Source organism: Protopterus annectens, chromosome 3.part0 (genome assembly GCF_019279795.1).
Source record: "Protopterus annectens isolate FY-2018-M chromosome 3.part0, PAN1.0, whole genome shotgun sequence".
Taxonomy (NCBI): domain Eukaryota; kingdom Metazoa; phylum Chordata; order Ceratodontiformes; family Protopteridae; genus Protopterus; species Protopterus annectens.
The window spans coordinates 1,698,660,073-1,698,732,161 of NC_056731.1; positions in this window are offsets into that span (position 1 = coordinate 1,698,660,073).

Genomic DNA, 72,089 nt, shown 5'->3' on the forward strand with positions numbered 1-72,089 from the left:
ATGTTAGCATGACTGGTAATAGTAGAAGAAATGTGTCTTATACCGAAATTGTGTTTCAAGAAGACGAAGGGAATATTATAGACACTTTAACTGCAGGAAAAGAAAATATAATAGAATGTAACAATGAGAATAGACCTACATTGACAACTCCCCTTGATGTCAATAATATTAGTATTGCTGATGGTAAAGAGGAAGTAGTTGTGAGAAAGAAAACTACACAGATTAATATCCATCAGTCTAACTCTACACCTAGTACCAGTACTAATACCCCTTTCCCCATTGCACACAAACAATATACAGGGAGAACGAGGTCAATGAGCAGGGGCAGGCAAAAAAGAAAGGGCTCTGGGGGGGAGCAACAAGGACCCACACTGAAAAGAATGTGGGAGAAATCGATTCGCTAGTTGTGAATCTCTCGCACAGAGTACTTAGTGTATATGAAGAGGAGCTCTTGAATAAAGGCCTTAGTTTTATACCCACAAAAAGAGGAAATGTTGTTGATTACATAATTGATACTAAAATGTTTGTAAGAAACATCCAGTTAAAATTAGAATTTGGTAATACCACTGAAAGACAAACTACGGGTAATTTTAAACCCACTAGTGTGTATATACCCCAGTTACACCCTCTTCTTGATGTTTATTCGAGAATGATAGAGAATGACATATACACTTATTTTGAAAATACTCAAAATGTTAAATGTAAACATAATTTAACTTATAAGCAAAGACAAGCACTCAGGGAACTAAGCAATGATAAAAATCTGGTGATTAGACCTGCAGACAAAGGTGGACCCATAGTAGTCATGGATAAGATAGACTATGATAAAAGAATGTCTCTCCTCCTGGCAGATCACTCATCTTACCTGAAAATTAATATAGAAGATGTGAGGGAGAAAGTCACTCAGATATTCTACACACTTGATGAGCTATTAGCATCCAACAACATTACTAAGGAGGTATATAATTATTTTAAAATATGTAATCCACTCATTCCTGTAATACAAGGTCTACCCAAAATTCATAAATCACAGATAGAGCCACCCATGAGACCGATTGTATCGGGACAAGGGTGGGTAACAGAACCATTATCGATTTTTATTGAATATCACTTGAGACCAATAGTTAATAACAACTGTTTCATTCTTAGAGACAGTAAACAGTTTTTGTTGGATTTATATTCCTATACTAAATGTTTAGATGACAATGCGTCTTATTTACTAGTAACACTGGACGTAGTGAGCCTTTTTACTGTCATCCCCAATGATATAGGAATACAATTTGTCCAAGATTATCTGAGAAACCATTCTGACTTCACTATAGTGAAAATAGAATTGATTGCATTATTACTAGAAATAGTCCTCTCCAATAACATTTTTATGTTTGGAGAGGAATTTTTTCTGCAAAAGGATGGCGTAGCAATGGGCACATCGTGTGCCAACAGCTACGCAAACCTTGTTATGGCTCAATGGGAAGAGGATTTTCTTTTTAAGTCCCCCCTTTTTCAAGAGTATGTAGGAAATTATCGTAGGTTCGTGGATGACCTCTTTTTTATTTGGAGAGGTGATATCGATATGCTACTAGAATTTATAAACAACATGAATAATTCCACGAATTTTTTGAGGTTTACTACTACTTATTCACATAACCGAATTTCCTATTTAGATGTTAATATCGACAGGTTAGACAATGGATTATTAAACACATCCATACATAGGAAATTATGTCATAGAAACACAATTTTACATAAAAGTAGTATGCACCCACATTATGTCTTTAATAATGTAATGAAAAGCCAGGTAATGAGGGCCTCAAGATTGAATCCAACAGAGGAAGGTTATGTAAAAGAACTGGAGGGTCTGAGAAATACATTTGAGAGAAGAGGTTATGATATAACAACTTTTGAACGCACTACCTTAACTGTTAATGCCATTAGAGATAATAAGGCCAAACCCTATTTTTCTGAACCCATCCTAGAAATAGGGATGAGAGACATACCTTTAACTACTAATATAAGTAGAGTTTCTATGTTATACACAAAAGATTCAATGAATATAAAACAAATTATGGAAAAGTACTGGGATATCTTGTTATTGGATAAAGAGATTAAGGATATCGTAGGACCAAAGTTAAATGTAGTATACAAAAATCAACCAAATTTAAGAAGGTTGTTGTGTAAACCCAGGAACTGTTTGAGCACAGATAAGGAGATTACACAGCCTACCAACACGATACCTTGCGGTAAGTGTAATCAGTGTATATACGTCAGTGACACAAATATATTTATTCATCCCATCTCACAAAGGATATACAATTTTCACACTCATACTAATTGTAATAGCATAAATATAGTTTATATAGCAGTTTGTGATGTGTGCCCAGCGTTCTATGTTGGTAAAACCAACAGGTCTTTAAAAGAACGCATCAGGGAACACACATATCATATTAGGATAGGCTCCATGTTTAATGCCTTAGCTAAACATCATAAGGAACTAGGAATTAATCATACATTTAAGTTTTTTATTATACAGAAAATTATCTCTGATTTGAGAGGTGGAGACATTATTAATTACACTCTCGAGAATGAAATGAAGTGGATTATTAGACTAAGGGCAGACCAACATCCGGGTTTAAATGACAAGATCCAAATTAAACCTTTCCTCAGAAAAAGGAAATTGCGAGTACCCAAGCACTAAGGGTTTGTTAATATTAAAGGTTTGTCAACACTGATACATGTACTTCTGATATATAGACACTTATATTATACCCATGTCTTCATCATGGTGACTCTTGTGTCTCTTGTATAACCTTGCCTCATTGTTAGCAGTGATAGTTGTGTCTACGTTAGCTTAGGTTTCTTTTTGGGTACTAGTACAGTTTTTTACCCATCCCACCTTTATTACTATTTATTACCATTTATTAATGGATTATGTCCCTCCCTATGTTGTTACATGTTTTCATTCATGCACCATGCTCTTCTGCCATGTTTTATCGGTAACCAGTACTTCTGAATAAGTACTTTTTAATATGCACTCTGCAGCCTTGTTCAGTTATATATACCTTTATATATTTTAAACTAGCTTGTTTACACAATTTATAGTGAACTGATGTTCCTTGGAATATGTAACTCTGGATATGTGGCTAGTTTTAATGCAAAAAGAATGTCATATTTATGTATTCGCTTTTTTATGATTGATCGCACTGAGAACAGCGTGACGTTCCATGCACACGTTGTTTCCCAGTGCAGGATCTACAAGACATTACGATGGTATAGTGCCTATGTCTTAAACATAATTAGATGGAAGATTAAATGATTTATAACTAAGGTGATATGATACAGTAATGCTACTCGCTTTTTGTGTTGTTTTATTGATTGAGCGACACATTTGCATGCCATGAGGCATCGGTTACTGGATTTTGTCTAATATGGTGGTTATAGGCAATTATGTTTTTAGATGTCTGTAATCAGTCCATTTATAGGATTCAGGAGGCATTTTGCTTTAGCTTTGATCAAAGTACACCGTGATGTTTTTTGCACATGTTTTCTGCACACGTTGTTTTCAATTGTAGCACCTGCAATATATCGCTATGGTGTTGTGCTTACGTTTTAACCATAATCAGATGAAAGATTACATGATTTTAAATGAAGGTGATATGACACAACAATGCTGATCGCTTTTTTATTAATTCAGCGACATATTTGTATCGCTATGAGGTACCAGTCACTAGATTTTGTTTAATACTGTGGTCAAAGGCAACAATGCTTTTAGATGTCTGTAATCAGTTTATTTGTAGGATTCAGGAGACATTATGCCTTAGGTTAGATTCAAATGAGTTCCGGTTGTGATCGGAAATTTTACACTAATGTTTTAACCAATGAAACTGATCCATTTTAATTGTTTTAAGTATTTAAATAAGTGTTTGAAATTTATTCAATGTGTAACAGTCTGATGAAGCCGAATGGCGAAAGCGCTTACTGCTCAATAAAGAAGTTAACTCCACATTGCTGTTTCAGCGTGGTGACTACTAATACCAAGATCGTTCAGATATCGAAGTGACTTTTGTTTTATAGATTCGTGTTTGTGCCTGTGGACACCAGCAACTTTTGTTTATATTAGTTGATAAATTGCCAATAAATTCTTACTGGACTTGGTTACGTTACTGGTATGTTACTGGTAACCAATATTTTTGATTACTTGATTGTGTATTCTAAATGGCTACCCATCCTGAAGTCTGAGCTTCTATTTGTATCCAAATTTAAAAACACCAAGTGCAAGAGTACCATCTATGAGATAAATTCCAGTTCTCATTGTCTGACTTCTGACATCGAAAAATATCACGTGTGGAAATTGAAATAGCCAAGGAGTCTCAATTAAATTCATTGATACACTATAGGTTCAGATCTTTATTGGTAGTTATGAGGCTATTGATATATGGGGATCTTAAGAAGTCTAACTCAACATTTACATGGTAATTATTAGCCCTTATATTTTGCAATATGAATCTCCATAGATGGGTTACATTTCTATAAATCTCTAAAGATGGGCACACAAGTATATGTTTGCTACTTGCAGGTTTCCCCTACATGTGAGGGCTATTGATGCTAAACCAGGGGTGAATTTGTGGCTACCCATCCATTAATCCAAGTTACATTTGAAAAGAGTTAGAGAAGTACTCTGCTTCAAATGGAGAGAAGCCAGTTCCATAAATGTACTACACTAGCTTTTAACCATCAGGATTATATCTCCTTCAGCTGCCATCATGATGATATTATCCATCATTTTCTTATCCTTTTTTTTCTATGAAGAAAAAGTAAAAGTCTACATGTAATATTTTCTAGTTTGTAATATGCTCCACAGTTTTTTATAATTGTCTTTTCTAGTCCATAATCCTTTCAGTTCTGATTATTTTCAAGAAGACTGTGCCCCTGTTGGTGAATGCTTTTTAACTCGTTTTGGTATTTGCATACAAAGGGTTGTAGCTATACTATCTCACAGCAAACAGAATGGCTTTACATTGTGCTTCGAGCTTCTAATACAAAACGGACTGTTGTATATTGGACTTTTTCTAAAAATACTTTTCTGTTAGAGCTTTATATAAATTGGTACAAACTGGTGAAACCAAACTACAACACTGACACATAACAACTACAAAATCTAAGAAAACGAATAAAGTATATACACTGTTTACAAGAAGAAATTGAAGAAAGCTGATTGCAAGTAATGAAATCATTTTAGAATACAATCTGCATATATCCCTGAATTCTCCAAAATACTTTTAAATAAAAAAGATCATTTTTGATATAATTTCATGTCATGGTATTTAGAAAGATATACAAATCCAACCAGACAAAAAACGAAAAACAAACCAGTAAAACAAGCGTAAAGCGAGTAAAAACACAATGAGAGCAAATAAAATCCAAAGAACCGTTTAATGAGCGTTTTCGGTGTGGACTGTGCCTCACCTTCATCAGACAAAAAACATTCAATTAACAATCTATTTATATGAATTCCAATCAATTAAGTTAATTAATGTAACTTCATAAAAAGTTAAAAGTAAATCACGGACAACATCTAAAAAGCAAATAAATTAGAAATATGCTCTTAAAGCATATTAATAATGATAAAAAATAAGAAATTGAACCAGCAACCAGAGGGTATTTCTATATATACCCAATACATAGAGGCAGTCAATTAAAATACAAACTAAGTTAAAGTTAAATTGTAAAAATGTTTTGAACTAGAATAATTCAACAAAATTGTAATTCATAACAAGCCAAAGACCAAAAAAGGCACAAAAAGGCTGGACCCCAGATGTGGGTTACCCTAGCTCGACAGATAAACTGGAAACCTTTATTTGATGTTGAACAGCCACTTTAAGTCTTATTAATTAAACTACTTTATATAAAGAAGTCTTCCTAAAGCGTGTTGTTAAAGTTATGCTATATTTATAACTGTAAAGGTTTTCATGCATCTTGTCCTGGTAGACCTACAAGAAGAATTGTTACTGATAGGAAATGATAAAAAGGAAGGAGGTTCTTCAAAGGAAGGGCACAGTGGGTAATGCAAGTGGTATCACTGAGATACTGGTGTCAGCTTATAAACGGAGACAAGATCCTGACAGGGTAAAAGCTAAAGACAAATTCTGCTTATCAGATTTTTTATATTTCAACTATTTAAGAATAAATAGCAAAATAAAGACCATACATTTATGTAAAGTGGAGAGACTCAGATTTCTTACACTGAGAGATTAGATCGGAGAAGGGAAGAAAAATTTGAGCAAATTAGGATGTTGGTGGTATAAAGCTTTAATTACAGTTAAAATAACTACACTAGATACATGAAAAAGACTAGGAAGTAAGACTGACAATGAGTCTACGCAAGACAACATGGGTAAATGGGATGGCATTAGTGAATAAAGTCACATGAGTAAGGAAATACTAAATATTCTGGGAGAAATGTCTGCACAACTAACCTTATACTCCAGAACGGCTTAGGAATATATATCCTGGAGCTCGTCCGAGTAGCTGGAGTAGTAATTCCAGAGAACTGGGGGAGTTGGATACACATTTTCTAGACTTGCCTGAAGTTAGAAGAATATAAAAAATTCAACATAGTCGCAAGAAGAGTGATTAGGAAGGTGATTACTGACTCTCCACACCTGTTTTTATTAAGTTGGCAGGATGGTTTTGAGCTATCTAGGCATGAAAGAGTAATGCTGTCTCTGATGATGATATTAGGGGAAAAATATAGCATCTCTCAATGACAGAAACAACCATTAACATATTATAAGTAGAAGAATTAATGGATGAGTTGATGGCAAATGAAATAAGACAAGCAAGTGAGAGAAATAAAATGAAACATCTAAAGAAATGAGCAAAGTGTAGCATACAAAGCCTCACATCTGGAGAAAACATAGCCGTTTTCAGGCTAAGAGAACACATATAATTATTTCAGTCAAAATAAGAACTACAACTGAGTGAGTCTGACTTCTTGATGATATGTAAATATTCTAAATAGATTTGGGGATAATTACCAGTTTGGTTGATTAGCAATACTAACTGATCTGAGTGAAAAGACTTAGACATAATAATATTTAAGATTGCTATAATGGTATTAATATTGAATGTTAATTTTATCTTGTTGGGGATGTTATGATTAATATTTTCTCTAAAAAATAAATAAGTAAATATGCAGCCAAAGCGGTGCTATTAGGCAAGAGGACCTCAACTGCAAAAAGCTGGAGAAAAAAATGTTTATAAATTCCAGGAAATGTATATTACTTGAATATCTGTGCAGATGTACATAGTTCTTTATTGTTGACTGATGTTTTGAATTTATTTATGTTTGTTACTTTAATAAAATGCTATTTGAAAAAGAGAATGATAAACAATGATCTTGTCCAGGCTAGAAGCTTTACCTAATGGAGGTCATCTAAGGACATTGTTAACTTCTATATCTGAAATAGAGGCTGTCAGATTTTTCAAAGCTGTGGCTTCAAGCCAAGGAGGTGTATCAAGGAGGGTTACTAGTTAAGTCAGCCACAGTTCATGCTTATTATAAATAACAACTGCAATGTTTACTGCATATATATTGTTTTGCTGTGTACTGTTAGTTGTAAAGCCCTGGGAAGAGCCTGAAAATATTCCAGTAGGATCAGTGTTCTATTACTGTCAACAGATGCATAACAGTGCTTTAGTCTGTATGTTATGATATTCATTGGTTAATTTGTTTGTGCTGAGACCTATTCTAAATAAAGTTTAGAGATTTTTTTTAACCATAAGGCTTATTGCATTTTAAGGCATTGCTATTAATTGAGGGCACATTTGTTCTTAAATAAGGTCTGTGTGCAGCAATAGTTAAAGACATTTCACACTTTCTTTTTCAATTTTATGATCTAAATGTAATAGTTACTGTAAAGCAATGATTTAGTAGCTGTACAGCCTCACTGGAGTGCAATTTTGAAAATTTCCCACCTGGAAAGGCTGACACATAGGGAATTCTCTTCCCAACATATTTAAACTAATATATTTATTTTTAAAACTAATATATTTCTTGGATGTATTTTTAAGTGTTGTTTTGAATCTGGGTCTCCCAAGTCTTATGGATCTAATCACCAACACTTAGGGGAGCTTTTATTAACTGGTTTGGATATGGTCATTGGAATGGCATACTAGTTGGGGGAAAAGGCAGGGATAAAGGCAATTCTGTCACAAGGTTTAGTGAGACTAAAAGTAGTTTACCTTGTCATGCAATATAAGAGCTGGTCGTGGAAGCATGAATTCAGTAACAGTGATATTTCTTGCATTACTAAATATGCAACAGTCTAGTCTTTCATGCTTTGGACTACAACTTTTTGGATCTAAGATATCTCTTTGCAGAAAAAGTTGATATGTTCTAAACCAGAGACTGGAATCAAATTAATGTTGCTCCTTACAATTACTGCATTTTTCAGTATTTAGATTGTCATCATCTTCTTTCGGCTGTTCCCGTTAGGGGTCGCCACAGCGGATCATCTGTTTCCATTTCTTCCTGTCCTCTGCATCCTGCTCTGTCACACCAACCACCTGCATGTCCTCTCTCACCATATCCATAAACCTTATCTTAGGCCTTCCTCTTTTCCTCTTACCTGGCAGCTCCATCCTTAGCGTCTTTTTCCCAATATACTCAGCATCCCTCCTCAGCACATGTCCAAACCAATGTAATCTTGCCTCTCTGGCTTTGTCTCCAATCCTTCCAACCTGGGCTGACCCTCCAGTATACTTATTCCTAATCCTGTCCACCTTTGCCACACCCAGTGCAAATCTTAACATTTTTAACTCTCCCACAGCCAGCTCTAACTCCTGCCTTTTTGTCAATGCCACTGTCTCCAACCCATATAACATAGCTGGTCTTACTACCCTCTTGTAGACCTGCCCTTTCACTCTTCTGTCACAAATCACTCCTGACACTCTTCTTCACCAACTCCATCCTGCCTGTACTCTCTTCTTCACCTCTCTTCCACACTCACCATTACTCTGAATTATTGATCCCAAGTATTTAAACTCATCTACCTTTGCCACCTCTACTCCTTGCATCCTCACTATTCCTCTATCGTCCTTCTCATTCACACACATGTATTTTGTCTTAGTCCTGCTGACCTTCATTCCTCTTCTCTCTAGAACATATCTCCATCTCTCCAGGGCCTCGTCCACCTGTTCCCTACTTTCACTACAGATCACAATGTTATCTGCAAACATCATAATCATCAGGGACTCCTGTCTGATCTCATCTGTCAACCTGTCCATCATCATTGCAAATAAGAAAGGGCTCAGAGCTGATACTTGATGTAATCCCACCTCCACCTTAAACGTATCCGTCGCTCCCTCTACAGACCTCATCGCTGTCACACTACCCTTGTACATATCTTGTACCACTCTTACATACTTCTCTGACACTCCCGATTTCCTCATACAATACCACAACTCCTCTCTAGGCTCCCTGTCATGTGCTTTCTCTAAGTCTACAAAAACACAATGCAACTCCTTCTGACCTTCTCTATACTTCTCCATCAACACTCACAGAGCAAACATCACATCTGTAGTGCTCTTTTCCGGCATGAAACCATACTGCTGATCACTAATCATCACATCCCTTCTTAACCTAGCTTCCACTACTCCTTCCCATAACTTCATGCTGTGACTGATCAATTTAATCCCTCTGTAGTTACTACAGCTCTGCACATCACCCTTATTCTTAAAAATCTGTACCAAAACACTTTTTCTGTATTCCTCAGGCATCCTCTCACTTTCCAAAATTTCATTAAATAATCTGGTTAAAAACTCCACTGCCATTTCACCTAAACACCTCCATGCTTCCACAGGTATGTCATCTGGACCAACAGCCTTTCCATTCTTCATCCTCTTCATAGCTATCCTTACCTCCTCCTTGCTAATTCATTTCACTTCATGATTCACTATCCCCACATCATCCAACCTTCTCTCCCTCTCATTCTCTTCATTCATCAACCCCTCAAAGTACTCTTTCCATCTGCTCAACACACTCTCCTCGCTTGTAAGTATGTTTCCCTCATTATCCTTTATCACCTTTACCTGCTGCACATCTTTCCTAGCTTGGTCCCTCTGTCTAGCCAATTGGTACAGGTCCTTTTCTCCCTCCTTAGTGTCCAACCTTTCATACAACTCTTCATATGCCTTATCCTTACCCTTCGCCACCTCTCTCTTTGCCATGCACCTCATCTCCTTATACTCCTGTCTACTTTCTTCATCTCTCTGACAATCCCACTTCTTCTTTGCCAACCTCTTTCTCTGTATACTCTCCTGTACTTCCTCATTCTAGCATCATGTCTCCTTGTCATCCTTCCTCTGTCCCGATGTCATAGCAAGCACCTTTCTAGCCATCTCCCTTACTAGCTCTGCTGTAGTTACCCAGCTATTTGGTAACTTTTCACTGACACACAGTGCCTATCTTAACTCTTCCCTGGACTCCACCTCACAATTACCCTTTTTCAATTTCCACCATTTAATCCTTGGTGCTGCCCTCACACTCCTCCTCCTCTTCTTGATCACCAACGTCATCTTACAAACCACCATCCTATGCTGCCTAACTACACTTTCCCAGGTCACCACTTTACAGTCTTAGATTGTATTGGGTGTAAAATGTGACAAAACAGGTTGGAATATCGGTGTTCAAGTCATGTACAGTACAACACATGAGCCTGATCCAGTTGCAGATTTGGCTATCTGTACTATCCATTACTGTTTTAGTGATAACTTAGAAAAGACCATCTCAGTATGCTATTAGAAAGCATCATCTTCCCATGTTCAGAAGAGTTCACAGAACTGTGACAACTGAAATATCTGGAATGTTTCCTTACCAGTTTAGTTTCTTGGATAAATATAATGTTACCTTTATGTTGCAAAATGTATTTATATTCTATATGTTTCTTAGCTGTTTAGTTAATACCTCTGATATTTATGGATAAACAGTAACTATTTGGTTGCTACATTTCACAAATATTAATCTTATTTCAATATAGTTAGATGAAGTTAGCAGGGGTTAGATTTCCTCACATCTAAGAGTCAACATGAATTAGAATGGACTATAATCTTATTCTAATGGGTGTAAATGAGCTAATGCTGTCCATAACATCAATAGCACAGAACTATAGGTTACTGAGACACCAAGCTCATGCAGTAGTTTACTAGGAGATGAAGTACACCCACTATGAAATGACAAATCAAATTAAACTAGTTGTTGTGATGTGATCTGAAGGTGCAGCTATAGCTGCAAAAGACAGCAGAAACAGATAATGTCTTTTCAAGTGCCTATGAGAGTCTGTAGGCCTCCCATGCTATTGTTATAGCAAAATGCAGTTGCCATTCATGTTGAATTAAAAGCAAATTGAAGAGCTTTCTTACCAGAGCATGGCTTTCTAACACTGCTCTTCTCTTGCATTACAACTGAAGTAAAATGTTTGCATTGAAAGTCATGAGAAGGGATATTATGAGGTTTTTGGGTGCATGTTTGCAAATATCTTTGGTTGCCTATCATTTCTTATTCTGATACTTAGAGATATGAAGCTCCAGGGTGTGCATTTCCAAAGGGCATTATGTGTGCCTCTTTTTTTTTTCCTTCTGTGATACTTAAGGATTCAAACTTATTACTCATTGGTACTTGAAAAAAAATAGATGCCTGTAGACTTGCAAGGTAGGCTTCATACCTCTTAGCTATCCCTGATTTTGCTAAATGTTCCTGATTTTTGTGTAATATTTTGCTTTGTCCGTCATTAAATTTTTGATTTTTCTGGTAAATCATTGAGGCTTACAGTCAGTCAGTAATGAAAGACATTAGAATTTCATTCTTTGTATTGCTTAAAAATCCATGCTGACATACAACCTTTTGTTCTATTTAATATTTAAGAGAATTAGTGTAATCTTTAAATATTGTTCCTAATTTATGGTGTTTGTTTTGTTCCCCTGTTATTTATGAAATTATCCCTGATTCTTGAGCAAAGTAGTTGGGAGCTATGTGAACTGGAGCTTCTAAACTCCAGGGGAGTACTGTTGTTGTTGGTAGGACTAGATGCAGAAGGGTGTCTTTGCCAGGGCCTTTCTCTAATGTAGATAATTCTGCAGGTATTTCTAAAGTACTGAGGACTGGAGTTTGGTGATATGATAAATTTCTCTAATGTAGATAATTCTGCAGGTATTTCTGAAGTACTGAGGACTGGAGTTTGTTGATATGATAAATTGTCTGTGGATCAAATAACAAGAAAGCTACATATCAAACATAAGGCAGACTGTGTAATGTCAAACTGGTGTGCAGAGTTTTTATATTTTATGAACAGCATGGCAGGATACTTAAATATAGTGAAAAGGCTGTTTTTGTATCATAGATGTGTGTCACTGCTGAAAATTTGTTTTTTTCACTGTTGGCTTGGGGTGGATACTTGATAAATTATAAATCCAAAGGGCAAAAGCAAACCCAGCAAAACTTTCATGCAGATGCAGGAGAACAAACCACACCACAAACCACCACAATTCTGTGCAGAAAGTAATGATCTAAACAGATGATGCAGCAGTAAAGTAGGATAGCACAGCGATTTATTAACAGTTCAAATAAAAGGTACTAAGCTCTTTTGTTCCCTTAAATCACAGGACTTCATCAGAGTACCAAAGAGTTACAGTGTTCGCTATTTAAACTAAAACTCCCGGGAAAAAATACACTGTTGCCAATGGGCTGTTTTTCTTAAAGGTATACCACATAAAATATGGTACATAAGCTAGAAATATAATATAAAAATGTAATGTTAAACAGCCTTCCCTCATAAAATTATAGTGCACGGTTTACTAATTTCAGCAAACCACTTAAAAAATACCGATGTAGCACTAAGTGACAACAACAATAAAAATGCTGAATTATAGTGCAATAAAAAACATAAACCTAACCAGGATGCATGTTTGAACATTTTTAAGCATCTAAAGCTTTAAGCTTCAAAAAACATAAAAGGGAAACACCTTCATTTAAACCATAAATACCAGTGGCAGTTGTTCTGATCTGCCACTCAGATTCTCTGCACTCAGGTTTGATTTTCCATGACCCCCCTACAATCCATGTCAATCAGATCAATAACAAAAAAACTTAAACAAATGTCCCTAAGTACCACTAATTTGTTTGCATAAGCTCTTTCTTGAGTCTTGTTTTCTAATGTTCCTTTGATGTTCATAAATTCTGTCTTTAAGTGCCCTTTCTGTTTTACCTATATAGAAACTGAGAGCTTTGGACAATGTATACAACTTTCTCATTTGTACACTTGCACTTCCTAGGACAAAATATTCTCCCAAATGCTTTTACTAAGACATGGTCCACCTCGGTAATATATGAGCAGTAATTACAGCTCAAACATTTAGGCATCAAATGAACTCTCTGTCTCCCATTGCACAAGGGGTTTTCCCTTTCCAGATAGCTCTTTATATTGCTATCTTTCCTAAAGGTCACCAATGGATGGCCCCCCAGTTTTCCATGTCTAAACCTCCTATTTTCAAAATTTTCTTGTTGTTCCTTAATATATCTTGAATTGTTCTGGCCTCATTATTAAAAGTAAAAATACATCCTTTGTTGAATCTTGTATTCGCAACTATGTTGTTTTTGTTTATGTGTGTATTAACATGCCCATTCATACCTAAAAAAGGCTTGTAAAAATGAGTCAGCCTTTTATGCCTCACCTCATGGAAAATTTCTTCCAAGAAATCTGGGGGGTAATCTCTGTTTAAAAACATGTCTTTCAGGATTTCACCTTCTTGGTCAAAAGATTTTAAGTCTGATATCATCTTTGCTAAATGTACAAGGGCTTTCTTCTGGTGTAGAGCATGAAACTTTTCAAAATGGAGAAAAGAGTTAGAGTATGTAGGTTTTCTATAGTGACTTGAAGTGAAACATTTACTAGTGTGATCAGAATGCAACTGCAGATTGAATCCATGACATACATGTACACAATGGTAGATGTAATCTCTACCCCTCTCAGGTCAATTACAGGACTGTAGGTGTATTAGGTCAACAAACACAAATAATCCTATGCCAAATATTCCAAAAGTAATTAAAAGGGGGAGGGAGTAGGGGGTGAAGGTGGGGATGGACCAAGAAAGATGATAAGTACAGGCCCATGTTATCAACCAGATTGTACATCAGGGCAGCTGGTGGGTACCTGGGCAGAACTGTAAACATCTATACCAACAAGAGCCACACTGGAGAAAACTGCACTGCTATAAAGCCACACTGGAGAAAACTGCACTGCTATAAGTAAACAATTTTAAATAAATAAAGTAATAGCACAGCAAAATGCTCATAGTCTCACTTTTATTAAAACATTACCACTCTCTGGAATCATCATTTTTTTTGTTGAATCCAGTCTGGTAATATTTTAACAAACGTGTTATACTGATGATAGAAGATGGTCAATAAACATGTATTTTCTCCTAGTATGATAACAAGTTTGCATACTGTCACCTCTTTTTGCATCTTGTAATGTACTAACTTACATACTCACCAACAATTGCAGCATCACCTTATTTCCAAACCCCCTTGCTTCTATATATATATATATATATATATATGTGTGTGTGTGTGTGTGTGTGTGTGTGTGTGTGTGTGTGTGTGTGTGTGTGTGTGTGTGTGTGTGTATGTGTGTGTGTGTGTGTGTATATATATATATATATATATATATATATATATATATATATATATGTGTGTGTGTGTGTGTGTGTGTGTATATATATATATATATATAGATATATATATATATATATATATATATATATATATATGTGTGTGTGTGTGTGTGTGTGTGTGTTCTGAAATATTTAATATACAAAACAATGGACCTGAAATGTAAAAAAAAAACTGAATGCACAAAACACTGAATACTGCTAATATCAAATCACAAAACAACAAATATTTTGATCCAAATAAAAAAAAACACTCTATCATAAACTCCAGCTACAAAACAAAGATCAAGTGTCATCTTGCTAGTGCTACTGTTAGAGAACAGAATGTTAACAACTTAATGTGCAGGGGAAGGGTTAGCACACGAGTATCATGGTGCAGCTTCAATCCTCCCCCATATGTGAGTATATATATATATATATATATATATATATATATATATATATATATATATGTATACAGTGGATATAAAAAATTTACACACCCCTGTTAAAATCCCAGGTTTTTGTGAAATAAAAAAATGAGACTACAATAAATCATTTCAAAACTTTTCCCACCTTTAATGTGACCTATAACCTGTACAATTCAATTGAAAAACAAACAAATCTGTTAGGGGGAAATCTAAAAAATAAAAAATGTACAATAAGCTGGTTGCATAAGTGTGCACACCATTAAACTAATACTTTGTTGAAGCACCTTTTCATTTAATTACAACATTCAGTCTTCTTGGGTACACACATGCCATCAATTAAAGAGACTCTGATTAACCCCAAATAAAGTTCAGATGTCCTAGTAGGATTTTCCTGACATGCACTCAGTTGCCTGCTACAGCAAAAGCCATGGTTCGCAGACAGCTTCCAAAGCATCAAAGGGATCTCATTGTTGAAAGGTATCAGTCAGGAGAAGGGTACAAAAAATGTTCACAGCATTGGATATACCATGGAACACAGTGAAGACAGCCATCAAAAAGTGGAGAAAATATGGGACAACAGTGATATTGCAAAGAACTGGATGTCTCTCCAAAACTGATGAAAAGACAAGACAAAAACTGGTCAGGGAGGCTGCCAAGAGACCTACAGCAACACTAAAGGAGCTACAGGAATTTCTGGCAAGTACTGGTTGTGTACTACATGTGACAGCAATCTCCCATATTCTCCATATGTCTGGACTATTGGGTAGGGTTGCAAGTTGGAAGCCTTTTCTTACACAGAAAAACATCCAGGCATGGCTAAAATTTGCAAAACAATACATCAACTCTCCCAAAACCATGTGTGAAAATGTGTTATGGTCTGATGAAACCAAGTTGAACAGCACTTCGCATCACCAAAAGACCACCATCCCCACAGTGAAGCATAATGTTGGCAGTATCATGCGTTGGGGTTGCTTTTCTTCAGCTGGAACTGAGGCTTTAGTCAAGGTGGAGGGAATTATGAACAGTTCCAAATACCAGTCACTTTTGGCCCAAAACCTTCAGGCGTCTGCTAGAAAGCTGAAGATGAAGAAGAATTTCCCATTTCAACACAACAATGACTCCAAGCATACATTCAAATCAACAAAAGAATGGCTTCACCAGAAGAAAATTAAAGTTTTGGAATGGCCCAGCCAGACCCTAGACCTAAATCCAATAGAAAATCTGTGAGATGCCCTCGCAATCTTACAGATTTGGAGTGCTTTTGCAAGGAAGTGTAGGGAAATATTGCCAAGTCAAGATGTGCCATGCTGATAGACTCCTACCCAAGAAGACTGAATGCTGTAATTAAACCAAAAGGTGCTTCAACAAAGTATTAGTTTAAAGGTGTGCACACTTATGCAACCAGGTTATTGTATGTTTTTTATATTTTTCCCCTAACAGATTTGTTTGTTTTTCAATTGAATTGTACAGGTTATAGGTTACGTTAAAGGTTGAAAAAGTTTTGAAATGATTTATTGTGGTCTCATTTTTTTATATCACAAAAACCTGGCATTTTCCCAGGGGTGTGCAAACTTTTTATATCCATTGTATATATATATATATATATATATATATATATATATATATATATACACCTAGAACAAATTTTAGCTCGATGTTTGTCCTGTGTTTCTTAGAAGCATGTCCAAGTTTTGATATGACCATCTCCGCATATAGGCTGATGACTGGAACTTTAGCATTAAAAAATTGATGACGTTTATGAATGCATGGGGAAGGCATAAAACCATTCCTATTCTGGGTGGAAGAGGAAGATAGAGAAATAAAAAGAATGTTGGTAAATTTGTGAAAGCATTACTCTAAGATGCTCTGAGTTAATCCATTGTAATTTTGATCAACAAAACAGTCATGCACCAAAGTTTTCTTAGAGGAACTTAGACAATGGTTTACAAAATTTCACATTGTGGTGACTAAGCAGTCCAAAACAGACCTCAAAATCTTCATTTCTGTGCTTATTGTTTTCTGTGTCTATTTTATATTTTAATGGTCATGTTTTCTAGTTTTACCTGTTTATATAGTATATTGCCTGTGTTCTATCATTATTCAAAATACAAACCAGGACAGACTTCCTTAAAGCTGGTGATGCTATTTGTGTGTGCACTGTGCAATAAATGAGAATGTGCAAATGAAGGTGGGTACTCTGGCGACTTCACAACATTAGCACAACCCAAAGTGTCAAATTGCAGTTTTCAATCCACAATTGCAAGGTGTAGATTGCCATACATTCATATGGCTGGTAGAAACAAAGAGTATTGATCAGACCATCTATCTTTTCTATTATCTTTCTAACTGAAAAAGTGTGGATGGTGTTAATTGACATCTCTTCAATCCCAAATAAGAGTTATCTTATGGTCCATGTTATTTAATTCTGAAACTGATGTTGACAGCTCTGTATAATTTTGGAGATCATAGAAATAATTTTCAGCTCTTTCTGTGAGTAACTTAAGTCTTTGTAGCTTTCCTAAACCATATACCTTGTATCATTTAATTATTTAATTATTTTACTTTTGTTTATATAGAAGTTGATCAGGGAGATTCCATTGCAAACAGAATCTCTGGAAGAAAATTCTCCAGGCAAATAAATAAATAAATAAATAAATAAATAAATAAATAAATAAGCAAAACAAATGTTAGCAAAAAGGATGGACAGTTTGCATAACAATAACTAAGTGCAAATATTTTTCAGCATAAAACACACAGTAAGATGTATGATAGAGAAAGACAACAGAATGTCATGAACATAGCATACCTTTACAACATAAATATATATCAATAAAAGCAAATGCTGAAAAAAACAAAGAACAGGTACATATACGATGTTAGTAATATAATATACAGAAGCATTGCGGATTGATATATGTAATAAAAGACCATTTCTAGCTATAGTAAAATATATAGACAATTTAACAAGCTATCAGTCATCCTCTTATTCCTAGTCCATCATAATTTTGAAAGCTAATACTATTTTGAACAATGCTGGCATGTAAATGATTTTCTCTGCCTTCCCCTTTCCTGAAGAGTTTAACTATTATTTGCATCCTTCCTATCTTTTTTACTATCAGTATTTAAATTGACTTCATCATGTCTACATTTTTTTATTAGCAACTGGTTACAAAACTCCCTCCACCCTCTGTTTTAATTACTCAACTTTCCTTTTACTTCTGATCTGAAACGTTTTTCCACTCTTTTCTATCCTCTGTGCTACCCTCACTTTGGGGGTATCTTGTTGCTACTATTTTGTCTTCCCTGCTGCTTTCTACCTAACATGACCTTCCCTCTACTCCACTGCTGCTCTATCTTGATCAGTGACTGATTGTCTATTCTTCCTTTAGTAACTCGGGGACTTCGGAGTAGCCCCACTCCGTTCGCCCTCACTATGCTCAGGCTCACTTTGTTTAATCCTAAACCCTAAAAAAAAACTAACTCCTATTCTTTCTCCCAAAAACTCTTAACCATCTCAAATCCTCCTTTACTATAATGTCTCTTGATAAGACTCCTGAAGCAGTTGAAACAAGCACCAAACTCCTAGGTGTCACAATAGATGATCAACTAAAATTTAACTTGCACATCAACAACTGTATCAAGAAGTCTCATCAAAAACTAGGCCTCTTATATAGAAATAGAAAGTTTCTCAGCTACAAAGCTAAAGTAAGACTATCTCATACCTATTTATTACCTACTCTACTTAATGGGCTCTCAGATACTCATGGACCTTAACACCTCACTCCTAGTAAAACTTAACTCAACCTATAATAAAATGGCAAGATTCTCTGCCCAACATACTTCTAAAACTCATCACTATGTCTCAACACGTAAACTGGCTGGAACTACCCAATTTGGTTCTTCTCTCTCAGCTTCAGTTCATTGATTCTATACTATATCAACCTTACTACTGCCCTAGCCTATCCTCCTTTATATCTCACTACTCCCCCACTAGACTACTTCACAGCTCTGGCCAAGACTTACTATGTATCCACAAACCTAGGACTAAAATGGGTAGTAACCTACATAGCTATCACCCTACCATTGCATGGAACAAGCTTCCACTTCATATTAGATTAACCTAAACAATTCAAAGCAGCTGCCAAAGAACACTTAAAAACATTCTGGTCCTGCCTCTGTACTCACCCACCATAAAATGTAGCCACCCATAAACTAACCAATACCCCAAACATTGCTCTACTCCCTTCTGCACTAACACATATATTACTCCTGACCAAACCTATCTGTCTCTTTCTAGCTAAAATTATATATGCCTCTTCCCTCCCTACACACCCCCCAGTTATGTCTTAAAAGTAACCAATGTCTACATAATACTAATACTTTAAAACTGTAATGAATATTTCTATTCCATTTTCACATATAGTCTGCATTACTAAAGATTATGTATAAATATTTGAAACTTGCATAATGTTGTAAATATCAGCAAAAATAAATGTTATTGTATCTGTAATTGTTTTTTTTTATTGTAATGTCTAATGTTCCTGGAGCTTTTCTCCCTGGGCCTCTGCTAAAAAAGGGCTATTTGATTGCTCAGTCGGACTTTTCCTGGTCAACAAATCTAAAACAAATAAATAAATAAATGTACACATACATAGTCTCTACAAATGCATACAGTACAACTGTTGACTTGTGCTTTCATAAATTAATGACAACTTGTTATAGTCCACATGATAGGATGGCTCTGCAGCTATAACACAATAGCACATTGGTATTTCTTCTTTGTTTGCTACTTTCTTATAAAACTTACTTAACTGCTGGTTATATGAGTAATTGAAGGCCCTTTCCACTATATGCTGTTATTGCTTCTCATCCATTTGCATACACTTTTTTGGGGTGTGTGGGAGTGGGCATTTCCCTGATGCACTGTTTTACATTTTGCATTGAACCTATACCCATTACTTCTGACTTGACAAATTAATTTACACCCTTTCTGTACACCTGATGAATTACTCCTGCTGTATAGCTGTACATAATTATATGCATCATTTACAAAGATGTTATATTTTTATTTGAGGCCATGCATGATGCTACTTTATGCAGATATTAAAAGGATCACATTCAGTACATAGCCTTGTGATGTCTCCCTGACTCTCATTCTTTTCTATGTGTGCTTTTTATCTACAGTTATCCCCTGTGTATTATTGTTCAGACAATGTTTTCCCATTTTACCATTCTGAGCTTTGCTCCAAGGCTACCTAATTGCCTAAGTTTTATATGATACTTTTCCAGGCAACTCGTCAATGTCTTAGTGGACAAAATCTACTGCTCCTTTGGCTTACAACCCTAGTTGTTTAATCAAGCATGCCAATTAAACTATCTAGTATGTTTTATCAGAAATAAAGCTATCTTGCTCTGAACCATGTACCCCACAGGTTTTCAGACATCTCACAATTTTCCACTTTAGAAATTTCTCTGTGATATATGTACAACTAAGTCCAAGTGAAAGGCAATATATTTCAGTCTTTGTCTTGCTCCTTCTGTTAGGAAGGTGAGTCATATCTGCTTTAATCTTCTTTCAGGAATTATTAAAATTAATAATGTTAGCAGTCTCTCACCTCATTTATTATAGAATTATATGGAGAATCATATCAGGCCTCATTATACATTGCCTACATTTACTTATTTGTCTGTTTACTTACAATTGATGTGAGTTTTAAGAGACATTTCTTCTGTGAAATGGTAACTATCACAATCCTTATCTTGACAATGTTTACTTTTCTCTTCATCTGTGAATATTAGGAGGAAACAACCATTATGTAGCCTTTTTATTGACTATCCCTGCATGCACATGTATTTTAGCTGGCTAGGTCAATTATTTATTTAATCCCTGATTCATTTCTATGCATTTCTGTATTCCTTCTTGACTAAGTAGTCTTTTTTTTTATAATGCTTGCACCTTTGCTTTACTGAATGTTTTTGACTTTCTTTTAATTTAGTTGATTTTATTATCTCTTTTACCTACTGAATGGTTCCTTATAGTTGCCAATGCTATTGTCTGTCTATCATTTGTTGCCATGCAATTTAAAAAGCGTACTGGAGTCATCATTCAGTTTGAATCACATATTTTTGTCAAACCCGCACATGTCAGGACAAGAATCAGCATTCTGATTAAATTGACTGTATGGTTCAACAAAAACAAACAAACTGTTCAGGGAGGTTTTCTGCCAAGATAAAAAAAAAATAGCAAGTATGTTGAGGACTAAATACCTTTGGGATAGAACATTCAATAGAGGGATGAGAAGGGCAAAGGCTGTATATTGATATCTCATTACTGATATTCCTAGATATAGTTAGTATTTAATGATTTAGTTTTATACATTAGTTGATAAAATGCCAATAAATTCTTACTGGACTTGGTTACGTTACTGGTAAGTTACTGGTAACCAATATTTTTGATTACTTGATTGTGTATTCTAAATGGCTACCCATCCTGAAGTCTGAGCTCCTATTTGTATCCAAATTTAAAAACACCAAGTGCAAGAGTACCATCTATGAGATAAATTCCAGTTCTCATTGTCTGACTTCTGACATTGAAAAATATCACGTATGGAAATTGAAATAGCCAAGGAGTCTCAATTAAATTTATTGATACACTATAGGTTCGGATCTTTATTGGTAGTTATGAGGCTATTGATATATGAGGATCTTAAGAAGTCTAACTCAACATTTACATGGTAATTATTAGCCCTTATATTTTGCAATATGAATCTCCATAGATGGGTTACATATCTATAAATCTCTAAAGATGGGCACACAAGTATATGTTTGGTACTTGCAGGTTTCCCCTACCTGTGAGGGCTATTGATACTAAACCAGGGGTGAATTTGTGGCTACCCATCCATTAATCCAAGTTACATTTGAAAAGAGTTAGAGAAGTACTCTGCTTCAAATGGAGAGAAGCCAGTTCCATAAATGTACTACACTAGCTTTTAACCATCGGGATTATATCTCCTTCAGCTGCCATCATGATGATATTATCCATCATTTTCTTATCCTTTTTTTTCTATGAAGAAAAAGTAAAAGTCTACATGTAATATTTTTACAAGCTGCTCACCCTTTTCTAGTTTGTAATATGCTCCACAGTTTTTTATAATTGTCTTTTCTAGTCCATAATCCTTTCAGTTCTGATTATTTTCAAGAAGACTGTGCCCCTGTTGACGAATGCTTTTTAACTCGTTTTGGTATTTGCATACAAAGGGTTGTAGCTATACTATCTCACAGCAAACAGAATGGCTTTACATTGTGCTTCGAGCTTCTAATACAAAACGGACTCTTGTATATTGGACTTTTTCTAAAAATACTTTTCTATTAGAGCTTTATATAAAATGGTACAAACTGGTGAAACCAAACTACAACACTGACACATAACAACTACAAAATCTAAGAAAACTAATAAAGTATATACACTGTTTACAAGAAGAAATTGAAGAAAGCTGATTGCAAGTAATGAAATCATTTTAGAATACAATCTGCATATATCCCTGAATTCTCCAAAATACTCAAATAAAAAAGATCATTTTTGATATAATTTCATGTCATGGTATTTAGAAAGATATACAAATCCAACCAGACAAAAAACGAAAAACAAACCAGTAAAACAAGTGTAAAGCAAGTAGAAACACAATGAGAGCAAATAAAATCCAAAGAACCGTTTAATGAGCGCTTTCGTTGTGGACTGTGCCTCACCTTCATCAGACAAAAAACATTCAATTAACAATCTATTTATATTAATTCCAATCAATTAAGTTAATTAATGTAACTTCATAAAAATTAAAAGTAAATCACGGACAACATCTAAAAAGCAAATAAATTAGAAATATGTTCTTAAAGCACATTAATAATGATAAAAAATAAGAAATTGAACCAGCAACCAGAGGGTATTCTATATATACCCAATACATAGAGGCAGTCAACTAAACTATAGTATATACTAAGTTAAAGTTAAATTATAAAAATGTTTTGAACTAGAATAATTCAACAAAATTGTAATTCATAACACGCCAAAGACAAAAAAGGCACAAAAAGGCCGGACCCCAGATGTGGGTTACCCTAGCTCGACAGATAAAGTGGAAACCTTTATTTGATGTTGAACAACCACTTTAAGTCTTATCAATTAAACTACTCTATATAAAGAAGTCTTCCTAAAGCGCGTTGTTAAAGTTGTGCTATAGCCTAAGTAGCCATCCGAATGCAAGCTTATAATTTGTTACAATTTTATTAAAAATGTATTATAATGTTAAATATGTGTTAGTCTTATATACACCCATATGCTTAATAGTTTATTTATACAAAAGTACGTAGGAAATAAAAGTGTAATATTTTACCAGTCAATCTTAAATGCATGTATATGCCAGTTATCTCCTCAAGGCTAAAAGTCTCAAAATACTTTTAATAGATAAATATTCATTGAGGCCTGGGAAAGCATGTGCCCCTGTTCGAATTTGCCACCTCAGTTCATCAATCTCTAATAAAAGTTGCCAAGGCCCCCCTCTTATGTCAATATGCCTATGCTGGAGGACAATACATTTTAAACAATAGTCGGGGCACTCCAACACATGTTTTGCCAATGCATTATTAATATCTTTCTTACATATGGCATAACAGTGTTCATATATGCATTATGCATATACATGCATTTAAGATTTAATTTATTTGCTTTTTAGATGTTGTCCGTGATTTACTTTTAACTTTTTATGAAGTTACATCAATTAACTTAATTGATTGGAATTAATATAAATAGATTGTTAATTGAATGTTTTTTGTCTGATGAAGGTGAGGCACAGTCCACACCAAAAGTGCTCATTAAACGGTTCTTTGGATTTTATTTGCTCTCATTGTGTTTCTACTTGCTTTATGCTTGATTTAGAAAGATATACAATGCCACTTTACAAATTCATCCCATTTGTAAGCCTAGAAACAATTGCAATGCAATTTGGTAATTTGTTACTGTTAAATACATGCTAAAGTCTGTATATGTAACATTTTCTTTGGAAGTAATCTCAGCCACCATTTAGCAGTTCTTAAAAAATGAGAAATCATGCTTGATAGTCAGGTACCTTCTCTGCCTAAGACTGCATTGTATACTTGAAAAATGAAATGAATACCAATGCCAAAGTTAACTTGGCTATATTGCAATTGTTACTACAGGAGGTTTTGTGGTTTAATTCTTACAGTGAGTTTTACTTCGAATCTAATGCCAACTGGGTACATATATGTTATAGAATTACAGTTGATGGATTTCACTGAATATATGCCATTTCTTCACTTCAGTTTTTTAATCACAAATGTTTATAGTCATTTAGTTAATGAAACAGGCAACTTTTATAACCAATAAAACTATAATAAAGCATGTCTAAGAATAATGCTAATAGTTGCTATCCACCCCATTTAATACATATTTCAACATCTCACATTCTGAAGAATAGAATAATTTGTTCAGAAAACAGCGAGTATTGTAAGTGATCTAAGAACTTCTAAATAATATTTAGAGCCAGAAGCCACACTGGAGATAGTATCTGAGATGAAAGAAGCTTGACTAAAGGATGTCTGATGATAACAACGGGAACACCTTGTTACAGCAGAAAAAAACTAATAAAGAGGAAAAATATGGGAAATGGCTTTTGTGACTGCATATGCAGAAAAGACTAAGTTTTTAATTGCATTCATAGACATTGGTCTATTCTACTGCCTAATAATAATAATATAGAACAAATATTACCCCTTGATTGCAAGGTTTATTTGAGGATGGGTAGGACAATTGAACCACCTTTAGGGGGCTGCAAAAGGGGAAGAAAACAAATTTAATACAGACAAATTGAATAAGGCATGTACTTGTGAATTATTACCCTTTGAGAAATGTAGACTGTGAGTACATATAAACAGAAGTAAATACTTTCAAACAATGAATGTAAATATGAGTTTTGAAATCAGACATCTAATGACTTGTTCTAGTATGTGGGTAATTTACATTGTTTGTTATTATTCTGGTTTTTATATGGGCAAAACTTCAAGGATATTTAAAATAGGATATCATAATGCCTCAGTGACATTAGATATAAGAAAATTAATGCTTTATATAAATATAGTTTAAAACATCTTAGTATTGTCTTTAAGTTTAAAGCAACTGACAAAATTGTGTTGACTAACACTTCAAAGGATGAGCTGCGGTCTGCATTAACACTATAGAAGAATTTTTGGATAATAAAACTGGGGGCTTTATTTTTTCCTGGACCAAATGAATACCTATGAATGTTTCAGTTGTTTTTCTTGTTTTTTTACATGCTTTTGATTATGTCACTGTGCAGGAGGTTTTAAAAGTACACTTTGAAACTGAGGATCTAGATTACAATGAAGAAGGTAGGGTTTTGCAGAAACTGATCTTTGTTCACTACTGAGTGGTGGTTTATATGAAGTTATGTTTTGGACCAAATAAACATTTATTTCCTACTTTCAGAGCATTTTTGGAACAAACAGTGCTTTTCCTTTGTTTCTTGAGTGTTTGGCTGGATCTTGCATGCTTCTGTTGTCTTAGATATAGGTGAGGTTGTTGTTGGATACTTTACGTGGTATCATAACCGGTTACTAAAAATCAGGATGCTACCTATCTGAAATATTGATTCTTAATACCCAACTAATCCCTTCAAATATTCTTTTCTATTTCTTTAGGATAGCTGGAAAACTTTGGACAATGACTCAGCCCTCCTCAGCCTCAACAGGCAAATAAGACAATATGTGAAATCTTCCAAGGTCTCCTTTGAGAGAAACTTAGCAAGTACATCCAAGGATAACCATAAGGCCACTTTCAGCTACGTACATAACCTAAAGTGTAGGACCCAAGCATGTGCAGAACTAGTGGTCAATGGTATCACACACTGACCCCCACAGAGTTAGCAAATCTGCTAGCGGAGAGGTTTGGTGAAAATTTCATTCCCTTTTCTCCTCCTAACTTCCAACAAACCTTCCCCCATACTCCCCCCCCCACCCTACCTATCTGAAGACCATGCCCTCAAAGCATATTCAATGCAAAAAACACAGCCTCTATGGCACCAGATGACATCCAGACTGTCTTCTAAACAGGCTAAAACATGAATTAACATCACCTCTAAGTACCCTTTTTAATCATAGCCTAACCACAGGCTTTGTTCCTGCAGAATGCAGAACAGCAACAGTTATTCCCCTCCATAAAGATAGCCTAGCAAGAGACGTGGGGAATTACAGACCAATAATCTTGACCAGCCTCATCTGTAAAGGCATGGAACATATCATTATGTACCTCATAAATAATGACATAGGTGACCTTCAAACCCTGGATCCTACCCAATATGGCTTTGTGAAGGGCAGATCCTGCCTGTTAAATCTGGTGGATTTCTGTAAAAGCGTGACCAAGGCCATTGATGAGGGAAAATTTGCGCACACCACATACCTCGGCATGGCAAAGGCTTTCAACACAATCCCAAATTCAGGTATTACAAATAAACTTAGCAAACTGAGTGTAAGATGGGTTGCCAACTGGCTCACAAACCAGGCACACAATATCAATGTGGATGACTTCACACCATCCAGCAGACCTGTTTCCAGCAGGGAGCCACAGGGGTCAGTGCTGGGCCCCCTACTGTTTGGTATAAACTTCTCAGAAGTTCAGGTCAAAACTAGGGAGTTTTGGCTGACCAAGTTTGATGACTGCTGAATCCCTAAATTATGTCAGTATACTCCAAGAGGGTCTCACGCAGATCAACGGCTGCTGTATTTAGTCATGGTCTCCAACCAAATGTAAAGAAATGCATCATCATTCCCTTCAGCACAAGTAATGTCCCTTCACACTATCAAATCAACAGCAATGCCCTCAGTACCTATGAAGTTGTAAGGGACCCGGGATCACAAGTTGACTTGTCTACTGTAGTAAGGAGAGCTTTCACATACCATTAGTAAAGGCAGAATTATAACCCCCCCTATACTTGGCATTTATCCAGACCATAATTGAGTATAATGCTCCATTCTGCATGCACCATACTAAGCACCTGCAGCAATTAGAGAGACCTCAGAGGTTTCTAACAAAGAAGATCAAGGGACTCCACCATGTGCCCTACACAGACTGACTAAAGTTATTGTCACTATACTCCATATCATATAGACTTCTTAGGGGAGACTTATGCCTGGCCTACAGAGCAACCCAAGATCCAAACCTAATGAACTTGCTGCATATCCGTAAATCAAACAGGAATAGGGCTACCCATTCCAGGGAACCTAAATATGGCCTGTGACTTAAATAGGACATGCTGGAGGGAAAAATGTATGTCCCAGTGACTGCTGTGTCTTTGGAACAGGCTACCAATTCATGTGAAACAAAGCACCTCTATGACACTTTTCAAGAGGAACCTGGATGAGTGGATGGGGCACCATAAATTCTTACTGGGGATAGTGCCCACAACCATCCTGGACATGGGCAGTCATCACTAAATGCACTCTTGAGTATTGACTAGCATTTCTATCGTATTACATTGGAATGAAATGGCTAGGTTTAAATTGAGCTCCGGGTCTATAGCATAGTAATCTCCTATGATCCTATGATCCTAAGTATTTTGCCATAAAGGAGTTACATCTCCAATATTTGCCATTTTCTGACCAACTTCTTACCTTAAGCCATAGAGAGGAATGTTGCCAAACACAAAGCAATTGCAATTATACGAATGACAGCATTGGTGATGCAATAAGTGAACTGCTCATTTCTAAACCACTATCTATATTATGGAATCACAAACTATATAAAGAGAAACTACTCATTTTTCATTAATATCACTGAAATCTGAAATGTTATTGATGATATCATGATAAATAACCTTTAGTAAAAAATTGCATTACTGCTAACTGGGAGATATTTAGAGATCAGTCTTCATGCTCATAAAACAATGTAGTCTTTTTAAAAAAATGCTTTATAACTGGATAATATATTCTGAAATTGCAAAGACTACCACCACTTAATTTCACAGAGGACATCTTTGTTACTTTGACATTTCAAATATCTGTTATATGTACATAATCTAAAGTCATGCATTATTTTAAATGTTCCTTGCTATCCACCAGAAAGTGTGGTGGTGAATAACACATTCCTTTTAGTTATGAAGATCCAGAGAGACCATCCATTTTTTTTGCCCTGTAAGACTCAAGAAACATTTCTAGATCTCTAGGATCCTAAACTTTGCTGTATTATTCAGAAAACACTAAATAACAACTGGAGTGAGTTGCTTCTTAGTTTGAGCAGTCCATATTGACCCAACAAACGTTCTAGCATGCTCAAGAAGCTGTGATTGCTGAGTAATGGACTAACTTGAGAAATGTTATACTTGTTTTGCTCTGCACTCAGAAAAGTATATGCCTACTTATTCTTGGTACCACAGAGTTCCAGCAAAAGTCATAAATTGTGGATTGTAAAACATTAATAGGCCTTGAAAAATTAATGTATGGTAACTATATTATAAGAAAAAGAATCTTGTGAAACATACACATTGTAATTATCTGTACTTTGATAATAAAAACTAATTCAATCTTCTTCTAACCTAATAGTTTCTACATTAACTCCTGAACAGAAGAAATATTAAGTTTGATATGTTTTGAGGATTTGTGGTGAGCACTATACCTCAATATATACATTGAGATGCAACTGGACTAAGTTATGCCTTAGTGTTAGCTAAATGTGTTGTAAAAATTATTACATGGCAAATACTAGCTTTATGTCAATTTAAGAAGAAAGCAGAGATGGTTGAAAAACAATTGACAGAATTTAGTAATGACAAAGGTTGAATCTGTAGGACAGAAAGCCAAATGATACAATTGCCTGTGAACCTGGAAGATATTAAAGTGCTAGAGATGGTATCCCTGTGTAATATAAGAGATATCAAAGAAAATAAGCAAATGTGTCAGTAACTAAGACAAACTGAAGCTATAAGAATAGACAACCTTTTTTGGAACCTATATTTACCACACATGTTAGACAAATTGTACTAACGGCTTCAGTACAAACTGTAAGAATAGTACACAATGATTTTACTTTGTTTACAAAATTCTCTCGAAAGTCCACAGCAAAGAGATCTGTTATGGGAAGAACCATTGTGCAGTATCAAACGCTGTGCCAACACTGAGAAAAAAAATAGTTAGCACATGAGGTTAAATTATTTAATAACATTCATTAAGTGCTAAACTATAATCAATTATCTCATGACCCTCCCACTAATTTCTCCCTTTCACAAAGGCTTGATGCATTCAAAAGGTAAGATACTGTGTAATAATTTCAACTCTATGCATGATCATTTTAGCATAGACTTTGCCTCTATAGCTAGTAAAGAAATAATTCTACAACTGCAAAGTAAACAATTGTCCTTCCCAGATTTGGAAAATATTATCACATATGGTATTATCAAGGAATCTTAAAATACTCCTCTGGCTTTAGGTTGTTGTTATAATTCAGAAATGAGGCATAACTATCTTTAATTTAAAGGGTGATGACAATTTTAATAATCCTATACAGCCCAGAAGCTTTATTTATGGCTAATGAGTATATGGCACTTAGAATTACATTCTAACTAACAGATGCCTCATGGATAGCAATATCAGATGCTTAATGTTTATCAAATTTAATTTTTGAAAAATAGTTATATCTTTAGGATTAAATTATTTGTTATCATAAACCACTCTGGTGGAGTAGAAAGATAAAGCCCTGACAATGACACATGCAACCTGGGTTTGATTAGCAGCTCAGGCATCTGATGAAGCAGCGGGGAGGGATGGGCATGCTCATATGGGGTGGGAGGGCAATTATCAATTATGCTCCCTAAGAAAAGGCTTGGTCCAAAGAGGGGAGTTGCCCTTAGATATTAACCAAACTATAGAATGCTAAACACAAGAAAATAGGAAGTGTCAACACTAGATAAGTGATTACAAGGATATTACAGGGACCATAAGATGCCTTGCCATATATACCTGTAAGAAGGCACACATCTTTTTTGACCACTTAATAGTGCTCCCCTCCCAACGTAAGTGAAGCCATTCATAAGAACCTTGGCGTAAATGTGTGCCTACCTATCCAATCATCAAAGATAGCTTTAAAGGTAGTTGATTTAATCTAATTGTATCTCATTTTGAGCAACATTCCTCATTTTGAATTTCAAAAACTACAGATTCCTGACAGTTACATGTTGAAAGTGTTTGTCACACATTCAGTATTATTTTCTAACTTATATCCATGATAAATAATTAATCTAAACAATTTTTGTAAGTATAAAGTAACACATTTTAATCACCCTGTGAGATTTCTAGTTGAAGTTGCTAGTATGGTCAATCAGCAAATTCAGTGTTCAAGAAACATCAGATGTCTCTATGGATTTATACACACACACACACACACACACACACACACACACACACACACACACACACACACACACACACACACACACACACACACACACACACACACACACACACACACACACACACACATATATATATATATATATATATATATATATATATATATATATATATATATGTATATAGAGCTATATCTATATACACATAAACACAGACACACACACACGCACACACACACACACACACACACACACACACACATATATATATATATATATATATATATATATATATATATATATATATATATTAACCTTCAGTTGGTCAACTAACATGAATGTCAACATCCTGAAGGTAAACCATTCTACATTGGAAATAGAAACCTTGACTTCCTAGTATGCATTCGCTGAGGAAGAACCTCAGCACTTGCAACTTTAAAATATTGTTTTTTGCAGGGGGGACAAGCCCCCCTGCAACCCCCATACTCACCACTATTTATATACACTAACTATGAGATCACACAGTCATCGGGGAAAGGGACTATCCCCTACCTGGGGACTGTCAATCTTGCACGCTTGCTGACTATCTGTGTAGTTACCCAAATGTGGTCAGTTAAACAGATTGTCACTCATTCGTCTATGTTACAAATAACAAGAAGACAGGGGGTTTCATTCAGATGCTTTAATACATACAAACATATCAGGATGGATAGCAGCATCTCTAAATGCGAATGAACTAACTAACAAGCAGAGTTTGCATACATACATGTTCATATCTCAACAGCCAACTACAAAATGGCAGTCAGGGTCACACGTGCTCAGTATTTATACTCTAGCTCAAGCCCTTGGATAGGTTTTTAAATGTATATACACATGAATATTGATCTACATCCTTCATCTTAAAAGATTGCCCTTCATGCAAAACAATATTAGAGCTAGGTATGCGTTACTATGTACATTAGAAACAAAATACAGTGTTCATGTCCAGCTTGCTTCATATCTGCTGCAGGGTTTAGAGATTTGACCATATCTTGTAACATAACAGTTGGGACTAGATTTAGCAATAAGGACAGTCTGCGGTGCACAGCTCATATAAGAAACTTCTGGATTCATCATAGGAACAGGAATGTCCTCTGGAACTTCCTCTAGAATTGGAACACTGAGCCACTCCCTCTGAGATAAAGAGTCTCTCTCACAGGCTATTTGCTGTGGTATAGGCTCACACACTGGTCTCAAATGCTTGTGATTCCACCTAAAAGTTGCTGCTTCTGATTCTATAATATATGATCTTGGCTCTGGACCAGTATTCTTCACGACACCAATTCGATCACAACCTTTGGATGTTTGCATCCTTACCACTTCTTCCCTCTCGTAATGGATTGAGTGGTCTACAGGTCTTATCATAGTAGGACTCTGGGATAGGCATTTCCTCAATGGATTGGCTTTCACTGATTTGTTGTTCTTGACACACAGAACCAGCAATTGTTTACTGAGTGGTAATGGGATTCTGGTTTGTCTTGACAGAGGTCTCTGAGCAAGTGAACCAAGATGTTTATCTCAAGGAACATTTCTAAGATTCACGAGATTCAGAAAAATATCAGTATTGTCTCATTTAGTCTTCTCAAGTAACTGTTTTGCACTTTGAACTGCATGTTCTGCCAAACTATTTGACTGGGGTTACTCTGGACTACTTGTGACATGAGTAAAGTCTCATTCTTCAGCAAATTTTTTTAAGTGTTGACGTGTAAACTGTGTGCCATTATCGGAAATAACTGTGTGTGAACTAACATGTACAACAAAATGACGTTTAATTTTAGTAATGACAGTACTAGATGTTAGTTTAGGAAGTAAGTCAATCTCAAACTAATTGGAGTAAGAGTCTAATAACACCAAATAATGCTGACCATTCCACTCGAAAATATCAGTCGCTACTGTCGACCAAGGTAGTTTCAGAAACTGGTTAAGCTGAAGTGATTTTTTCTGTTGATGAGGCTTAGTACTATTACATACTGAACAATAAGAAAGTGCCCTGTCAATGTCTTGTGACATAGAAGACCAAAATACTCTCTCTCTCATCCTTCTTTTGGTAGACTCGGTGCCTGGGTGACCACAATGCAAGATAGTAATGTACACAGGTTGCAAGGACTTTGGAACAATGACTTTTGGAACTTTCATTATGATACCTCTGTCAGACAAAATGTCATCTCTGTATGGAAGATAAGGTGGAAGTTCTTGAGGTAAATTAGATTGCTTTGTTGGCCATCCTTGATTGATAAAGTGGTTGAGCCTCTGTAAAACTGGATCTGTGGCTGTGTGATATCTCAACTCATCAAGACATGTGGAAGTAAACTTTCTCACTTCCATGACTTCAAAATCATCAGTCAGATGAGAACCTTGATTGTCATTCTGTTCAGTGGTATTTCTGGGTGATCTGAATAATGTATCAGCAAGATAACGAAGTTTGCCTTTCATGTAGACAATATTGAAATTGTACTTTTGCAATCTCAGCATCATCCATTGCAGTCAGGCTGGAGCTGAATGCATTGGCTTACTCAGGATAGTGACTAATGGTTGGTGATCTGTTTCAATCTGGATAAGTCTGCCATAAACATAATCATGGAACTTCGAATATGCAAACACAATTGCCAAAAGCTCTTTCTCAGTCTGGGTGTACTGCTGTTCAGTTTGGGTAAGAGTTCTCAATGCACTGGCAAGAGGATGATTCTCTTGTAGAATAACTGCACCAAGTCCAAATTACAAAGCATCACAAGAAAGTGTTACTGGTTTGTGAACATCATAGTATCTGAGAGTAGGTGGGCTAGCAATTCTCTGTTTCAGGACATCAAATGTTCTTTGGTTTTGCTCTGACCAAAACCAGGATACATCTTTACATGTCAGCTCTCTGAGTGGTGCTGATAGTTGGCTCAAGTCTGGAATGAGCTTGCCTAGGTAGTTGACTATGCCAAGAAAACATTGCAGGGCTTGAACATTGTCTGGAGATGGCATCTTGAGAATGGCTGTTTGTCTTGAAAGATCTGGTCGTAGGCCTGTACTCGTGAATAAGTGACCAACATAAGGAAATTCTTGTAGCCTGAATTTGCATTTCTGTGCATTGTGATTAAGATTCACTTGACATGTCCTTTCTAGAACTTTTCTTTGGTTTCTGTCATGTTCATCTTCATCACAACCTCCGACCAGTATGTCATCTATTGTAATAGCACAAGGATACCCAGAAAAAATGTTGCTCCATTGCACACTGAAAGACTTCACTTGCAGAATTTATTCCAAATAGCATGCTCAAAAATCTGTACCTGCTAAATGGAGTACTGAATGTAGTGAGCAATGATGATTTTTTGTCAAGCTTAATTTGCCAAAATGAACTCTTTGCAGAACAAATAGTGGCATTTGGCATCAAAGCTGTGATTCTTCGACTATGCACATTGAATGATGAGGTCTTTTTAGAGCTTTCTTCAACTCTCATGGGTCAATATATATTCTGATGTCATCTGAGCTTTTCTTATGAGCTACCATCGTAGAAGATACCCATTCCATTGCAGTTACCACTGGACAAAGTGCACCTTGTTGTGCCATTTTGTCTAACTCGGCTTTGATTCTGTCCTGCATGGCTATTGAAAGTTTTCATGCTGGCCTGATGACTGGACTGACCTCTGGGTCTAACTTCATGGAGTACACAAATGGAAGTTTGCCTAGTTTGTCTTGGAAAAGATCAGGATAGGTAAGAAAAATGTGCTGGGAAAAATTAGATTAATGGTCTTTTAAGCTAAAATGAACTTCTGTGTTAAGTCCCATTTTCAAAGATAAAATGAACTTCCTTGTTAAATGAAATTAGACCCATTTTTAAAGAGTCTTTGAGCCCTAATAATGACTGAACATGCCTCTTGACCACATAAAATAAGTTGTAGCATCTAGCTGCAGAGTAACATGAAAGCACTACTGAGCCTTCAGTTTGAATTTCTTCACCTCCATAAGCAACACGTTTCGCACACCTTGCCAAATCAAGCCTTTTACCTTTACATACTCTAGCAAATGTTTTTGCTAACATAACATTGCACTTAGAACCTGTATCAGCTTTGAGCTCTATGGGTTTGCCATTTATCCAAACAGTACAAAATACTTCATTCTTTTTCCTTAAATCAACTGCATTAACTGTTTTATAACACATTGACATACCATCAACATAAAGAGTAGTGTTGCCACAGTTAAACTGATCAACTCTTTTCTTAAAATACTCCCTTTTAATAAAAGAGTGAGGGCTTTTTGATTTACAAACTCTTTTGAAGTGATTCCATTTATTGCATTTGTGGCACTGTTGACCAAAAGCTAAACACATTTCCCTTTTAGATTCATGACTACATACATAAATGCATACAAATATTTCAAGCAAGGGCATTAAAAGCCCTTCTAGCTTGCCGATATACCAAAGCACTCATTCCCATAATAAATGTCCAGACTGTTCTTAAAAATATCTAAACTAATACTTGCTTTAATGTAATTTGGTAGTCTGTTCTATGATCAGCTACTCTGACAGAGAACCAATTAGTACACTTTTCATTCCTACAGAATCTTCTACATAGATTTTCTGATGATTCTCTAGTACTTTTTGATAACCCCAAACATTCCCAGAGGTAGTTTTCTCTAAATGCCCTTGAATAAGATATCCTCTTAGATATGTGTAAGAGACACTGTACAAGTTCAGATATTTTAGTCTTTCATAATAACTTATGTTCCCACAACATAAAAGTAGACTTAAGGGTCTATATGAATCTGGGTTTGTTGTACTCCCCTTTCCCTTGAAGACAGGTTTAATAAGTGCATGTCTCCAATCTTGAGGAATCTCCCTATATTTATATGACCTAGTGAATAATAGATATAATGGTACCGTAAATTCTTGAGGTCATTGTTATTAATTCCGTCTCCTCCCTGTGCTTTGTTTGGATCCAGTTTGTGCAGTTCTTTTTCAATATGATCTGATTTGATTCCAGTATCTGGGGTTACCTGGCTGTCAGTAGGACAACTTATTACACCTTTCTTTTGTGGAGTCAAACTGTTTTTGCATAAGATTTTGTAAATATATCTATAATTGTTGTGTCTGAAAATAAATGTTAGAATATGCACACAGTTTATCAATTTGTGTATCCTTACTCCTTCCACATCTTCTGTAGCCATAATAAGATTTCCTATTATCCTCAATATCTTTATATAGATTTTCTTCAAATTTTTCTTGATCATCTCACACTATGCTTAATCTGTTTGTCCAGCTTGTTTATTTCAGTTTTCAAAGTTGTAGTTCAGCCTCTCTTCCATTTCTTATCTTTTTGTCTCTCATCTTAATCAGATACAGTATCTTGTTCTTATGGAAATATATCCCCCTAATGTTGTATGCCTAGATCCTGATGTAAAACATTTTTTTGATTTTTTGCACTCAAACAATTTCTCTTTCAAAAGTTTTCGCATTCCATCTGCAGTTTTTCCACCGAACACCACATTCCAGTTAGTTTTACATAGTGACTGTTTTGCTTTCATATAATCTGCAATTAACCTTCTGTGTATTGGTTTAGATTTCAGTTTGGCAGAATTATCTAGCAAAAAATTAACCTTTATAACCCCATGATCACTGTACATCAATGGTGGTAAAACTTGACTTGAAGTAACAGTAATTTGTTTAGGAATAGAAACATTATGTTCCGTCCCCTGGTAGGTTTTTTTTTACAATCTGAAGTAATTGTTGTTCCTGAATATAAGTTGTGAATAATTTCCTTACTAACGTTGTTGAATCAGTATTATTCCAGTCTGTCTCTGGTAAATTTAAGTCCCCAGCTAATATTATTCTTCCCTCCTGTGTTTCGTGCAAGAAATATATGAATTCCTCTAGGTCATCTGCATTTGACTCTGGTAGTCTATACACTCCAACAATTGTTATATGTTCCAGGGTTGTCTTTATTGTCACAGTTACACAGTCTATGGTATTGGTGTTATCACTGAACATGTAATAATCACAGGTCTCATAATTATCTATCATAACACCTCCACCTTATTTTTTGTTAGAATGTCTGTTACAGTAAAAACATTTATACCCTGACAGAACTGGTTTCTAGTCATTGTTCTCTAACCATGTTTCACAAACAATGACACCAGTCTTGTGGGAACGTAGTAAAATTTCCAATAAAAAAATGTATTATTAATGCTCCTAGCATTAAGAACCATCAGAAATGCATCAAATGTTGCTATCTGTGAACTGTTAAATTTTCGACCTGGCAAAAATCCTGCCTAGTGTTTGAAAAATATTGCAAAATGTCTGCTGCAAAAATTGTCTTCCCTGATTTTGACAAATGCACACGATCCTGTCTGAACACGTGTGCCCAAAACTAGGCTTGGATGCTGTATCATTTCTATAGGTGATTTGTGAAAACAACACCAGTACAAGCTATACTATCTAAGAGGGCTGTCAGTTTCCTACTAACAGTCAGTGAATCCTTGTGGATGACATAATTTGTACCAACATGAATGAAAATATATCCATACTTCCTTACATTAAGGTGTTCCAAGGCTTGTCTCACATCTTCTATTTTTGCTGCTGGCAAGTATAACACTATTCAATGTGCATTATCTTCTCTGCAAATATAAGTATCAGATCTTCTAATAATTGAATCTCCAATTACAAGACTATCTTTGCTGGCCAGCTCGGAAGAATCTTCAGCTACTAATACAGTATTATCTGCTCTATCAGTTTTTACGAAGGATAGATCTTCATCACCATTAGTCTTATTAATCCCACTGTTTTCATTGTGTATTAAACTCTAATCCATCTGGTATTGTAAATCCACAGCTTGAGCCATGTAGTCACCATCTGTGTTTCTTTTCTTTTTTCTTACAGTAATGTTCTTCAATCCTTCCACATTCAGTTTTGATTTCTTCCTTTTCACCTGCCTCTTGCCTCTTTTCTCTGCCTTCTCTGTTGGAAAAATGATGTGTTTTTCTGTAGACTGAAGGTTTTCTAATAGAAAAACATCATCATTCCCTGTAACCTGTGCTACATAACAAAGAGATGTCCTTTTTATCAAGTATTCACTTTCCTTTACAGACATTAATCAGTTTCTTTTTCTTCCTTTCTTTCTTTTTTTGTTTCCTTATAAACAAACTGGATCCTCAGATTGCTGAATATTTGCATCCAGAATTCCAAAGTTGTCAGGGGCATCATCTTGTTTTACAAGGGGTTGAATGATTTTTGTAGACAACAGATGCATCATTTCCTAAATGTGTTCTATTTGTTCTATCACCTCACAGCAAGAGGTTCTCCGGTACGATCCTCGGCTGAGGTTCCTTCTGTGTGGAGTCTGCATGTCCTCCCTGTGGTCGTGTGGGTTTCCTTCAGGTGCTCCAGTTTCCTCCCACATCCCAAAGACATGCTGTAGGTGGATTGGACACTCTAAATTGGCCCTAGGCGTGAGTGCGTGCATGTGTGTGCCTTCTGTGGAAGTGGATGTGGCAACTTGACATCATAAAACTCCACTGCCTGTCATGAACGGACAGGTGATACACTATGGTGACCCCTAACCGGGAAAAGCCGAAAGAAGTTCTGTTTGTTCTATGCCTAAGATTATTTATTTCATCAGTCCAGTCAGTAATATATGAAACAACAGTTCTCCAAGCCATGCCAACTGCACAAGTGCAATCATCATCATTAAGTCTAGATTTACTTCTAACAATGGTAAGCAAATCATCCAACTTTTGACACGAGGAACACTGATCACCAGTGTTATCAGCTGTTACATTTAAATATGCATAGCATTTATTACACTGTACAAGATATTTGTACATTAGCAAATCATTAATTGCATACTCTTTTAAGGAATCCATATTCAGCTTCAAATGAATAAAATATTGTAAAAGAAAAAAATAATCAAAAAAAGTAACCACAGACTTCAAAGAGAACTTAAAGCAACTTCTATGACAAAAGAATCACACCACAATATATAACTAAATAATAAATTAACTACAGTAAAGTTGTTCTGATCATACAAGTTCTGCATGCCAGACAAAAGTTGTAATTCCTTTACTTTGCTCGCAGTAGCTTCTGCTCACTATCGCTCGCAGCCACACTTCTTTCTAACAGTAAAGATCAATAAATCACAAACCAAAGTAGGATTGTTTAGATATGCTCAGGATTTTCCTCTCTGCAGTCTGTGTGAATTTAAAGCTGTCTAAGCCCTTTTGGGTGACTAGAGCTTGTCTGTTTAAAACCTCTCCCTTTCTAACAACCAACAGTGAAATTAAAGGTAAAATAACAAAATATGAATCAAAGTAAGTCTTGTTAACAAGCTATCTCTTCCTACTTACAAAGAGTTAAAAACAGTGATAAATACAATATAAATTCAAATAAAACTTCTCTTACCAGTCAGTTCCACAGTAAATCACAAACCAAGGTAGGATTGTTTAAATATGCTCAGGCCACAATCACGACAGTTGGCAATGAAATTTGGTTGGGGCCCATGCTTTGAGTGTGCTGACTCACTCTTATGCTTCACTGAGGCTATGCAAACTCTGGAATGTGCTAGAATGTTCTGGGGTTTAACAGTAGTTGCTGCAGGGGCTTCCATGTGATTGGGTCTATTTATTTTAACCACATGCTGCATGCTATCAACATAAGCTTTATCACTGTGCCTTCTAGAGCTGCTCTCATTTGTAAGCAGATGTGTGTGCTTTTCTGTAAGCTCTTATATCTGACAAACCTCAATGGCCTTATTCAAAGTTAAATCACTGTCACAAAGCAAAATCTTTCTCACAGCATCATTTTTTATACCACACACAAGTCTGTCTTTTGTCAACTCATCCCTTATGTCACCAAATCTGCACATTTTAGCTTTATTTCTCAGGTCAGTTATGTAAATTGCAAAAGTTTCACCAGGCTTTTAACCCTTGTTATAAAATAAGTGCCTTTCCACTACAACATTTGTCTGGGGGTTACACATTTCTCTAAATTTATGTTTTAAGCACTCATTGTCCTCCCTTGACTCAGCTTGTACAACAATATGAAGGTTTTCTCCCTCTCCAGCATAAATAGCAGGTGCATACACACATGTAAATTCCCTTTCTATAGCTTCTGACCCAGCTAAATTAAGTAGAATAAATACCTTTGTATGATCATCTTTATCAGAAAATGCAGTCTGTATGAAAATGTCATACTCTTGCTCAAACACTCTCCAATTTTCAGAGATATTACTGTCAAACACAAGTGAAATGGGCTTTCGAAATCCATCTACCATGCCTACAAAGTATACACAAACACACTGAAAATATGGGCCTTGTAATTATGTGTAAACAAACTGTTCTGTGAGTTTGTAACAACATTCAAATGCACAATAAACTCTTCATAATACTTTACTTTGTGAAATATGCTCTGTAATGGCTGTATGTTGTGAAATAGCTTTACTGTAATACTGCACAGGCATGTGAACACATTATACACTTCTGATAACTCGGATATCTTTGCTTGATAAGAAAATACATATGCTTTGTGAAAAGTGCAGTTGTTTCCCTGTATGTTATTCGTTTTATGCTATCAGACTTTATTAAACATTTTATGTAGTAATTCAAATATTTTTATCAATATTGAATGTATTTATACAAAAATCATTTAGAACATTCTGTATGCCTCATTTCATATCATATGAAAAGAAATAATGCTGAGCATGTTCTATTATCTGAAATTCATTTCTGACCTGTTTTACAAAGTATGTACAGTTTTGGGATGGTCCACTGCTGTATATTCCACCAACACCTGGATAAGTGCCTTAAAATCATTTTCACTGAGCCATTTTAAACCTCATGCCCCTTTAGTATGTAGCTTCTAACTTCAGGCCCTTTAGATATGTCAGTTCTGACTTCATGTCTTTTTAGACATGCCGTTTCTGATATCATGTCGCTTGTTTGTCTCTATTACAAATAACAAGAAGGCTTGAGGTTTTGTTCAGATGTTTTAATATATACAAACACATCAGGATGGGTAGCAACATCTCTAAATATGAACAAACTAGCTAACATACAGAACTTACATTCATACATGTTCACATCTCAACAGCTAACTACAAAATGGCAGTCAGGCTCTCACGTGCTCAGTGTTTATACTCTAGTGCAAGCCTTTGGATAGCTTCTTAAAGGTATATACACATGCATATTGATCTACACAGATGTTGACCAAACTCCCTGTTGACCAAGCCAATGGAATCCATATATATATATATATATATATATATATATATATATATATATATATATATATATATATATATATATATATATATATAGAGAGAGAGAGAGTGAGACATAAAAAGTAGCTAAACAGATATATGGCTGTGGAGGCATATGACATCCAATAAGCTATTTTTCTTTCTTCTGTAGTATCTATCAAAACATGCAGGGGTGGCTTATGGTACCAGACTGTTGGGCTGCAGCCCCCGAATGTTCTCATAAAAAAAAAAAAGTGTTTAATTAGTATTTTTTACACACTAGTAGCAGTTCCAACTGCCATTTTGTGTGGAAAGCCAACAATGCTATGTGGAACTCAGAGCAGTGCCCATGCATGCTCAAGTTCCGATTAAAAAAAAAAAATCTTTCTGTTGCCGGACTGTTTTTAAAACAGTCCAGATTGGGATGACTGCAGATGTCAACAAAGATGCCCAGAAGACATTGCAGTTTTAAAGGAATCTTAAGACAGCAAAATGTTGCATAAATAATGAGGCAAAAGAGAAGGCTGAAATAAAAATAATCAATTAAGTGTAATTCTAACAGGAGATGTAAAAGTACAGTAGAAGTTACTAAAAGTTTACCTACACTTTGATGCCAACCATTACATCATCATTTTTTTTTGCTGAATAATGCATGTAGCACTTCAATTAACCACAAATTCTGCAATGAGTCACATTGCGAGAGGAAGCAGAGTACTTTCAGTGGATTTTTCCTTTTTTTCTGCACTGTATTTCATGCACTGTACCATGGAATTTGCATATATAATTTAAAGGAAGGGGTGCAGGGAGGCTGCCCCATCTAAAAACAATTTATTTTGAGTTTTTAATAGTTTTCAAGCTATAATTTTCAAAACTAACTTTTTGGAAAAGTGTGACTTGATTACTGTTCACGTGATACACAATATGTAAATTATTACTAGGCTCAATCAGAATATGGACAGAAAAGGAATACTAACACAGAAGAAGAAGCTATAAATCCAATAAAATGTACAAAGACTAGTAATTTTCCTTTCAGCCCTTGCTCACAGACAAGATCCTTATTAGTGTTTATATTTGTGATGTGCTTTAGAACTATGCCCAGGCTACACAGTTGATTCCGCTGCACATTTTAAGAAATCATATATCTCTAGAATGTATGTAATAGGTGGTATAAAATGTGGTCTGGTATATCACTCATTAACTTGACAGCTCTTGCTCATGCATCATGCATTGGATATGCATACTAGTCAAAAGCCATGCAGGAATACTGTATCACAACTACCTGTATCAATGCTCGGGTGACCAAATTCTCAATTACCCACAGGACAGTTTGTAAATAGTATAGCGGTAGTGTTGTTGCTTCACAGCAAGAGGTTCTGCTGTTCAGTTCTCGGCTGGAGTGAGGGGAGTGGCTTCTGTATGGAGTCTGCATGTTCTCCCAGCAGTTGGGTGGTGTTCGAAAGGCATGCGTAAATGGGTGTGCCTTCGTTGAAGGTTGAACATCAAGCTGGCACCTCGGCGTTCGTGAAAATCTACTGCCAGTCATTAGTGGACCGGAGTTCCGCTGTGGCGACTCCTAACCGGGAAAAGCCGAAAGACAACAACAACATTCTGAGATGCAGCACTGCCACATGTATTGCTGTGACCCATGCCATGTAATAACCTCTGTACACTTATATGACTATCATGACATCCCTTGGGTCACTCTGTGTCCCTATACAATGTGACATTCCAAGGATGGCTGAAGTACTGCAGCTTATGTCATTCAGGCTGACAGTTGTACTAAAGTGTGATTTTTCACAGCACATCTTTTCTATACATCCTTGGGCTGTATGTGCACATGACATAAAGTGACCATCCAATGACCCTGCATGAAATTCATGATTTAGTTTCTGCTGAAAGTCAACACTAAACTATTATGCAATTAGTATCAACAGTAGGCCACTGGGATTTATCAACAAATACAGATTGGCATTCACCCATTCTACTGACCATGACTCTGAATACTTAGTTGGAGGAGTTGGGTACCACTGGGACCAGTGGATGTCTCAGTATTATGATGATCAGCCTGGCATAGTAAGCTTTGCAGAGCAGTAGCCCTTCTCCATATGCCAATAACTTTGAAAGGACTCTTTTTTAGGATACAGATGGATGCTGCCACATATCAGGGTGCTTCTTCTTTGTAGTGCTACATCTGCCTTTTGCATGGCATCATAGCCCAATGCATACATCCTGGGTTTCACCAAATACACAAGGCACAATGACCCACTTGCATGCAAAGATTTTGCTAATAAGCTGCTTGTGCAGAACTTTCATAAATACCCACTTGTCCCCCAGGATAAGAGAGTTGAAAAAATGCTACTCATTTTGTAACCCCTAGCTAACTGTTCAGGAACCAGACCTGTTAATCAAAGTCACTTTCCTATGCTCCAGTCAGAGCATTAAGTCTCCATTCATTTGTGCCACAGAACTGACATTTCACATCATAATGGTTGAATAGTGTTGTAGTATTTTAGCGAGAGCAGTAAATAAAACATAGGACTCAGCAGCTATAACTTGTCTCAGGGATGACAGATTAGCCATGCAATAAACAAACTTTTTTTCTTAGTACCACCACCACCACTACCACTGCCACCATCTTTTTTGGAACTCTTCAACCATTCTCAAAAATGCTGCTTGCTTGCCATATGAACCTGCATTTTTTTTATGTCATTTTATTTTCATTGTATTTTTATTTTGCTTTTTTTATCAGATATGTCTGACAGGGTTTCGTCAAAAACCCTTTTTCAGTGGTGGGCAGGGGGAAAAAGCAGCAACATATTACAAACATTTTTAAACTGATGTTCAGAGCATCTGTTCATATACATGAGCAGTTATTAAGTAATATACTTTAACAATTATAAATTCCTTTGCTAATTAGATTGCATTCATATGAAATAAAGACAGTATAAAATATACTTATGCATTTGTAGATGTTGAACACTGAGCATTTGAAGAAGTATTTAAGTGGAATTGTCAAATAAATATTAGATCATGTGATTAATGCTTAGAAATTCACAGAAATTGAGGTGAAGGAAGGAACTAGGTAGGGCAGAAAAATGTTAATATTGTTAAGAGATGAAGTGCAAAGCAGGCTGGTAGATAAATATGGCTATCATAAGGTTTATATTAGAAGTATAGAGGTGGGGGTTGAGCAATGTCACAAAATGATGTATATGGCTGGGAGATGCTAGAAAAGTATTCCGGTATTGGTAAAGACTTGTCACGAGGCACAGGATTCTAAATGAAGAGAAATAGTTTGACGATATGGCAAGCTGATGACAACAGTGACATTTATTCGGGAAATTTATAGGAACAGATCTATTGATTTGATAGGTGAAGGTATAGTTGTATTTTAAATGATTTTGTATTCTAAATGGGTTTCAGTGGTAGTGGGATGTGGGTCCATAGTTAAGTTGCACTATTTGAATATAGACAGTCACCTACAGTATTAGATGATTTGATTATGTTGATTAGTGATTATTCCCTAGAGTGCAAAATTCTATTGGGAGTTGTATTGTGTTAAGTTGCTAAGGGCTGGGCAATTATCTGGTTTACAGAGAAGTCTGTGTATGGTAACTAACTGCAAAAAAGTTAGGTGATGTGGTAGTTCTAACCAGTTTAATTCTCTGAGGGCTAGTCGGTGGTGTGTTTTATTGTTATAGTTTACTGCATATTTGGATGTTTTATTATAACATAGCTCAGGTCTGGACCATTGTGAGACTTGAAGGTTAGTGTATATTGGGACAGCATAAAGGAGAGATGGCATTAAAAAAGTAGAGGCTGTACATTTTCTGGCTATGTAAGTGAGGCAAGTTTTTACTCTGTATAACGTATCTAGTTTTGATGAGTTTGTCTAACCATGTATTATACATGGTGGTTGAATATCAACTGGTCGTCTATGATGGCACCCAGTAATTTTGTGTGGCTTGCTTGTTCTATCATGGTGTTAATGGCAGAGACAATACTGAGTACTGTTGTTTTGGTATATATGTGTTTTGGGGTAAACAGCTACAATTTAGTTTTTCATGGCTTACTGGTAGTGGTGAATTATTTAGCCATGTCTCCGTCAATAAGAATGATTGATGTGTAGATCTTGGAGTTTAGAAAAATTATTTAGCAGAACAGATTAGGAGCAAGTCATCAGCACATTTAACTAGGATAACATTTTTGCAGCAGTGTAGAGGTCATTGATGAACATGTTGGAAAGTATGAGGCCTACTATAGACCTCTGTCAGACACCAATAGTTACAGGAAGGGAGGTGGACAAATCATTTTCCTTTTCACTGTTTGTGCTCTGTTTGAGAGGTAGCTATGGAACTATTGCAGTGAACAGCTGGTGAGCCCTATGGCTGAGAGATTATGTAAGAGTTTCTGGTGGGTGACAGTATTAAAGGACCACTGGCCTTTCTATGGGTGTTGACAGTAATAACAAAATTCAGCAAAGCAGCATTTTATCTTTGTTTACTGAGAAAGCTCAATTTGGACTGAATGCTTTTTCAGTGGAGGATCACGGATAAAAAGCTCCACAGTGAATACACAATACAGAAAGTAGACATTTTTACATAGAAAAACATTGCATGACATTTTCTCACAGTAAAACATTATGGTTACAAATTAAGATAGAACTTTGAGAAATGTCAAGTGATTATACAAAGTTGGGTTTTGTTAGCTACAATGTTGTTGTCTTTCGGCTTTTCCTGGTTAGGGGTAGCCACAGCAGAACTCTGGTCCGCTAATGATTGGCAGTAATTTTCACGAACACAAGGTACCAGCTCGACGTTCAACCTTCAACTAAGGCACGCCCATTTACACATGTCTTTCGAAAGCCCACCCAACCACGGGGAGGACATGCAGACTCCACACAGAAGGCACTATCCGCACTCCACCTGAGAAATGAACGGAAGAACCTCTTGCTGTGAGGCAACAATGCTACCGCTGCACCACCGCAGAAGTTTGTTAGCTACAATGACAGTCTAATAATGCATTAAAGGATACAGCAGTTGTGCTATGGTGAGAATGGAAAGAAGCTGAGTTGGATGAAGACAGAAGGTGGTTATCTGTTAGCAAGTTTAAAGTTGTATATGAATACATTTATGAACAATAAATCACTCACAATCTTGTATACTGATTCACTGCTTGCCATTCATCTGTCTTCTCTTCAGTGTCCTTCCATCATCAAAAATAGCTTCAAATCATGATGACTACATATTTTATAACAGCTGTAATATTTGAGTAAAATACTAATGTAAAGAAGTACTTAATTTCACAGTTGCTTAGGTAATGCTTACATTTGTTGGATATTGTAGCACAGTCTGTATTCTTGAATAAGTATACAGCAATTGGTAGTTAACCATGTCAAACATAAAAAGAGAAACAATGCCCAATTTAATCATGTCAAACATAAAATGGTAACAATTCCCAATTTAACCATGTCAAAAATAAAAAGAGTAATAATGCCCAATTTAACCATGTCAAAAATAAAAAGGGTAACAATGCCCAATTTAACCATGTCAAAAATAACAAGGGTAACAATGCCCAATTTAACCATGTCAAAAATAAAAAAGGGTAACAATGCCCAATTTTGTGGCATAGAGGTTTTAAGCCCTGACTATGAACCAAATATTCCCAGTTCAAAAAGCAGATCAGGTGTTGAGACAGCCAAGTAAGAGAGGGTGGGACAAAGCAGCTGATACCAGCTCCCCTATCCTGTGGGGAGGGAGTAAGTCACTCATCACCATGCAGGTAGAGGTTTGTCATGCACTGAATAGTTAAAGGACTGGTGACATAGATTTTTGCTTTACCAAGACTGGGATGGTAGCCATTTTGTGGGTGAATCAGGCTCTGTAGTGACACATTAAAAACAGGGGACTTGGTTAGGTTCTTAAAGCAAAGTACTGTGGTGAATCTCTGGGTAACAGCCTGCTTGGAGTGAAAGGGCTGGAATAGATATCCCCTCGTGAAGAATGAATGAGCCAATACATCTCCAAAGAGAACTATTGGCAGGTATTTGGGTCTCCAAAATGTGTAGCAGTCACAACTGTCTTTATATGCAAGCAAAATTAACCAACTCTACATTTTGAATCGTGTTTTTGAAGGAAAACAAGCACTTGTTCACCCACACATTATGCAGCTAATACAGTCTCTTAGACTCCACAAATTTGGAGTTAAAGAATGTTTTCTTTTTTAATAAAAACAACAAGTATTTTTTTTCTTCAAGGTTGTTCAAACTAAATGATAGGCTATATCAATAAAATACAGTGTAGGAGTGCAGTCAGTTACAACTTGCAGACCTATTATTTTATGATGTATTTTATTTTGGTGACTAAAAATATTTCAGTGATTTTTACTATGTTCATTTTCAGTGGCTGTCACATTTGGAAGATAATTCTGGTAATTTCTAAAGTACTTAAGACATGACATCTATTGCATTTTATCTCAATAATTTGAAGGAATTGCAGAGGTATAAACAATGCTCTTTAAATAGATTAGTAAGTGTGAATGAAGAGACAACAGGCATTGGCATATTGTTATGCACCTTTGTGCTTCTTCAGTTTTAAGGCACAAATGAAATTTATGTGTTTAAATACAAAGTCTCAAACCATGCATGTTTCGAAACTGCTGCTAATCCTTTGCTTATATAATGGGATGAAGGAGTGGCTAAATATCAGAATTTATATCTATAGTTGCATAGTAAGTCAGTACTCTGTTTTATTCTCATTGTATCCATCATTAAATTACAGCAGTATTGACAGAATAAAAAAAGCAGAGAAGAAACCACTGCTCCCCACAACTAATGATACAGTAAGTTGGTTGTTTTATTCATCTACCACACTTTATATACAGTTTTGACTTGGTACTGAAAGCCCTTGTCAGCAAATAGTAATAGGTTTACAGGATAGCAGTCCAGAGAAACATTCATTTGGAAATGAACTGCCTCATTGTAAATTCGGAGTAGATGGAATTCTTTCCACTACATGATCTACATGATGATTAGATGCCTGAATAAAAGGAACTTGCCTATTAGTAGCTTTACATAGTTTTTTAAATTTGCTTTTTTTGTATATTTATTCAGCAGGTAGGAGGGCTTGTTCACATACCATTTATAGTTATGGCTGAAGCTGGCTGAAGCCAAGGACACATCAAACATCAAATGTAACAAGGTACACATCCTCATCTGAGATGCTTTTGATTTGGAATTTGCATGTTTCACTTGTGTCAATGTGGTGTTTTCCTAAGTGCTCTGTTTTCCTTTCTTGTTACAAAAACATAATAGAGACAAACTTGTGAACCTTTAAATTGCTGTGTTTTACTGAGAATATGGTGTGTGTGTGTGTGTGTGTGTGTGTGTGTGTGTGTGTGTGTGTGTGTGTGTGTGTGTGTGTGTGTGTGCACTCACATCTTACAATGGTTGGCACCCTGTCCAGCATTACTTTTAATGCCTTTTGTCCAGGGAATGCTCCCCTTCAACCCTGAACTAGATTAAGATGGTAATCAGAAAAATGAATGGATAAGTGAATCATGTTACACACACATTTAGAGTGACAATAAATGTACATTACAAATACATATTCAGAAAGCCATGGGTAACAGGGAAAGGCACTGATGGAAAGAGTAAAATATATTTATAAGGACAATAATACAAGTACATGTTACTGTTGGAAGATATTAATTCACCACAGAGTTTGAATATTTTGTCACACAGGAAATATTCCAATGCACCATGTAATAATAAAAAAAATGCATGACCTTTAGTAGATATGAAAAAGTACCAACGCTAATGGCATGTTATTGAGAAAAATTATGTCACTTCTATGAAACAAGCTTTTGCTGGATCTAACACCATGAATGTCTTTTCACTGATGGCTCATTCTGCAAACTTGCGATGCCAACAAAGCAAATAAGGGTTTGCTCCTACAACTGAATATATATTGTTTCTGAAATCACACAGTGTAGAAAAAGTGAGAGTTCCTTAACCTCATTGTCTGATGATCTTGTACTAACTGACATGCAATAAATCCCTGATCTTGTACTGACACACACACACACACACACACACACACACACACACACACACACACACACACATGCAAATGAACACACTGTCAATGAAACATCCATCATTTAAATACACCAGCATTCCTCAGCTAGTTCCACTCACACATATGCAAATATTCGCTAGTCAGAACAAGTGCATGCATTGACACCTGCCAGTCTTGAACTCAGAATTACAGACTTTTGCTGAATGCATATAAATGAAACAGTATGAGAGCTTTCACTTGGAAAAGTCTCATTTTGATGCAATTAATACAACCTTATGGAGACTATTGCTCATAACCCACTGAAGAAGGCATAAACTAAAGCACTGCTGGTGATTCCCTGCTGAGTGAGGAAAGTAAACCTATATTTTTTCTGTGACTAATAGAGCTGCTTTCTGTTTTACTTGCTCCATTTGGTTTTCTATTTTAAGAAATCTGCTAGGTTAGTGTTTTTGTTCTATGTGAGAGATAGATGCTTAAATTATCTAGGCTGTACATTCCACAAGTTTTTTTCATTGGTTAAATTGTCTCTTAAGTGATACTTAAATACATATCAAATTTCTGAGCCTTTGTGTTTTACTGGAAAGATTTTAAGCATGCATTAACTAAAGCACTGCTGGTGATTCCCTGCTAGTTTTTCCCACCCACCCTCCTCTTTGTTGATCTGCTTTTTAAACCTGGTAATTTTAAGCTACCCACCACTATTTAAATTGAGCTTAATAAGTCCCCCTTTTTACACTGCTGTTGATATCTTGAATTATTTATTTGCCTTTCCTTGTGCTTATATTGAAAAAAGTGCATTTTGCCTCTCATTGTCTGTTCTTCTGAAGTAATTGATCTGAATTCATTATCTAGCTAATTGTTGGATAGTATATTTTTACACTCTAGCAAACACAAGAGGTCAGTGGATTTTCCATCTAGTGCAGTGTGAGGTAGCCTGGTCTGTTTAGGTTGGGGAAACACCTGAGATTTCTGCATGCAGTTTTATTGACTGGAGGGCTTGTTAATCAGCTTATCTTGTTTTTAGTGCCTTTATAAATTCTGCACAATTGAGTGGCTCTTGGCTCATTTATACAAAGTGAAGTACCTTTATTGAATAATCACACTTTTATAAACTGTTCAATGTACACTGCTGTACCTATATCTTTACATTTGTTTGTGGCAGCATTTCCTATTTTTAAAGTTTGTTGGTGGTAGCATTTCACTCCGTAGATTCCTTTACTGTGTTTTTACATTAGGAGGACTGGAATTATTCATCTAGTGACAGTAGGTGTTTACCTGGTCTATCTGAGCTGGGGAACATGCAAAAGGGCTCTAAGTATCTTTTGTACTTCTCTTATATACTGTGACACTACTTCAGCAATTAAAAAAGTACTGTTTGCTGCTGCTTTAAGAAGTTAATTGCACTGTATTACATTGTATTTATTAGTTGTAGGGCTGTTGTAGGTAGTTTGTGTGGTCCTGTTACACTTGAGCTTCAAACCCCAGCTATTCTACATTAGAAGTCATTGTTCTGCACCCTTGTGGTAGAAGTGTGCTGATCTAACTTGTGTGAGTTGGGGATTGCTGGTAGAAGGGTTATTGTGTACTTTCCAAATTGGTAGTTAGCTTAAAACTTGTTTCTCTTTGCTCATATTTAAGCCTTGCATTTGTCGGGTGCTGCTCTTTGCTCAGTGGTGGTTAGCAGTGCCCTGTATAGATGCAAAAGCCTAGAAGCCCAGTTTCCCCTAAACAGATGTCAGTGAAACCCTTCCAAGGTTTTCTGCTGCTCTAGGAGAAACTCAGATGCGCATTGAGCAGGGTTGTTTTATTTGTCAACCTTAGCCTACACAAAATATAGGTCCCACTTGCAGTCTTGGTGCTACCAGCACAGTCCTGTCAAATTAACCAATTCCCTTCTCTAATAAAACATAGAGTAAGAGCCTAATATCATGGATGGGTAGTTTTCCATCATCTCTCTGGTAAGCCTGATAGACATGGGCATCCTGAGGCAATGTAGCAATTGTCTCATGTATACTGACAACCACTTAGTCCTGAAACAAACAAATACTTTATGTGAGAGATGTAGTCACACTATGAAATTGGAGACAAGACTCTCAGATAAGGACAAATCGAATGCCAAACAGGTTGTCAGCACACACACACACTTCCCACATTAAATAAGAACATATCATATAAACCCACATCTGTAGAGGTACTCACTAGTAGCTTACCAAAATATCAGAGGCCAACCAAATGGAAACCATTTACACATATAACAATGCAAAAAACAACCACAGCACACAAAAGCACACACACTGATGTCTCAACAAATAAGCCCATAAGGTGTAACACCACAAAACCTCATGTACTGGTCATAGGTGACTCCATTGTGAGACACATGGATATTCCCCTCACCAGGCTGCATAAGGAGCAGGTTAAGGTTAGCTGATGTCAAATGCAAGGATCTGTCAAGTCACTCAAGCACTCAAGTCACTCAATCAAGTACTTGTATGACTCCATCATAGTCCATATGGGGGTGAATGAATTGAGATGTACCTCACTGAACTATATGAAGAGAGACATGATTGAGATTTCAGATTATGTGTCATGGGCAAGTACAAGCTTAGGCTTAAGCAGCAATCTACCTTCTCCAAGGATGATGCCATAATACAAACAAAAAATAATTGATTTTAACTATTGCCTTAGCTTTTGGTGTCATTCCAAGGAGATCCAGTATCTGTCAGCCTGGGAAGACATGGTCGACAGGCCGCACTGCTTTGCCAGAGATGGTCTGCACCTGTCTCTTTTAGTATTTGGATACTAGCAAGGGCATTATACACCCCTATTATGCCTTTTTTAGGCAGTGTCAAAATAACTAACCTCCCAACATAACAAAACCCTTTCTAGATAAACCCACGGTACTGCTTCTTATTGCTAGGAATCTAAACATGAAACTGCACTCCCTGGATGTGCTCCTCACTTTGGAAGATGCTGACATCTGTGCAGTCACTGAGATATGGTTCAAAGGCACGGAATGCACCCCAGCTGTGCAGGGCTGCAATGCCTTCCATACATTCACACCACAAACTGAGTGTGGAAGAACCAAAGGGGGAGGTGTAGCCACCTTCATTAAGAATAAGCACACCTTGAGACTGGTCAAACAGTATGACTCTCTTGAGCTACTCCATGTCCAATTAACTATAGGCAAAGCCTCCTATCACATCATAGCTAGCTATAGGTCCCCTACAATATAACAGAAAAAGCATAATGCATACCTGGACTTACTGGAGTTACTTGCCATACAGCCCAGCACCTTACTCTTGGGTGATTTTAATTATCTTACCATCGACTGGGAAACATACATAACCACAAACATGCTGGCTCAGAGGTCCTTTGACTTTGTCAATTCAAATGCTCTGGAACAGCTAGTCAGCACACCAAAAAGAGGCCCAAATATCCAGGACATAGTACTCACTAACATGAAGTAGCATTGCACCCCCTCCCCCATTTAATGTATTCCCTGGTAAGTTTGGACCATAAATCAGTCTCATTTGATGTAATTATTAGAACAGATACCCCATCAAGCTCAAAAATGCTTAAGAATTTTTCAAAGACCAACTGCCTTCTACTAAATGATGGTATAAGAAGTTTCAAAGCCCCCTTGAATGCAGATAATACGGACTCCTATGAAGAGAGGTGTACACCAATGTCCTGTATAACCACTTAAGCAGTTGTATAGAATTGGCTGTACCTGACCAGATTAAAACCAGGTCTTGCTGAAAAAACAAGCCATCCTGGTGGACCCATTAGTATAAACAGGCTATACAACATGAGAAAGAAACTAATGTCCAAGAACAAGAGGGAACTGGATCAACAGAAAAGGAAATCCCTCTCTACCTTAAACAAACAAATTAGAGATCTTGTCAAGTCCTCCAAAGCTAATTACAAAGCAAAAATAGCATTCCTAGCTAAGGATAGTCACAAGGCATGCTTTAATTATGTCCAAAATCTAAAAGGGCATACCCAGCTATGTGCTGCATTGGTTGTGGATGGCACCACACATACTCAACCAGAGGTCATAGCCAACCTGCTAGCTGACAGATTTGGAGCAAACTTTACCCCCCTGTCCCCTCCAGTCATCCCTCAAAGTATACCTGCCACCATTCCTCCACCTATTATCTTGAGAGCAGGTCACCATGGTGCTTTCCAAGGTTAAAAATACATCAATGGGCCCAGACAACATCCCTGGTTGCCTTTTAAACAGCTGAAAACATAACCTAGCAGAACCACTTGGATCCCTGTTTAACCACAACCTATGAACTAGCTATGTTCAGGCAGAATGAAAGACAGCAACAGTAATCCTTCTGCACAAGGGGAGACCATCAACCATCCCTGAGAATTATAGGCACATAAGCTTGATTAGCCTCATCTGCAAGGTCATGGAAATTATCATTATGGACCTTATTAACAAGAACATAGGTAATTTCCAAACTCTGGACCCAAACCAGTTTGGATTAATTAAAGGTAGATCATGCCTGTCAAAACATGGCTGACTTCTGCAAGAAAGTCACCTAGGTGCCGGATGAGGGAAAGACAGTGCATACCACCAATCTTGACCTAGCCAAGGCATCTGACACAATCCTCCACTCGGGTATTATAGAGAAGCTCTCCCAGATGAGAATTAACCCCCACATTACCAGATGAGTAGCTGACTGGCTTACCGACAGGATACATACTGTCAAAGTGGGTGACTTCACTTCTAGCAAAAGACCAGTCACCAGTGGCATACCGCAGGGTTCTGTGCTAGACCCCTTACTGGTCAAAATTTATTTCTCATAAGTCCAGGCAAGCTTGGATGGCCTGTGATTAACCAGGTTCACTGATGATTGCAAATTGGGAGCAATCACTGAGTTCCCCAGTGATGTTAAAATACTGCAGTCAGGGTTAATGCAGACAAATAATTGCTACTAAAGCCATGGATTAGAGCTAAATGCAAAAAAAAAAAAAGACTTATTATTTCCCTTGGGAAAGCTGACATCTCTGCTAATTACACTACAGACAGCATGCTCCTAAGTGTAAACTGAGGTGTATGTGATCTGGGTACTCAGCTTGCTAGCCACCTGAAGTTTGACCACCATGTATCCACAGTAGTAAGGAAATATTTCTATGTGGTACATCTTTTAAGTAAAGACATCACATCTAGATCTAAGGATGTTATAATTCCATTACACTCAGCCCTCATTAAACCAATAATTGAGTACAATGCTCCCTTTTGCATGTACCTGACCAGACACCTGCAAAAATTGGAGAGCCAGCAGAGGTTTCTCACCAAGAAATTACAGGGTACACAAATCATGGAAAGACTGAAAGCCTTGTCACTGTATTCTGTTTTCTACAGGTTGCTAAAGGCTGACCTGTTCCTGGATTACAGGACAGTCTCTGACCTGACCCCGATGAAAATGCTAGACATTCATAAATCAACCTGCATGAGGGTTACTCGCTCCAGGGATCTTAACCTAGCCTCTAGCATGAACAGATCATTCTGGAGAGATAGATACATCTCACAGAGACTACCACTTCTCTGGAATAAGCTTCCAATTAGGATAAAACATATTCCCTCCCTGACATTCTTGAAACGCAACCCAGATCAATGGATGGGAGTCCAGAAATTCACTCCTGAGGTGGCACCCATGTCCCTCCTGGACAGAGGAAGTGATTATTAACTACCATAGACCCTTACCTGTGAACATCCCTCATCTAATCATTGACAATTTGGGCAACTCAGGATAAATATGGCTAGGCTTGTAAGGACTCTAATGCCTTTATCCTAGTAACTGTCTATGAAAGTATGAAGCTATGAGTGGTGATCTGTGATGGCACAGCAATGATATGTGATGACATTGCTCTAGGTCAAGAAATGCCCAATGCTTCAGTTACTAAATGAAATATACACCATGTTTCAGCAGTTTGGGCCTATGCAGTTAAGACACAGCAGTAGTTTTCCAGTTCCTTGTTTCAGTAGCAAAAGCCCCCTGAAATGTAAGAGCACTGACTCACAAAAGTGGAAATTCCTTCCGCAGTACTTGCATCTCTAACTGAAGAATTGACATTGCATCTGGCTGGGGAAAGTAGCATATAAATACCCCTGTGCTGGGAGTGTAATACCCCTGTGCTGATAATGTAATACCCCTGTGCTGGGAATATAATACCTCTATGCTGATAATGTAATACGCCTGTGCTGGTAATGAAATGCTAACACAGTGTCATGGAGAACAGAAATGGTGGTGATGGTGTGTGTGTGTGTGTGTGTGTGTGTGTGTGTGTGTGTGTGTGTGTGTGTGTGTGTGTGAGACATTGACTACCATGACTGTTGCAGCTACTGGTGACCCCTGATTAACTGATAGTTTATTACATTAGGCCATACCTGCTGTGCCTAAGGGCAGACAACAACTGGGCTGGTTGTCTGACTGCAGCCAGAGAAACACAGCTGGTACGTTACTGTGACAGAGGATGTCTATGCCGGCTAAACAGTGGAGTATAAGATCTTAACAGAATGTCTGAGTGGAGTATGAAGAAACTTCAGGAGATTGACTTATTAAAATGTGATGAATTTTTATGTAGCCTGTATGTAATTCTATTTTCTACGACTATTGCTGCTGAATTTGCCTGAGTACTAATTTATGTTTTTTCTGCCCTTGCTCTAAACTTATAGGTGTAATTCTGAAGATGTACACAGAGTTGATTTAGCATGCTTTTTTCTTTCTTTTCCAAAATCCAGTATCTTCAGGTTTTCAATTGCCATCTATACATTTTAAAACTGGTGAAAATGCCATCTATACATTTTAAAACTGATGAAAATGTTGCTTTGCAGTTGTTAACTTCAGCTTCTGACCCCCCCCCCATCCCCAGTTTTAATCCCGGAAAGCTATTCAATACTATACTCAATGCTGGGAAATGATATTCTTTCTATACATATAACTATGATTCAGAACCTAGATGCATAAAGACTTTCAGAATGATACCACAAACATCTAAGCCAACTTGATGAAATAGCTAATTCTAAACTCACACACACACACACACACACGCACACACACACACACACACACACAGACACACACACACACACACACGCACGCACGCACGCACACACGCACACGCACACACACACACACACACACACACGCATGCAGGCACATGAAAAAACATTCTAAAATGTACTTTCTTATTTCGGTCTTTTTGAATTTTATGTTTTAAAGAGGATACTTAATTGGTAAGGTAGAATGCTTTAACATGGAAGTATCTTTATTTTATTTTTATAACTTTGCAGAGCAACAGTTTCAGGAGACATTTAAAAATTTACAATGTTTATTAATTTATGCAAATTGTATCTGTTTGTTTTGCCTGTTTAATTGCTTATTTATCCTTTGTTGACTATGTTAGTCCCAGTAGAATAGTGGTCTCTTTTCAGTGGTGATACAAAGTGGCATTTCGGCTGTTAGTGGAAATTTGTCCAGGGCATCACCAAATTTCCTTTACTCTTTTCAATAGGTGTGGTGGGGTCTTTTACGTCCACCTGGCAACCACCTATTCAAGCAGATGGGACCTTGGCTGAAAAAGAAAACAACAACAGGGAAAGCATGTTTTAATGCATTGTTTGTTTTTTTTTTTGTAAGTGTAGCACTCCAGCAGACAAAGGATGGTACTTATGTACAGTCGTGCTAAAGACAAACTGCTCTGGCAGTGAAGTTTAAGTCAAATCATAAAAATTACTGCAACTTTGAAAACTTTGCATAAAACTTTGAGAAAACAGAATCTTTTGAGGTAAGGGGGAATGTTCTCTTATGTTTTAAAAACAAAGAGATCTCTTACATTATAAAACCAATGATGGTCAAATGCCAAGCATGAAGTGTTCACTCTTTGTATTTAATACAAAAAGTAACAGCAGTAATCAGTAAAGCTATTGTTCATCTTTGTGCGAACTAGCAAGCTACTAAAAGGTTTCATTTTTCCATGATGCAGTTCTGGAACCACTCCAGGATTAAATCAATCATAGCTGTTACACAGATCAATCCATTCTTTGGAATCTGGCATGATTTCAGAGCACTTAAGATAACAAGGTTACCTCTGTGTGTTATTGACTCTAGCCACATAAATAACAGCATTCCAGACACAATAATTCTATATCTGCCATGCCCTACAGAACAGAATGATCTGTCTGAGTTCTGACATAACTCCTTTTTATATGGTATAGCGATATTAAGAAATTCTTATTATGCAGTTCTCTGTTGTACAAAAAAAAAATCAAGACTGTAGAACCAGAATGTTCTAGATGTGTTCTTCAAGTTTTTACCTACATTCTTATATATTATATTGCTGTCGGCAAGGCTCAAAACTCCTGCAGCCAGAAACATTTAAACAAGATGATTTTTTGAGCTTCATCAGCACAAGCAGCAGAAAGACATCTGAAACCACTCACAAAAATCACTGTTTTGCTTGCAAATATATTTCAAGATCAATGAACACTAGTTAACACAGCCGCAGACCCTGAACTCTGCTTTATAAATAACTTGTCTTCAGGGGTGATCATGTAAATTGACATTTTTTACTATCCAAGCAATAGCAGAGTTTGAATAACATGCTGATATGTGAAAATATAACATCATGTTTACTTATTTTTCATGAGTGCTGACAAATAATTTTACCTATTATTCACTCACCTCAACAGAAATCTACTACTTAGATTTACTAACTTACTAACCCTACAAATAACTCTACAAGCAGACTTTCTGTCAACCATTGATTTGCTTAATTTTCTCTGGCACTGTTTGAATTACTTTTACTAGACTTCAGCCCTTGATAGGATCCCCACATTCTGCACTTTTCAAAACAATAATAAAAACTCTTATCACTTTAAAAGCTCTCCTTTCTTATAAACAAAATGGCAGTCCATAGAATTGAAGTGACTGGTTAGAACTACCTTCCTCACGAAGTTAGAAGTTGTTTCAATTATATAACATCCCAGTCTATATTATTATCTCATCTTTCTGATACAATGCACTATGTGTCACCGTACAAAACATTAATACCCTTGCCTTTTTTATCTTACCTCTGCTACCCTTTCTTGCTTTTCTTCTCTCGTGTGGAAAAGACCCACAAGCTTTCATCAAAAATATGCAAATTATATAAACTATCTGTGCTTTTATCTGCACTAAGTGCAGTGTTATTATCTCTGCTTTCTAGTTACTTTGTTAATAGATTTTTAATTCTGTAAACACATTTTATGCAGTGCCTGTAATTAATTTTGTGAAAAATGTTGTGACTAAATTTAAACCTCTACTTCTCGTCATGGGTGATAAGGGTCACCAATTCTGCTTGACTAGCATATAAAATTAATCTATAATTCTTCACTTAAACATGAAGGTGATGTTATTGTTAAGACACGGCTTCTCCTTTTTTTAATTTCTCCAAATATTTTGGGTTTCTAATGCCATGATGAGAATGGACCCCATTCCTAAGTCAAAATATGATTAAAGTTCATGAAATTAGTATTGTTTCAATCTTTGATGTCAGCCAAAAGGGCTCTTCACAGCACCCGCAATGTGCCCAGTAATGACTCCTTCTGCAATTCCTATGGAGTTACACATATTGGTGACATATATAAATATGATTGTAGATTCTTTTTTATAAGACCTGTTGCTCCTACTTCAGTTGGAACTGTCTGGGTACCTTTCTTTCACATTCCCCTCATTTCTGCCTGCAAATCCTGATATTTTTTGACTTTGTGTCTCTCTGTATGCAAGACACTGTAGTCACTGGGTGTAGCGATTTCAATGATCAATGCTACTTTTGTCTTCTTTTTATGAACCACTATATCCAGTTTTCTAGCACCTATCTTTTGAACTGTTGGTAACTGGTGATCCCATGTGAGGTAAAAGTCATCATTTTCTATGATGCTTTGTGGCTCATGTTTCCAGTATTTTTCAGCCACTTCAATGCCATAATGTTTGCACAATTCCCAGTGCAAAAGTCTTCCACATTATTATGCCTTTCAGTATACAGTCCTTCTGCCATTAGTATGTCACAACCAGCAATGAAGTGTGCGACAGTTTCCAATTCAGTTTTGCAAAACCTACATTTGTCTGTTTCTCCCACATGTCCAATGGACTTTGTAAACCAACATGTACATAGCCCACTATCTTGGGCCGCCAATATTAACCTTTCATCTCTTAGTTTGAATTTGCCTTTCCTTAACAATTCCTGCATTCGTTCCTGATCAACATGAGGTTCTTCCAGAAGTTTTTTATACTTGCAACTATATTTATGGATTTTCTACATTTTTTGCCTTCTCATCTGATCCTTCACCTTATATTATTTTTTTTGTTTTTTGGAAAAATTCAGTTTCTCCCTGATTTTTATCTACTTCTGGTTTGATTTTCATTTCTGCTTGACGTCGATAAGCTTCTGCCAGATTAATCAGAGAAGTCATCTTAGATTTATTCTCCTCATGTTTCAAACCTTTCACTATGCTTGGATCTTGAGAGTTCAGCAGATATGTGTGGATTCCCACAATTGCAGATCTATACATGTAATCAGTTTCAAGGAGGCTCACCCCCTCGTTTGTAACAGGGAATAAATAATATTGGCATGCAGTGATTTTTATAAATCATTTGGTGAGCATGAAGCATCCTTCTTGTTTTTCTATCTAATCTATCCAGCACGTTTTGGGGCCAGTCAATCACTCCAAAACTGGAAGAGAAAATTGGTTTATAGCGTGGATTCTGTTCCTAGATGTCAACACTGTTTTCAGGATTAGTTTAAGTCTTGTATTCCTTACTAAATTTTATTTACATTTGTTCATGCTTTATTACTGATGCTTCGTCAATTCCCAAATATTTATGCACTCCCTCTTGCTTAAGTTCTTTTATATCACATTCTTGTCCCAAACTGATGTTTTTCTGGTGCTGCAATTTGCCTGCTTTAAAGGTTGCTTTTGCACAGTTATGAAGACCAAATGACATTCTTATATCATCTAAAAGTTTTGACAACTTGCATTTGTACTTTCAGTTCCTCCTCATGAGCTATGCAGTTTTAAATCATTGACAAAGAGAAGATGAGAAGTATTTACACTTTGTTGTTTTCTAGGAGCCAAATTATAGCCATGGCCTAATCTGTTAAGTAGACAGGTTAAAGGGTTAAGGGCAAGGCAGAATAGCAATGGTGACAGAGAGTCACCCTGGAATATCCCCTTTGAATTTGTATCCTTGGGATAATAATTTGTCCTTTGTCATGGCTTAATTGCAAAGTGGTCTGCCACTGTTTAATGGTTACTGTAATGTAATCAATCAGTGTAGGGTGTATCTTATACATTTTTATGCACTCTTTTATCTATGAATGTGGGATACTATCAAATGCTTATTTGTAGTCAATCCATAATATACTTATATTCTTCCCCTTTTTACAGTTCTCCACTATGAATTTATTTAACAACAAATGATTCTTTGTTCCATATGGATTTCTTTTATTACTGTTTTGTTCTACTGCCATAATTGAGTTTTTTCTAAATGACTATAAACTCTGTCGACATCAATTCCCTTGTATAGTTATACGTTGTCAGAAGGCAAGTGTTTGGTCTATAGTTTTTAGGGTGGCTTGCAGGTTCACTCTAGAGTAGGAGCATTGTTTTTCCTGTTGTTAGCCAGGTTGGTGTCTGCTCAGGGTGTGCATATAAATAGGTCTTACTCATAGCTAAATCGTCATGCAAAGATGTTAATACTTTTAACCAGAAGTTAGGTACTGCATATGGGCCTGGGGTTTTCCAATTGGAGGCTTTTCTTAACTTAGTTTCAATCTCACTGGATGTTACTTCATCCCATTTCATATCCTGTACCTTTAAACTTCTTATTCTTTCTTTTACTTATTTTATCCATTTAGCATCTTTGTTATGTTCCACAGGATATTCATAAATACATTTCCAAAATGTATCTATTTCTTCTTTTTTGGTGGTGTTTTAATTCCTTTCACCTTGTTTCCCAATTCTCTATAAAACTTTTTGGACCATCAGTAAGTTGCTTCCTTTTTTAATTTCTCCAAATCTTTTGGGTTTCTAATACCATGACAGGAATGGACCCCATTCATAAGTCAAAGTACGATTAAAGTTCATGAAATTAGTATTGTTTCAATCTTTGATGTCAGCCAGGGGTGCTCTTCGCAACACCTGCAATGTGCCCAGTAATGACTCCTTCTGCAATTCATATGGAGTTACATGTATTGGTAACATATCTAAATACAATTGTAGATTCTTTTTTATAAGACCCATTGTTCCTACTACTATTGGAACTCTCTGAGTATCATTTTTCTACATTTCTTTCATTTCTGCCTGCAAATCCAGATATTTTATGACTTTGTGTCTCTCTGTAGTCACTGGGTGTGGTGATTTCAATGATCAATGCTACTTTTGTCTTCTTTTCATGGACCACTATATCCAGTTTTCTAGCATCTATCTTTTGAACTGTTGGTAATGGGTGATCCAATGTAATATAAACTTCATCATTTTCTATGATGCTTTGTGGCTCATGTTTCCAGTGTTTTTCAGCCACTTCAGTACCATAATATTTGCACAATCCCCAGTGCAACAATCTTGCCACATTATTATGCCTTTCAGTATACAGTTATTCTACCATTAGTATGTCACAACCAGCAATGAGATGTGCGACTGTTTCCAATTCGGTTTTACAAAACCTATATTTGTCTGTTTCTCCCACATGTTCAATGGACTTTGTAAATCAATGTGTACGCAGCCCACTATCTTGGGCCCCCAATATTAACCTTTCATCTCTTGGTTTGAATTCACCTTTCCTTAACCATTCCTGCATTCGTTTCTGATCAACATGAGGTTCTTCCAGAAGTTTTCTATACTTGCAACTATGTATATGCATTTTCTACATTTCTTGCCTTCTCATTTGTTCCTTCACCTTATATTCTTTCTTTTGTTTTTTGGCACATTCAGTTGCTACCAGATTTTTATCTACTTCTGGTTTGATTTCCATTCCTGCTTGATGCCAATATGCTTCTGCTAGATTAAGCAGAGAAGTCATCTTAGATTTATTCTCCTCATGTTTCAAAACTTTCACTACAATTGGGTCTTGTGAGGTCAGCAGATATGTGTGGAGTCCCATGACTGCAGATCTATACATGCAATTAATTTCAAGGAGGCACACACCTCGTTCGGAATGGGGAATATATAATCTTGGTATGCATTGATTTTTATAAATCATTTGGTGAGCATGAAGCATCTTTCTTGTTTTCCTATCTAAGCTATCCAACATGTTTTGGGGCCAGTCAATCACTCCAAAACTGTAAGTTAGTACAGGTAGAGCAAATTGGTTTATACCTTGGATTTTGTTCTTAGATGTCAATGCTGTTTTCAGGATTAATTTAAGTCTTATAAAGTATTCCTTACTAAGTTTTATTGACAGATGTTCATGTTTTATTGTTCATCCTTCATCAATTCCCAGATATATATATACTCTCCCTCTTGCTCAAGTTCTTTTATATCACATTCTTGTCCCAAACTCATATTTTCCTGGTGCTGCAGTTTTCCTTCCTTAAAGGTTCCTTTTGCACATTTATCAAGACCAAATGACATTCTTATATCATTTGAAAAAGTTTTGACAACTTGCAGTTGTGCTTTCAGTTCTTCATCTGATGAGCTATACAGTTTTAAATTATCAACAAAGAGAAGATGAGAAGTCTTTACAGTTTTGTTGTTGTCTAAGAACCAAATTGTACCCATGGCCTAAGCTGTTACGTAGACAGTTTAATGGGTTAAGGGCAAGGCAGAATAGCAGCAGTGACAGAGAGTCACCCTGGAATATCCCCTTTGAATTTTTATCCCTGGGATAATAATTTGCCCTTTATCATAGCTTAATTGTACTGCGGTGGTGGTGTTGCAGTAGCATTGTCGCCTCAAAGTAAGATGCTGCCCTGTTCGATTCTCAGCTAGAGCGTCTTCTCTGTGGAGACATGCATGAATGGGCGTACCTTCGTTGGAGGTTGTGCATCAGAGCTGGCAACTCGGCATGTAAAAATCTACTGCCAATCATTAGCGGACCAGAGTTCCGCTGTGGCGACCCCTAACCGGGAAAAGCCGAAATGGTCACTGTAATGTAATTGATCAGTAGAAAGTATCCATGCCATATTTAGATTCTTCCCCTCTTTAAAGTTCTCCACTGTAATTTTATTTAACAACAAATGATTCTTTGTTCCATATGACTTTCTTTTATTGCCCTTTTGTTCTACTGCCATAATTGAGTTTTCTTCTAAATGACTATAAACTCTCTCAGCATCAATTCCAGGGGTATATGCCACGGTGGTATGGCGGTAGTGTTGTTACCTCACAGCAAGAGGTTCTCCCGTTCGATTCTCGGCTGGGCTTGGGAGTGCCTTCTATGTGGAGTCTGCATGTCCTCCCTGCGGTTGGGTAGTGTTCGAAAGACATGCGTGCGTAAATGGGCGTGTCTTAGTTGAAGGTTGGGCGTCGAGCTGGCACCTCGGCATTTCGTAAAAATCTACTGCCAATTATTAGCGGACCAGAGTTCCGCTGTGGCGACCCCTTACTGGGAAAAGCCGAAAGACAAACAAACAAGTACATACAAAGGCAAGTTATTCATCTATAATTTTTAGCATAGCTTGCAGGATTACTCTTAAGTAGGAGCATTGTTTTTCCTCTTGTTAGCCAGGTTGGTGACTGTTCATGGTGCTCATTTAAGCAGTTCTTACTCATGAATAAATGTTAGTTAGGTTCTGCATCTGGGCCTGGGGTTTTCCAGTTAGAGGCTTTTCTTAACTTTGTTTCAATCTCTCTGGCTGTTACTTCATCCCATTTCATATCCTGTACCTTTAAACTTCTTATTCTTTCTTTTACTTCTTCTATCCATTTAGCATCTTTGTTATGTTCCACAGGATCTTTATAGATACTTCTTCAAAATGTATCTATTTCTTCTTTTCTGGCAGTCTTTCATTTCCTTTTACCTTGTTTCCCAATTCTCTATAAAACTTTTTGGGTCATCAATAAATTGCTTATTTTGTACTTTTCCTTCATATTTATTTGCATATCTTCTAAGTTTTTCCACTTGTGTTGAGATTTGTACTTTGTTATGTGCGATAGTGCATGAACCTTTACAAATGCACTCTATGAGCACCTACAAGGATGCATGGATAGTGCCATCCCTAGCAAAACCAAGACTCACTCCTCTAAGAGAAGGAAACCAGTTTGGTGGACCCCTGCAATAAACAGGCTATACAATAGAAGGAGGAAACTAGTTCAGAAAAAAAAGCAAATCCCAAGAAGGAAAGACATCCCTGATCAGTATCAGTAAGAAACTAAGGTCTCTCATGAAATCACACAAACCAAAAAGAATCACTGTTCCAATGTTCACCAAAACACCAAAAATACAGAACAGATGGAAGAGGCACAAATCCGTAATCCACACGAATCCCTTTATTAAAAACGACTCTTCAGTTCAATAAAACGCAGAAACAATAAGTTTGACTATACAGTCCACTAACGCGATTTCACCAGCACTGCGTTTTCGTTTAAACCACTTCATCAGTGAAAACGCATTTGATTACGCATGGATCGCATGGATTACGGATTTGTGCCTCTTCCATCTGTTCTGTATCTCTCATGAAATCATCCAAGGCTAACTTCGAAAGAAAAATAGCCAAGGATTCAAAAGATAACCACAAAGCCTTTTTTAGCTATGTTAAGAATCTAAGTGGCAACTCGCAGATATGCACTGAACTAGTGCAAAATAGCACAAAATATACTGAACCTACAGGTATTGCCAACATCCTGCCAGATAGATTCAGTGCAAACTTCACCCCCTCTCACCTCCAAAAGGGCCCACAACAATACCAGAAAAGTGTAGTGTCCCAAAAATCACAGACGCACAGGTGAAAACAGCCCTTTCAAAAGCCAAAAACACAGCGTCAATAGGACCAGATGGTGTCCCAGGCTGCGTCTTGCACAAACTACAGAATGAACTAACTCCCCACCTAAACACGCTGTTCAACCTCAGCCTCTCCACAGGCTATGTGCCCATAGAATGGTGCACAGCAACAGTTATTCCTCTCCACAAAGGAGAGCCAAAACTGACCCTGGTAACTATCACCCCATAAGCCTGACTAGCCTGGTCTGCAAGGCTATGGAGCGCATCATCATGGAACTCATTAACAAAGACATTGGGAACCTCCAAACAGTTGACCTGACCCAGTTCAGCTTTGTTAAGGGCAGATCATGCCTACTAAACCTGGTTGACTTCTTTGAGACAGTCACCAAGGCCAAAGATGAGGGAAAGGTGGTTCACACAGCCTACCCTGATCTCGCCAAGGCTTTCGACACCATTCCCCACTCGGGTATTACAGAAAAACTCACCAGCCTGAACATAAACCCCTATGTCACGAGATGGGTTGCTAACTGGCTTACAGACAGAACTTACACAGTAAGAATAGCGGGCTCCAGGTCCGACTCTAAACCAGTCACAAGTTTTGTCCCACAAGGCTCGGTCCTGGGACCCCTACTGTTCAGCATATACTTCTCAGAAGTACAGGCAAAAACAGGAGGACTATGGCTAGCCAAGTTCGCTGATGACTGCAAACTGGGAGCCATAATTGACTCTCCGGCTGACACGGACATCCTCCAAAAGGGCCTTACTGAGACAGACACCTGGTGTCAAAGTCATGGCCTCAAGCTAAATGCCAAAAATGCATAGTCATCCCATTTGGGAAAAACAAAACACCCACAAATTACCACATAGGTGGCAGCCCCCTTAATACAGAAGAGGTAATAAGAGATCTGGGGATGCAGGTAGATAGTAATCTCCTTTGACAATCATATTGCCAAAGTAGTTAAGAAATCCTTCTTTGTGGCCCATCTAATTACTAAAGGGTTTGCATCTAAAAATAAAAAGGTTATAGTGCCCCTCTACTCATCACCCATTAGACCCATCATAGAGTACAATGCCCCATTTGGGATGTACCTCACAAGACACTTCCAACAGCTGGAAAGACCACAAAAGTACCTCAACAAGAGGATTACTGGCCTCAAACATATGTCCTATGCAGCCTGACTGAAAAAACTCCGACTGTACTCAGTGACATATCGCTTACTCAGAGGTGATCTCTGCCTGACTTACAAAGACATGTCCAACTCAGAATTGATGGACATGCTCCATCTAAAGAAATCCAAGTCACTGAGAGCCATGCACTCTAGTGAGCTAAACCTCGCCACAACAATAAATAGAACATGCTGGAGGGATAGATTCCTGTCACAGAGACTCCCCATGCTTTGGAACAAAATTCCAAATTACATCAGGCAGAGCCCCTCACTAACACTCTTCAAGAGAAATCTTGACGAGTGGATGGGTAACAGAAAATACAACCCTGGGATCACTTCATTGGCTCTGCTTGACAGAACAGTTAATTAATCAATGGGGCAGCGAAAGCCGACACATTCTGGCTAGGCTTATAAATGCCCTCGGGCAGATAGCCTAGTACCTACCTATGAACCTATGAACCTATAGATCCTGGTCTGTTCTAATACTGCGCATTGCTTTTATCACGTCTATCTTTCTTAGTATTTTTTTTTATCTGTACCCTCTTCTATAGTCTTCTAACAGTGACACTTCTTGTCTTAATTGCTTTATAGTTTTCTTTATCCGATACTTCCACGATGGTGTTCGATTTCTCCCCTTCCTTTCCCTTACTACCCTGTGTTATTGTGGTAGAACTTTATCAGCTATAAATTTAGCTGCACATTAATATATCCTGTTTACTTCTATTATATTGGATGGATCTTTAGGGACAGTCCTAATTACTATGTTCATTTGTTTTATCAAACTTCTGACTTTTTTGCGATTTATTGACCTTCTGTAGCCTATTTTTTCATTGATCTTAATATGTCTGTCTATGTCTATTAAATCAAGCAACTCTTCTCTTAGCTCATTTTCGTCTAAACCAAGGGAACATTTTTTGTTTTCCATTTCCTACGAGCATTCTGTAGAAAGTCCTAGAGCATCTTCCTGTGGCATATTCTCTTTAATTTCATCCTGTGTCATCCATTGCTCTGTCATATGGGAACTCACTGGCCTATCAATCCTCAACATTGACTGCATCAGAGTTTCCACAGCTTCTTGTTCCTTCCCTTGCTGTCTAGCTTCAAGTGAACATTTATACTGGTCTCCTGTGGAAGGCTCCAAAATATTTTCATATAGCACCTGACCAATTGCTTCCTGTTCCACAGGTATCCCCTTAATTTGGATATCCATTGCTCTATCCTGTTGCCGTGCTTTCTGAATTAAATTTTCTGCACTGAATCCTTCACTTTGCAAGTACTCCATAACCTCAGTTTCTATTTCTTTAACTTCTCTATTACTAATTGCCTTTTCTACTTTTCCTCTTTGTCTTCTTATTTTTTTGTATTGTAAAGTTTTCCATGTCCGTATTCCTTTGCCTGTTTTCTCTTCAAATATCTTTGGTGCTGCACTTTTTGTATTGCTTAGTTTTGCTTTCTCCTTTGCATAAATATTGCACCATATCAAATCCCTCTTTCTTTCCTATGTCCATATTTCTTTTGTATACCTTTCAAAAATCACTAGGTTTTGTTGTTTATATTTTCGCACTTCCTCAGATGCTTCTTTTTCTAAACAGATCAAAGTTGTTTGATCTATATACTGTTTTTCACAAGTCTGTTGTATTAATGAATATAAATTTTTATTTGAAGCTTGTGGTAGTTATTTCTTGTAGAAGTATTTTTCTTTCCTCTAATTTCTCTCTTAAACATTTTGCATAGCATGTCTGGAAATTCTGGGCTTTTTTAAATAATAGTAACAATACACAATTTCTTTCTTTTTCTCAGTAGTCCACTTTATCGTCTTTATGGCTCTTTGGCCTATCAGTTTTTGTGATTTTTGTGGACTACTACTTCCTTCTACAAGAGGGTGGCCATCCTCTCCCTGGGTCTGACCTGCCTCCATTGTAGGAATGTTTCTGTATTTTGAAGATTCTACACTGTCATCTTTTCCAGTCCTGACACCAGTGTGCCTACTAGGAATGGGCACTTTTTTATCCTGGGTCTTGTGCACCCAGCTCTTTTTTTTTAATTTGGAACCTTCTTCTGTCCATGACATATGCTATATAAATATAGTCTATATATCATTGTCATCTTGGTGAGATTTTGTGAAAAACAGGGTCCACCTTGTGAAAGTACTCACCAAGACTTGAGGATGAATTCAGTTTCAGCAATAATACTCTCCTTAATTTGCTGACTTATCATCTCTCCACACCTTTTTTAATTTCTCCAAATCTTTTGGGATTCTAATGCCATGACAGGAATAGACCTCATTCCTAAGTCAAAGTACAATTAAAGTTCATGAAATTAGTATTGTTTCAATCTTTGATGTCAGCTCTTCGCATCACTTGTAATGTGCCCAGTAATGATTCCTTCTGCAGTTCATATGGAGTTACATGCATTGTTAGCATATCTAAATACAATTGTAGATTCTTTTTCAGAAGACCCATTGCTCCTACTACTGTTATTGGAACTGTCTGGGCATCTTTCTTCTACATTGCTCTCATTTCTGCCTGCAAATCCTGATATTTTATGACTTTGTGTCTCTCTGTACACAAGACACAGTAGTCACTGGGTGTGGTAATTTCAATGATCAAGGCTGCTTTTGTCTTCTTTTCTTGGAACATTCCTTATGTTTATCATTTTTGTTGTACATGCAGGACAAGTAATTAACAAATGTAATTGTTTTCAATAAATTAGTTTCACTAAGAAAAGAGTCTACATTGCCTAGATGCATACTTCATACCAACATTATCAGTAGAAATTTACCACTGTTTTTCCCTTCACATTCATTATGGCTTTATTTTGCCTTCTGTCTCACCCATTAGTTAAGTTACTAGTTTATCATTAGTATAACACCTGGTTAAGTACTGTTAATGAAAAAAAAAAGTGCTTGGTATCTCCTTCAGGGTAACATATGCATGATTTCTATCATGGGAGAAGAAGGAGGCAATATGCTTTTTTTCTAAACTCTGACTGAGGTGCTTAATTTCATTTTCTTCTTGCATGCCCTCTCACAGCAAGAGGTTCTCCGGTTCGATTCTTTGCAGGAACACCATCTGTGCAGAGTCTGCATGTCCTCCCTGCGGTCAAGGGAGTTTTAAAGACATGCAGGTAGGTGCATGTGTCTATGTGTGTGCCTTCTGTGAAGGTTGGGTGCCCAGTTGGCAATTCGACACCATAAAAACCCCACTACCAATCAATTTGTGGACCAGTGATCCGCTGTGGTGACCCCTGACAGGGAAAAACCAAAATACATTGTTTATCAATTATCTTCTAATAGCTACATAACATGAAATGTTAACAGGCTGGTGAATTCAGAGCTATGTTTATGAGTTCTGCAGGTTCTACAGGTATCATATTATCACTTAACCCAGAAATCTGCCACACAGCTGTTTAATTGTTTTGCCAGTCTAGAACCTGTGTAATAGTTTAGCATTTCCCCACCTTCTTACATTGACTCTCGAAAATATATAATCAAGGAGAATTCATCTAAAACTATATAAATATGTACAATGGTTACATTCAAAAGTTTATTAAGATCAGTAATGGATAGAAGGGCTTCAGATTTCTTGTGAGTGCTGGCTCAGAGATCAATTTCCTCATTCAGGTGGATAATATTTAGCTGAAAAGAGTATGGTTGTGGGTTTCTCCCTTTTGTAATATGCCGGGTAAAAGGAAGCTGAAATAATCTTAGCTATCCTAAGCATTCATGCCCATTTGTCTCCTACTTCATTTGTCAGTCTTCTACTAGAAATTAAACTAATTGCTGTACCATGTGATGACTGCTTCCATTATCTGAATTATCCCTGAAAATCTTCCTTCTGTAGCTTCTACCTTCTCTGTAGTTTTCTAAAAGACTTCTAAATTGTAGCCCCTACAGTTTGTAGGCCTCAGAAGAGTTATAATCCGTTAGTGCAGTTTCTTTTGCCTTTCCTCTTGTATTCCAGACATTCAACAGGTGAATTGCATCTGCAGATAATGGAGTCAAAAATTACATTAAATATTTTATAATGAAAGTTGGAGACAAAGACCTAAAATCAGAGAGTTTTAAATAGCGCTCTTATATACTTAGAATGCTGCTTGAACGAAAGATTTTGTGTTAGCAAGCATTTTCTAAAGGATGTGAAGTCTGAAACTCAAATGCATGACAGTATTTAGTGTCCTCAGTCTTCAATGATTTGCCAGAATACCACAAAGTTTATGAGGAACAGATAAAAATATGAGGCAAAAATCTGGACAGTTGAGAGATGTGATACTCATAAGGATCATTAAAACATCTAAAGCACAGCTGTTTGGTTTTCTATCATTATGTTGCTCTTTGGCTCCCTCTTGTGACTGCACTGCAGTTCAAAAATATGACAAGGCAGAACAACAGCATTGTAGAAACACTTCAACATTATTAAAATATTGAAAATATGTCATTTACTGACATCAGTAAAAGAACTGGGGAATATTTAGAAACCATTAGCACATTGTGTTATGTAAAATTGTGCAATGTGCAGCAATACAAAGGTAGGAGGTGATTTAAAGATACAAGTAGTGAGACTGTGCTAACCTGAAAAATAGAGCCAGCAGGCTCATATGTGAATGAATGACTGTATAATGACTGTGACATTCCCACTCTGAGCCAGTAATCAAGGAGCCTGAATCCTCACCACTGACACTGGAGAGGGATGTTCACTTGGAATATAAAGGACACACTCAGTATTTTCAGATGCAGACCTCTCTGCTTCAAGCACAATTTCCTTTAAGAGCACACAGGGATCACAGTCGTCCCGGGGTCTGGATATCTCTATCTGTCTCCCTCCAGATCCCCAGTAAGACTCCCCACTGGCACAGCTTTAGAGTTAAGTCCTCAGCCAAGTGCCCAAACCAAGTCTTCCTCCATTCTTTCTGAAACCAGTGCTTTGTGTCCCTGTTTCATGTAGCTGACACAACCACACTTTGAGATTTGATTTGCACAGACACACACACACACACACACACACACACACACACACACACACACACACACACTCTCTCTCTCTCAAAACTTAAATATTTTCTAAAAGGACCAGCCACAATGAGAAGTTTTAATGTATTTAATAATAAGTAATAAAAGAACAAGAAGATACTAAGCATCTATTTACAGTAAACACCAGAGGTTCAGACACAGGAAATATTGAAATTAACACAGTTGGAAAGAGTCACACAGTTACAGAAAAAATAGTATTTAGGTAATCTCACAATATATTCCTGATTAATCTAAAGAATTACTGTTCCTACTTACTGAATAGAACAAGACAAGGCAAGATAATGTGGGTGAGTGGTCCTTGTCAGATCCAAGACAGAATACAGCATGCTGAGAGCAATCTCCTACCAATATCTAAAAATTACTTCTGTCTTATAAAATGATATCACACACATCTGGTCATCTGACTATGCCTCCCACACAACCCCCCATCGCTAGAAGCTACCAGGATTTTGGCCACCACAGACAAAGGCAGAGCCCTACTCAGATCCACTGCTGCTCCTGGAAGCCACAAAACCACTTCAACACTTTCACTCCTCCAGCTGACCCACCAATCACTCTTCAGCACAGACACTGTGTCTCTGGCTCCATTCAAGACCATGGCACAACATCTCTATGGCTCAACTGATAAAGTAACTTAACTTTAGATAGATCATAAAGTCTGCTGCAGCTGGACTGTGATCAACCTCCACTCTCCAAGTATCCCCTGCTAAAACATATACATTTAATTCAGTTACAATAATGCATGCACACCTCTTTCCTTGCCAGCAGGTCACATTGTCAATACATTTCAACACAAGTAAACCTCAGAGATACATTTTCAATTACAAGCTTCTGAAAAAATCAGTTTAATACACAAATGACAAATAATTATCTAAACAATTCCAGCTAGCTGTGCTGGCACATGTCACACATTCACTGCTCCACTTCTCCTGGCATGGCTGGCAGGACCCCCATCACTACATCTCTCCCCCCTTTGAAGACTCAAGCTAGTTTTTCAAGTGCCCATTGACAAATGTTGTTTGAGAGGAATGAGCCCATATGGGAATACATTACCCCATACCTGTCTTGAGATTCCATCTGC